Raw genomic sequence first — 72,089 nt, 5'->3', positions numbered from 1 at the left:
TGAGTTGATGGTATACTCATATTAGTCGTATTTCTGGACAAAAGAAGTATTAGTATTACACATAGATTATTTGAGAAATAAACTTCTGACAAAGTTCGTCAGGATCACAGCTTGTATGGTAGTGAACCATGGACTGTAGGAACATCGGAAAAGCGTCTGAGAAGTGATGCTACAGGATGTTGTTGAAAATTGAGTGAACTGACTTGCAATGAGGCGGTTGTACACAAAATAGTCGAAGAAAGAACGTAAGAAAAATAATGAGCTGAGGAATGTATAGGATTATAGGATATGCGTTTAGACCTCAAGGCACCACATCCATGGTACTAAAGGGAGCTTTATAGAGTAAAAGCTGTAGATGAAGACATAGGTTGGAACGCATCCAACAAAGAATAGAGCATGTAGGGTGCAAATGGTGATGTGAGATGAAGAGGGTGGGACAAGGTACGAATTCGCCACGCGCCACATAAAAGCAGTCAGGAGACCCTTGGCGCCCAAAGAAAGAAAGAAAAGTAATATTTTCTTCGGCATACGACTGGATCCCGTTACTCAACTGACTTATCACCAAGAAAATAATTATAAGAAAATCAAGTATGTGTTGGCCACGTAACTCAAAGAAAATTAAGATTCTGTGCAGCATCAACTATCTGATAAACAAATACAGAATAAATATTCTCGGAGTTGATCATCTGTCATTGATAAGTTGGATCAGAAGTGAAAACAGTCGTAATTCCGGAGATCTGTTTCGCTCAGGTGTGGGAAACAGCTCAGTGGTAACGTGTCCATTAGTTCACGCCGCTGCTGCTTATTACATCTTTGATTTATAACATATATACCGGCAGAAATATTTCATTAGCCACACGAACAAGTGTACGGCCGTCGCTACAGACGTGCCGGCTGTCCTCATTCATCCTCGCCCTCTATTAATCACCGGAGGCTGCTCAACCTCAAGGTGCCCACCAGTGCGGCGGCCCCCAGCATCGTTCGTCACTGCTGCGGCGTTAATTGTCGTTAATATCGCGTGATTAATGCCAGACCGCACAGCTGGAGCAGCTCTTGCCTATGTACTGCAATCATTGTCTCACTGTGCACCGAGGAACGCAGCGTCAAATGACATAAATGTCACGACGGATGCTGTCTCCGAATGCATGTATATTTGGCATTTTCTTCCTTTGCAACACCTCTACCTGATGTTCTTACACTGTTATCCAGTGCAAATAATAAATTGATGGAAAATTGGACACCCCACAAAGAATGAATGATAAACGTCGTATATCGAGGAGTTAGTCAGCACCTACTGCAATGACACATTGTTTCACAGGTAACGTTGTTTTGCAGTTATCGCCTTCGAGCAAAGAAAAACCCGGTATGTCATAGGAAAAGTGAGTAATGTCCCACCTCTAATAAACAATAATCGTCCATCACCTAACAAAGACAGTGCTACTATGAAGAATATCAAGCAATGAGATTATTAGCGGACTTAGAATTGTACCCAGATGGCCATTGAAATTGGAAAACCTTGCGTCTGGATGCAACAAAGGTGAAATTTGGATGAAATGTACTTCAAGCACACTGCACAACTAAGTTAAAGGATCACTCGCCTTTTTTTTTTTTTTTTTTCAACAAAGCGAGGTGGTGGAGTGTGGACTGGACTCTCATACAGGAGGACGACGGTTCAAACCCGCGTCCGGCCATCCAGATTTAGGTTTTCCGTGTTTTTCCTAAATCTCTTCAGGCAAATTCCGGGATGCTTCCTTTAAAAGGGAACGACCGATTTCCTCCCCATCCTCCCGTAATCCGACTTCGTGCGCCGTCTCTAATGACCTCGTTGTCGACGGGGCGTTAAACGCTAATCGCCTCCTCCTCCTCACTTTTTCGTAACGCCTAAATTGTCTCCCGTTGCGACGCTTAAGTTTAAAATTTGACTCAAAGGTGCCTACAACCTGCCTCTGAGAGCATAGCGCCTGCGACGTCCCTTCGGGCTCAATAAAGCTTCAAACAGTACATGTGAAAAAAAAAGATCACACTTCAGGAGTTCATGGTATTACATTGGGACAAATTACACCACAATTCTATGAACGCCTCCGTAGGAGTTTCACACGATGGGAAAGTCACCACAGCTCCTGTTACCCACGTTTCACCCTCCTTTTCACGCCTCAGTGATGTTGTTGTTGTGGTCTTCAATCCAGAGACCGGTTTGGTGCAGCTCTCCATGCTACTCTATCCTGTGCAACCTTCTTCATCTCCCAGTACCTACTGCAACCTACATCCTTCTGAATCTGTTTAGTGTATTCATCTCTTGGTCTCCCTCTACGATTTTTACCCTCCACGCTGCCCTCAAATACTAAACTGGTGATCCCTTGATGCCTCACAATGTGTCCTACCAACCGATCCCTTCTTCTAGTCAAGTTGTGCCACAAATTTCTCTTCTCTCCAATTCTGTTCAGTACCTCCTCATTAGTTATGTGATCTACCCATCTAATCTTCAGCATTCTTCTGTAGCACTACATTTCGAAAGCGTCTATTCTCCTCAATGATATAGGTCAGAATTCCGACACCCAGCGTTGAAATCATACAGTTTTCTTACGAACTTCCGAGTAAAACATATCAGATACACCGTCGCCAAGAATTGGCACGAAAAGCCTTCAGTTAACGGCATAAACGGCGTCAGTCAAACCACTGCCTCTCTTGGGGCGTTGTTTCCCATACACACGTGGTCTAAAATGCAGGACGACGTTCTCGACAACGTTCGACGCTGCTGCCACCCATACAGTTTTCATCTCCACCCTGAGGACATCGTGCGGCTGCAACAGAATTGATCGTTATCCGATCTATTTGGAGCCTATTGTGACCTCAACTTTTGCTCTGATATACAAAAAGTGGAGCCGCTAGTCATCGTCGATAACCATTCGACGAAATTTTAACGTTATATCCAAGCCTTCCTGCGGCGTGATTACGGGAAAGGGGGGGGGGGGTGGAGGGGGTGGCATGGGGAGGACTGGTTTGAATATTAACATTTGTGAAAATGAAACGACAAATGATCCTTCTAGTGAGTCACTCGAGGCTTCAGATCACTTTCAAATCTCTTCAAATGGTTTTTGACGATCCCTAGTGGTTCCACATTGTACAACAGAGCAAAAAATGCGATCGCATCACAATCCAGAGGGATCACATCACATCCAGTCATTTCCTTAGAGAAGGGCTGAAAGGCGCACATGATGGCAGCAGTGTCAAACGTTGCCAAGAATGACGTGCTGTTCTTCATCGAACTGTGAATGGTCGTTTTTGACCGTGAAATGTGTAGAAATAAACGCCTTAAGCGAAAGGGTGGTCTCGTTTCGTAGTTTATGCTACCCCCTGAAGCCTTCTCGAAAAAAAAAATGGTTCAAATGGCTCTGAGCACTATGGGACGTAACATCTGTGGTCATCAGTCCCCTAGAACTTAGAACTACTTAAACCTAACTAACCTAAGGACATCACACACATCCATGCCCGAGGCAGGATTCGAACCTGCGACCGTAGCAGTCGCGCGGTTCCGGACTGCGCGCCTAGAACCGCTAGACCACCGCGGCCGGCAAGCCTTCTCGTGTCGCTTCTGGGCGTCGGTATGTCTGAAACGTTTTCCACTCCCACTCATAAGAAAATCGTATGATTTTAACGCTGGATGACGCGGTTCCGACTTCCATCGCAGAGGCGTCGAAAGAAGGAGTGAATGTCTGTAAAAAGAGTTGTGACGAACTAGTTCATCATGTGGCTCGTTTACGGAGGCATTGGGAAGAATTATGGTGAAGTTTATTGCCAGAGTGACATCATTAAGACACTTTACAGCTCACATGAACTTTTGAGCTGTAGTCTCCTTTTCGCGTGTGTCGACACCTCGCTGTTTGAAGATTTCAAACATGCGTTCCTATGAGAGATAAATATGGGGTTTAGAAAGAGTGTGGAGACAGTATCAGAACTGAGCAGCGAGAGGATAGTGGCCAACTGAGACTACGTTTCATCCTTCTGCCAAATTAAAGTTCGTGTCATTCACAGTACCACGACTGTCAGTCGAATATGGAATTGATGGTTTCAGGAGTATCGTACTCAATGACGTGCAGGATATTTATGGTGCCACGCGACTAACGCATGAGACGACAGATGTAATGCTCATTCGGACGTCCAGAATCGCAGAGATACGTCCCTCAACTTAAGTCAGGAAAACGACAGTAGGGACAATGACACTACACCTGGCTGGCCTGGATGTCAGTATGAAGACCATTGTTGCAGCATAGAGGCACGTCAACGGTGGTGCACCCATCACCAATACAAGACTCAGGGCAGGCCGGGGTGGTCTAGTTGTTCTAGGCGCTACAGCCCGGAACCGCGCGACCGCTACGGTCGCAGGTTCGAATCCTGCCTCGCGCATGGTAGTGTGTGATGTCCTTAGGTTACTTAGGCTCAAGTAGTTCTAAGTTCTAGGGGACTGATGACCTCAGAAGTTAAGTCCCATAGTGCTCAGAGCCATTTGAACTGGACTCAGGGGTGATAGCAGGTGATCATTAAAAAAAGTCCGGGTTATGTGTACAGTATCACGAATGACGAGTAAATGTATCGTCGCTCTGACGTAGCCGAAGGTTGCTGAATTTCATTCTACGTTGTCATGTTGCGCCGTCACCCGTCGTGACGATATGGTGTACGATAATGTACACAACTACGTCACATTTGGCTTACATAACAGCCAATATTGACAGCACTTGTTCATTTACGATGTTTTTAAGACACGTGATTTTGCTATACCTTGGATTTGTTCCTGATCCCTTATCTCCATTTTCGATAAATATAATGTGTTGGACTCTTGCGCTTGTCAGCAATAGTCGCCAGTCACTTCAGTTGGTGTAGAACTGCAGCTGTATGGAATTGCGTACTCATGTCTGTCATTCCAGCTCACTGAGTCAATGATCAACCGTGTTAGAGCTACCTTTGCTGCTAGTAGTACTAAATTTTTCCCTTTTGCACTCCCTAAATAATCTAAAAATGTATCAAGTATTCTTCTTACTGTAGTGTATACTAGCTTCTCAGGTATTCTAGTCACTGTACGTATACGGATGGGTCAAACGCAGTAGTGCGTTTCCGACGAACCACATCAGAAACTATGGAGACTGAGACGGATCTCAGACAAGGGAATGCTCTCTCTCTCTGTCTCTCTATGTATTTTGTTCAGTGACATCATAGAGGAAATGATAAGGGAATGTAGGCAACAGGAGTGGGCTGGAGTACAGGTGTATTGTAATTTCAATTGTTTCGCTACTAAGTGAATCAAATCATGAGTTGAAAGAAATGTGCCAGAGTATGGACAGATACCAACAGGAGGTTGGGGTAAAGGTGAATCGAGGCAAAACAACAGTTCAGACCATTAATAAGAAGACTAGAGAAAGGCTAGTGTCTTGAGATAGATGACTTGAGGTTCAAGAGCATGCACCAGTTCAAATACTTGGGATCATGAACGAGATTTTCACTCTGCAGCGGAGTGCGCGCTGATATGAAACTTCCTGGCAGATTAAAACTGTGTGCCCGACCGAGACTCGAACTCGGGACCTTTGCCTTTCGCGGGCAAGTGCTCTACCATCTGAGCTACCGAAGCACGACTCACTGCCGGTACTCACAGCTTTACTTCCGCCAGTATCTCGTCTCCTACCTTCCAAACTTTACAGAAGCTCTCCTGCAAACCTTGCAGACCTAGCACTCCTGAAAGAAAGGATATTGCGGAGACATGGCTTAGCCACAGCCTGGGGGATGTTTCCAGAATGAGATTTTCACTCTGCAGCGGAGTGTGCGCTGATATGAAACTTCCTGGCAGATTAAAACGGTGTGCTCGACCGAGACTCGAACTCGGGACCTTTGCATTTCGCAGGCAAGTGCTCTACCATTTGAGCTACCGAAGCACGTCTCACGTCCGCTACTCACAGCTTTACTTCTGCCAGTATCTCGTCTCCTACCTTCCAAACTTTACAGAAGCTCTTCTGCGAACCTTGCAGAACTAGCACTCCTGAAAGAAAGGATATTGTGGAGACATGGCTTAGCCACAACCTGGGGGATGTTTCCAGAATGAGATTTTCACTCTGCAGTGGAGTTGCGCTGCAGAAGTAAAGCTGTGAGTACCGGGCGTGAGTCGTGCTTCGGTAGCTCAGATGGTAGAGCAATTGCCCGCGAATGGCAAAGGTCCCGAGTTCGAGTCTCGGTCAGGCACACAGTTTTAATCTGCCAGGAAGTTTCACTTGGGATCTTGGTTTACTAGTGACAACAGTTTAGAAATGGACATAGAGGGAACAATAGAAGTGGAAATGATATGCATCTGTTTCCTCAGTGAGACACTCAGTTTAAAATCAATATTAATGAACAGTGAGATGAGAGTCTATAACAGAGTGATACGCCCAGATGTCAAGTACGGTTTGGAAACCTGCAGCATGACTACACTAGAAAAATAAAAACTGTTAATATCTGAAAGAGAAGTGATAAGGAAGATATGGGGACCAATCTTAGATAAAGGAGAATGATAAGTGATGAAAAACTGGAAAATCTACATCTTCATGGAAGAACAAACAATACTACAGAAGCTGAAGACCAAAAGAATCCATTGGACTGGACATGTAGTCCGTATGCAAGAATAGACAGGCTTAGAAGGAACATGAGTGGAGACGGGTTAAGAAAACAGGTGGGTGGAAACCAAACACCAGACTCTCCATGCCGTAGGACGATCAAGCAGCACTTGATGGGGGTCATGATCAAGGACCTGGCAGGCCTGGTGGTTGAAGATACATGGAGGAATCTAGCACAAAACAGGAAGGAATGAAAGCAATGCGTAGGCTGCAGCGCCTTTGATAGCTGGATATTCATTCATGTTGTGTACTAACAATAAGTAAAATTTAATGATTTTCTATCCTTACTACTGATAGAGTTTTAATATACAGCAGTTTATTTGACCAACGAAAAGGTTGTTCTGGCACAGACTGAACTGCGTGAAGACGTGTTTCCTTAGGAAGTACGAAAGAATTTACATTTCATTCCTTTACCATTAACACAACAATGTTAGCTGTAGACAATAACAAGAGTTCACCTATATCTTCACCTAATTTCTCTATGGCGGTTTCCTCTGGAAAAAGCGAGTTTTGTTTCTTAAATGTATCGATTTACCTTAAATGTGATGAATGCAAGATTCGTAATGTATTTCTATTTTTGACGTGGAGAGCAGCTGGTAGGCATCTAGTTTCGATACACACATGACGCATCATGTGCATCATGGGGACGGCAGAGTTTATCCAGATCCTGCGGACGGATAATCATTGACAGTGACATAGGCCCCAACCACGCCCTGTTAAGCTTCGGACAGTATGCCCCAATCAGGAGTCTGCTGAGTATACATGAACATTATGTATCGAAATCTGAGCTCACACAAAATGTAATAACAGCTTTTTGGCGAAGTGCCAGACGAAAATGGAGATACATCCACAAAATATTATCACAGCATGGGCTAATGCCTCTCAACCACATTGGTTTGTTGTCCTCGTGTTCCATGGGTTACCAAGATAAATCGTAATGGTGTGGAACAAGTCATTTTACTTTCACATCAGAAACTATATTGTAAATAAGACTAAGTGCTGAATATTCATAAGGTTCTTTTCTTTCTAAAGAGAAAAGGCAGATGTGAGTTAATAGGAGGTGCGTTCACTAAGTAAGACAGCATAGATCTTCTTTTTCAAAGCAGATTCGTTTCGTTCTGGATTCCAATACACAGTGTTATTCTCCACTCTCTTGGCCACAAACCTCTAGTTTTCTCTGTAAAAAGCGACTACTGTACGCCAGCTTACTGGAAGAGCCTCTACGCCAGTATGGTACCACTGTGCTGGTCGACACCAGAGGCAACGCCTGGCTGCAACAATAACCTCTGTAACACCCTCAAACTGCTTCCCGCGCAGTGCTCCGTTCACTGGGCCAAATGGAAATCGGAAGGAGAGAGATTCGGGCTGTTGGGTAGATGAGAAAGAACAGTCAAATGAAGTCTAATAAGTTCATCCAGGGTGCACAGATTTGTGTGATGCTTTCCGTTGTCAAGGAGAGGGAGTATTTCATTTGTACTGTTGTGACTACGAAGCTGCTGAAGTTATTTCTTCAGTTCCCTGAGGATAGCACAGTACACTTCAGAGTAGGTCGAGTGATGATGACAACGTTTAGTTTGTGGAGTGCTCAACTGCAGGGTCGTCAGCTTCCATACGAAGTCCCAGTTTTTTACGCAGTCCAATTTTTTACACAGTCCAGCCTAGCCACTGTCACGAATGATGATGATGATGATCATGATCATGAAATGATGAGGACTATATGAACAGCCAGTCCCCGGGCAGAGATAATCGCCAACCTGGCCGGCAATCGAAGCCGGGACCCATTGATCCAGAGGCAGCAACGCTAGCTACTAGATCACGAGCTGCGGACTTCTTAGTACAACGTTGCACCATGAGAAAGGACCTCAAATAGAATAACATCTTCAGAGTTCCAGCAGAGGACCGTCCCTGTGATTTCACTGACAAATTTATTATTATTATTATTATTATTTTTTTTTTTTTTTTTTACAAACTAGACGACACTTTGGCTGTTTTGATACTTATTTGTCACTTTCTCTCCTTTGGTTTGTCTGTGAAAATTCGGACAAGGATGTGCCTTCGAATGGTCGATTAAGTGACTCTTATTTAGGCTGCTTATGTTCAAACAGTTGCTCCTTTTTCTGCAAAACTAGATCTCAAGGCTGGTCAGTTTGATATCCAACCTGCCCATCGGTTACTCTTCGTTTGGCAGACAGCCCTAAGGGAAAATGGGTATGCTGGGATGCCTGAAGGTGGTAGCCCCACCACACAGCTACCCTGGCTGCAGGCTCGTATCCTGTAGCGGGGGAGTTAAAATATTACTTCTAATCTCCAGGAAAAAGAAAGCTGGACGGAAAAATTCAGGACGTCTTTTGCGTAAAACAGGAACAAACGACTTGGTTCAAAATGGTTCAAATGGCTCTGAGCACTATGGGACTTAACTTCTGAGGTCATCAGTCCCATAGAACTTAGAACTACTTAAACCTATCTAACCTAAGGACATCACACACATCCATGGCCGAGGCAGGATTCGAACCTGGGACCGTAGCGCTCGCACGGTTCCAGACTATAGCGCCTAGAACCGCTTCGGCCATTCAAACGACTTGGAATCGTCAGTATATACGAACTGGATGCTTGGAATGACAGCAGTCTAAAAGACAAAGAATCAGAGCTAAAAATGAACTATATTCACAAAACATTGACTTGCCCATCATAGCGGAAACCAAAAAGAATAAAAACGTTCCACAACAATAACCACGTACGACATGATCTACAGAAGAGTCTCTCAAAAGGAAAGGGCCTGTGTTGGAGTTGCTGTTTTAAGCAAGAAGACTTTAACACTTTCATGAATGAACGGATAATTTTGGTCAGAATAAATATACCAAGAGATTATCTGTCGGTAGATGGAGTATATGTCCCAGAAGAGGACCAGGATGTTCATTCTGAAGACTTCTAGGATATCTACCAAACCACTCCATATACGAGAAACAAAAGTATTTATCTGGTAATAGCAGGAGATCTTAATTCAAGGGTGGTTAATACCCTGATGGAAAATGTTATTGGTTCTGAAAGGGACAATGTAATAAATAATAATGGGTGTAGATTAAAGGTGTTCTCATTACATAACGATTAACACATTCTTCATACTTAAACACATCCACAAATATATGCTACAGGCTCTGCCACAGTTATAGATACATAACAGCAAATAAGAGGACACTAGGGTCTTCAGAGGGGCAGATGTTTCTTCATATCATTTCTTGCTAGTCCCAAAATAAAACTACTTAAAAGATAGAAGGTATCTTCCAAACAGAAACAAAATAATGTTGATGCAGCATTTAAAGTACACTTACTTCAAGAGTGTATTAGAGTTGAAGAGTATATGAGTTTGAGGATAAAAGCGGATAACCTCGACCAGGAATGGAATAATATGATAGAAGCTCTAATGAAAACTGTAACAGAAGCACTTGGTACAGGAAAGAATTTTTTTGTGTGATTTTATGTGGTTTTTTTTTCAAAAAGAGCCTCCGATACTGGCATGATTAAATATTTACTCCAGTTGAAGATAAGAAACATACTCCCGTAAAAATTTGGAATTCCCTAGACAAGCCAGATCGGAGACTAGATTAAAAAAGGAAATGAGATCTACTGAACAGGAAAGACACATAAGTTAAAACCTTAGTTAGGAAAAATCTATTACAGATACTGAATATGATTTAAGAGAAACAAAAAAAGCATACAAAATAATGAATTATTTAACCAAATTTGATAAAAACAATTAGAAAATAAACACATTATCTGAATCTGTTTGGTCTCTACACCATAAAACACTCTGGGAGTATGTGAAAAATACACTAGTGGTTTTTGCTGTACCAGACAGGAACGTAGACTAAACAACATTCGAGAAACTACAGGATGTAGTAACGTCTACCAAAGACAGAAGACTCCAGGGTGTGTCTACATTAATATAGAACTGACAAAATATGCACCAAATGTTGCAAAAATAAGAATACTCGGTTTTATGAATATGTGCTGGCAAAGTGGTTATATACCTGAATAATGGAATATAGCCCAGATATGCCCCATCAATAAGAAAAGAAACAGACATAAATGTCAGAATTACAGAGGTCTGAATTCATGTTATGAACTGCATACTAGAATTTTAACAAAATGGCTCACCAATCGCCGAGACTGCACTGTCTAACGCCCAACATGGTTTCCGAAAATGTGAGATCATTTTTAGACTGTATCTTCACCATGACACAACAAATATAAAAACGTCCTGAATTCAATGTATCAACTTTTCTTGGCTTAATTTACTACGAAAAGGCGTTTGATAAAGTAAATAGAAACAAACTGTGGGAAATTTTAAAGCAGAGGGACTCCATCTCATCTTATAAGAGCTGTATAAGGTTTATAAATGAAGAACAAAATACAAATAAATATATCATGCAGTAGACATAATATGGCTAAAGTAAACCAATGGGTTAGACAATGGTGCCCTCTCTCACCAACTCCTTTTAATATGAATATCGGCGATGTAAGCAGAACTTGGTTACAGACAATAGCACACGTTAAAATTAACAATGTGGGTGTTTGTACAACAGTTTTTCTGATGACCAAGTAATTATTAGAGTTAAAATGACGTAGTAGAATCTGTCTTTAATTTAAGTAAAATAGTCGGAGAATACGATCTGAACGTCTCCATTACAAATACAAAATCAATGGCATTTTTAGGACATCAGTCCATCCGGGTTAAGACTGAAATTGGCAGAAAGATCATAGAGCAAGTTAATACACTTACATATTAAGGGTGCAGTATTACACACAAGACAGACAATAGTCCACATATTTAACTACTTTTGAGGAGCTTTACGCAGAGCTGTGAGAGAGAAATTCCTCAAAAATGCTCTAGTAAAGGTCTATAAGGTTACGGCTTTACCAGCACTGCTCTGTGGATGCCAAAATTAGACTCTTAAGAAGGCAGATAAAAAGAGAATAAAAGCATGTTTAATAAATTTGTTTCAATACGTGGCTAGATATACTTTGATGGATGCAAAGAGATACGATGATATCCGAACTGAACTGAATATGCGAAACATAATTGACATAATAAAACAATATCAATTAAGAGGCAAATAATATATGGACCATACGTAACAAGCAAGAATCACTAAAGCCACAAAACAAAGAGGCAGACGATCCTTAGGAAGACCACAAAGAGATGACTTGACCAATTTGGAAGGAGACGAAACAGACCAAAAGGTCCAATTTTTGATGTAGAAGATGCTGATGATATCTTTACCACTTTGCCACCAACTGAAGTGTACTGCTTAGAGATATTTGGTTATCATTAATTAGAATTACATGACTTAAACTTCATGATGCCTAAAACAGGAAAAGGAAAGGTATTTAAATAATTAGACACATTCCAAAAGGAGTATTTAATAGAATGAATGGACAGAGCAAACAAGCCGTGAATATTTAAAGCACATTTAATTTCATGTAAAAGTAAATCTGTTAGGAGAGAGCGCAAAATATGTTAGACAGAGCGTTGTGGTCGCTGCGTTCAATTTGTGTACAGAGAGGAAGAAATAACTACAAGATCGAACTAAACTCAACATGACACATAGAGAATTTATTTCTTTATTTCTACATTTAAATGTATATGGATACTCTGCAAATCACACTTAAGTGCCTGGCAGAGGTTTCATCTAACCACCTCCACAACAGTTCTGTATTATGCTTGTCTACTATAGAGCGCGGTAAAAGCGAAAACCTATATCTTTCCGTGCGAGCTCTGATTTCCCTTATTTTATTACGAAGATTCCACTGCAACATAAAGCGCCGTTGTTTTAATGATGTTCATCCCAAATCTTGTATCATTTCAGTGAAACTCTCTCCCCTATTTCGCGATAATACAAAACGTTTTGCCCTTCTTTCAACTTTCGCAGTGTACTTTGTCAGTCCGATCTGGTAAGGATACCACACCGCGCAGCTGGATTCTAGAAGAGGATGGACAAGCGTAGTGTAGGCAGTCTCTTTAATAGATCTGTTACATTTTCTAAGCATCCTGCCAATAAAACGCAGTCTGTGATTAGCCTTCCCCACAACATTTTTCATGAGTTCCTTCCAACTTAAGTTGTCAGTAATTGTAATTCCTAGGCATTATGGTTGAATTTACGGCCTTTGGATTTGACCGATTTATCGTCTAAGCGTAGTTTAACGGAGTCCTTTTACCATTGATGTGGATGACCTCACACTTTTCGTTACTAGGGGCAACTGCCAATTTCTGCACCACATAGATATCTTTTCTAAGTAGTTTCGCAATTTGTTTTGATCTTCTGACGAATTTACTAGTCGGTAAAAGAAGGCATAATCTGCAAACAACCTAAGACAGCTGCTCAGATTGTCTCCTAAATCGTTTATATAGATGAGGAACAGCAAAGAGCCTTTAGCACTACCTTGGGGAATGCCACAAGTAACTTGTGTTTTACTCGACGACTTTCCGTCATTTACTGCGAACTGTGACCTTCTGACAAGAAATCACGAAGTCACATAATTGAGACTATAGTGCCTAAACACACAATTTCACTATAAGCCGATTGTGTGGTACAGTGTTAAAAGTCTTCTGAAAATCTAGAAATACGGAATCAATTTCAAATCCCATGTCAATAGCACTCAACACTTCGTGTGAGTAAGGAGCTAGTTGTGTTTCACAAGAACGATGTTTCTTAAATCCATTTTGACTGTGTGTCAATAGGCCGTTCTCTTCGAGTTAATGCGTAACGTTCGAATACAATAGGGCATATATGTTCCAAAATCATGCTGCATATCGACGTTAATTATATGGATTTATAATTTAACGGATAACTCCTACTATCTTTCTTGAATATTGGAGTGATATGTGCTACTTTCCAGTCTTTGGGTACGGATTTTTCGTCGAGCGAACGATTGTGTATCATTGGTAAGTCGGGAGCTATTGTATCAGTATATTGTGAAAGGAACCTAATTGGTATAGAGTCTGGACCGGAAGACTTGCTTTCGTTAACTGATTTGTGTTGCTTCACTACTCCGAGGATATATAATTCTACGTTATTCGTGTTAGCAGCTGTTATTGATTAGAATTCAGGAATATTTACATCGTCTTCTTTGGTGAAGTAATTTCGGAAAGCTGTGTGTAGTAAGTCTGCTTTGTCAGCACTGTCGTCGATAGCATTTCCATCGCTATCGCGCAGAGAAGGCATTAATTCGGTCTTGCCGCTAACACGCTTCTCATACAACCAGAATATCTTTGCATTTTCTGCCAGTTTTAGAGACAAACTTTAACCGTGGAAACTATTATAAGCAACTAGTATTGAAGACCGTGGTAAATTTCAACCTTCCGCGAAAGATTGCCAAAATTTGACGTTTAATATTTCGTAATAGGTGTGGAAAGAAAACCGAAAGTGATGATAACGTTGCAATAGGACGTAGGAGTGCTGTTCATACGTTATGAAAACCTAAACAGCTGTTGAAGGAAATGGACATTTATTTGCGAAAAAAGAAAGTACAAGAAAACTGTAGCAAAGACTTAAGATCTGTACAATGGGAAGCGACAGCAGAAAAAGCGGGAGATTTCTGATGTGCAGAAAGCAAGGCTACACGTCTTGACAAAGATATAAGAAGTAGACTGAAGGAAGAAAAGTTAATACTTCTTTGACGACAGAGCTGTACTTGCACGAGAGCGACGAAAATGCCGTATCTGCATTCCTGGAGATAGCTATCTGAGGAGGAAAACGTGATTCGTGAGAACAGTGGGCAAACGGAAACGAGAAACATTTGTAACATGGCACTATGTAACATTTCGAAAATTAAATGGGGCTGTACATGACTAAAAGAGAATGTAATAGACCGAGAATCGAGGAAAGAAGGACTATGGTGATGGAACGTGCGTTAAGCAATAGTAATAACTTGACACGGGAAGTTACGGAAGGGATGAGAAGCTGAAATTTTACGAAAAAATTAGTATATGAATGTCTCATATTGGTGAATTGCTAGAAAGGTTAAGAAAATACGAACATGTCACCAAATCATTCGAGGGGCTCTTGATTGGAGAATCAAATTTTCGATGTTTCTCTTCTGCCAGTTTTGTGCTATTCCGCTTGTTTAAATAATTCCCTAAGTGATGAATAACTGGTGACAACAACCTTAGATTAAATTACGTTCATTACACATGTCTTTCATGAGTTAAACGTCGACATATATCACATCACTTGTATTACAACCTTTTTACGCGGGAGTAAGCGGCTTTAGCGTCGCCGTTGTGTCTTTAGAGGCACAAGGAACTGCTTTAGTTAAACTTGTAGGAGTTTACCTCGAAACTGAACGTCGGCCGTCTGCTTGGCACAAAATTGTTTCCCGTGGAATAAAACGAGTTCTTCAATCCGCAGTGGAACGCTATTAGCTCAAATTAAACCCATCCTCTGTTGTGGAGACCCGTTTACGCGTCGACCGCGCGTTCCAAACTCGATCCTACCCCCACTCGGCTGTTTTTTATTTTACTGAGCACTTTAGCCAAGTGGTATATTTTCCATTTGTATTCATTGTGACTGGCGGAACAATATGGGATACGGCGTCGCCGTAAGCTCATGCATAATAATGAATTACATCCCGGGGACAAATTAAGCCAAGACGATGTCAAAACTTTGCTATTTACTGCAATTATTTGGTGGCGGCTGGCGGCGTTTGCCCCGTTAGAAGCGAAGCCCTCGGGGACTCATTATATCGGGAGAATGCAAATCCAATGTTAGGGGTGGGATTTGGGAAATAACTCCGGACTTTTCCACCCAGACGGAGCCCCTTAGCCACGCTCGCCGTTAGTCTGCGGCAAATCGCTTAAAGCTGGCTCCCGGGCCAAGGTGGAATTTTCTACTCCTTATTTTCTTCATCGTAGTTCTTCTCAACTATACCATTTACTTATATGGCGTACATTTATTCGTCTAAGTTTTCTAATTGTCTAAGACTTCGGAGCTTACATTCTACGATTGCTGCATGTATCCATCTAAATTTGTATTTCCGGTGATAGAAGCTTAACACATTAGTTCTGTTTATGTGAAACATTCGTTCATGTTTTATTAATCCCCTTTCTTTTCAACCCGATCTCAGTCTAAATATCGCATTAAAATATTCGAGCAGAAATCATTTTCCAGATGCATCCACATTTCTATCGTAGTATAGAGCGGAATTCTTTCTTCCTCATCACATGATTGTACTAATGATAAAACTGTAAAACTGTCGAGTATCTGTTTGTCTGTTTAAATACACTAATCTCCAAAGCCAGGAGACAACTTTCCATAGCGTTTTGACAAGTAACTTGAGCGTAGCTTGGGGCAACGTACAGGCTTTATTTCATCAAAATAGGATCACGGAAATAAAAGATATCATAATTTATTATATTATCTAGAACCATCGTCTCTATACGTCTGGCTATTCGAAAACGCCAATCTCTAAAACTATTAGGTGAATTTTCGTCTGGTTTTCATAGGTGACTGGATTGTAAATTGGGACAACTGATATGCTTCATCTCATAAAAATCTGAACACGGGAATAAAGGTGACGTAGTTTAAAGTTTTATCTAAAATCAGCGGCTCAGCTTAGTAAACCAAATATTTAAATACCACGATGTAAACCGCCAAAGAACCAATAGATGACGCTTTTAATTTAGAAGTATGCAAGAGAACCATATCTTCCTTCGATAGGCTTTATTTACATTCTTTGCTAGATAAAGCGAATTTATTAAGTTTCATTTTTTATGATTCAGTTACCTACTCATTACATTTTGTTTCCGTTTTTTTTACGAATAAGAATGCGGTCGAGTGTTTTTGAATACGCCAGAGCAGCTAAAACACTGAGGTCCGTTTGGTCTCAAGAACTCAATCAAGTTCGTAAGGCGAGACTTGCTGCAACTCGAGAGCATCAGGCCTTAACTAGCTCTTTGGAATTTCCCTCCAAAGGCGACGTAAATCTGATAGATAGTGTCATGCAATGACTTGCTCCTCAGAACCCATCGCTCACAGAGGCTAAAAGCTACTTCTCTCCAACGTAACAACATTGATGCAGAAATCTTGATGGCAAGTGGCATAATAGGTGAGCGAGATTTTATTTAGCTGAATCCCTCTTATTCTTCACGATTTACCACTTCGCTTTAAACGTTTTCAATTCTCAGTGAGCTTACGTTGTGCCATAACCATAAACCGAACTCTAGGTCAGACACTGGGCATTGTGGGCGGAGACTTCAGGGTCAGCTGCTTTTCGTATTGCCAGCTCTTCGTTCATATCCCGAATCAGACTATTTCAAACGTTCCCAGAATGAGATTTTCACTCTGCAGAGGAGTATGCGCTGATATGAAACATCTTGGCAGACTAAAACTGCACGCCGGACCGAGACTCGAACATGGGACTTTTGCCTTTCGCGGGCAAGTTTATTTCAAACGTTGTATACATATAATCTGTATAAGTCAAAAATATATTCCTTGTATACAAAGTCTTGGTCACAGCTATAAATAAATGCCTGGGGAATGAAGCGTTTCTCAGCTAGTTCCCAATATTTATTGAAGAAAATCTACATTTCTGTTATTTGAAATATTTTTTAACAATTTATGTTTTCAAACATAAGTTATCACAATTACAATCCTTACTGTTCACATTGGTTTAGATTTATATTTAATTAACTCTATGAATTTACCTACTTATTGTAGATCTCTTCTGAAGCTGCGATTTTACATGACTTTATATGCTCACACTCTAGTAAAGACATTCAACTATTGTGATATAATTAATGATAATTTAAACTTGCTACTCGACGTTTCCTCACACGATAAAATAAAATGAATATTTTACTAATCTGTATGATGATTCTTGTACTCGAACTATACAGCGACTAGAACTAAAACTGGGGTACTAATGTAGAGAGCTGTGTCTGACACAATGAATCGAAATGACTAGCATAATTGCCTGAATACGTGGTGATATTTGCAACAACAAAATTCTGAATAATTATTGTGAACCAACAGCTTCTCTATTTCTTCTGACTTGTAAATATAATATACTAGCAGTGAATCATTTACCTGCTCCAGTTAAAAGTTTTCTAGAACTTTGTGAATAAAGCATAAATTAATTTTATATGCGGTATGAGAGAAAAAGGGGATGACTTTTGTACCCACCAATACCAACAAGCGATTTCTATTAATTCTTTCATTTATTATTCTTACAAGTTTACTTGCAGTGGTTTCTGTGAGGAAACTTAGACTTTGTAGGCAGTATCGATAGAGTTATGTGACATATTATTTTTCAATTAGTGGTTAAAGGTGTAACAAGAACTGAATCAAAAATCACAAGTTATGACTTTATAAGGCGACTCCCTAGATGACTCATCAGAATGAATCAATACTTTTCCTGATCTTTTAAGATATTTCGACTGAAGTGAACCTCTGTCCATGGCTTTATCTTCTTCGCTGTCAGTGGGAAGGCATTCTACAGTCAAAACTTAAATTTTAATACAAGTGGCCACTTATTTAATTTCTGAAGTTGTCGCTCGTGTAAGCGAAGTAAAGGTAGAACTGTACTATTAACTTATTTTTTGAATTTAGCTGTACAACTATGCTGTTTAAACAGGGTGTTCACAAACAGTGTGAAAAGCTCGTAAGGGTGTTGCAGAGAAGGCTGTGCTGAGAAACAACTGTTAAGAAAAAAATTCGGTATATTGCGCCGTTTCCGAGTAACCTGGCATTGAAGTTAGTTAACAAGGCAGTAGCGTGCGCAAATTCGAGCGGAGCGCCAGAGATAATAATTAGTGTCAGTTTTTCTCATAGCGTAGATAATAACGCAGGAGACTGCTGAGTCTTTGGTTCAGGTTCAATTCTTACTATCATCCCATGACCAATTCTTGTGTCGCTATCTTGTTCAGTTCGAGGAAACCAAACGAAGGACACGTTTGGTGAAACGCAAATTTTTCTGACTGCTTCTGACCTCTGGTTATGGTGTATTAGTAACCATGTGTTAGCTGTAAACCCACAATTTAAATCTTTATAACAAATATTTGCTGACTTGCGGTACTTAAAAGTATTTTCTGGCTACGCAAGTGCCAGTGACTGTGCAAAGTTTAATTTCTTTACTAAACAAAGTAGACGATTATTAATTTTTATCTTGATTACTGCGAATTGAAGAAAAGTCGGCACAATTATAACACATCACGCGTCATTTAATATACATCATCAGTATTGCCAACATGAAGACTACAATTGCACTCGAGTTTTCAAAACATGTGGTGTCATGCAGCAGTGCGAGAGATCGAGGATACGGTGTTTTACTTAAGTTATTGCGAACCTTGATTTCCAGCGGACCTTAGATAAAGCTGCAACCCTCCTTGAAAATGTTATCCGCATACGGGGATGAAACGGTGGATTTCAAGGGCCTATACGTTGTAACGATTTGTAAGGAGTCACTTTTCGGGATAATATAAATCATTATGTGTAGCCACACGCAGCCCATTGTTGTTGTTGTTGTGGACTTCAGTCCTGAGATTGGTTTGATGCAGCTCTCCATGCTACTCTATCCTGTGCAAACTTCTTCAACTCCCAGTACCTACTGCAACCTACATCCTTCTGAATCTGCTTAGTGTATTCATCTCTTGGTCTCCCTCTACGATTTTTACCCTCCACGCTGCCTTCCAATACTAAACTGGTGATCCCTTGATGCCTCAGAACATGTCCTACCAACCGATCCCTTCTTCTAGTCAAGTTGTGCCACAGACGTCTCTTCTCCCGAATCCTATTCAATACCTCCTCATTAGTTATGTGATCTATCCATCTAATCTTCAGCATTCTTCTGTAGCACCACATTTCGAAAGCTTTTATTCTCTTCTTGTCCAAACTATTTATTGTCCGTGTTTCACTTCCATACATGGCTACACTCCATACAAATACTTTCAGAAATGACTTCCTGACACTTAAATCTATATTCGATGTTAACAAGTTTCTCTTCTTCAGAAACGCTTTCCTTGCCATTGTCAGTCTACATTTTATATCCTCTCTACTTTGACCATCATCAGTTATTTTGCTTCCCAAATAGCAAAACTAATTTACTACTTTAAGTCTCTCATTTCCTAATCTAATTCCCTCAGCATCTCCCGATTTAATTCGACTACATTCCATATCCTTGTTTTGCTTTTGTTGATGTTCATCTTATATCCTCCTTTCAAGACACTATCCATTCTGTTCAACTGCTCTTCCAAGTCCTTTGCTGTCTCTGACATAATTACAATGTCATCGGCGAACCTCAAACTTTTTATTTCTTCTCCATTGATTTTAATACATACTCCAAATTTTTCTTTTGTTTCCTTCACTGCTTACTCAATATAGAGATTGAATAACATCGGGGTGAGGCTACAACCCTTTCTCACTCCCTTCCCAACCACTGCTTCCCTTTCATGTCTCTCGACTCTTATAACTGTCATCTGGTTTCTGTACAAATTGTAAATAGCTTTTCGCTCCCTATATTTTACCCCTGCCACCCTCAGAATTTGTAAGAGAGTATTCCAGTCAACATTGTACGTAACCCACTAATAGATGAATTAATGCGCTAATGATAAACAAAATTTTACTAACAAAACTGCATATAGCACAATTTTCTCTGTATATACCTGCTGCTTCATATTTTCCTAGCTATTGATGCATTATGATTTTGCTGTTATTAACGCTGGCATTTGCAAGAATAACTTTTATTTCAGCTGACAAACACTTAGCCTATACAAACAATAAACATTTTAATACAAGTAAAGAGATACCTGTGATATGTCGCAGTTAACGTTATTTTCGTTTTTAAAGTTTATGTGGGCTATAATCGTCAGGGAAACGACGCATGTACGCCACTACAGTATTTTTATGTTTATACAGTATCTTAATGTTTATACCACGCCAATGTCTCACATTTTTATGCAAAGGCATGGCGAAACATTCACATCCTGGTGGTGAAATACAGTATTTGTCAACGAAAAGGGCACGTAGTTGTAACTTAGCCGCCTTTAAGATGAATACACTTTCTTCAATGTTTCTCTGCTGAGTAGATTCCATACAACAGTCAACATTTCGTTAAGATCTGCAAAATAATCTGCCTGGGATGCATATTATCCTTCTTTACAGTAACAACATTAGTACAGAGATTTGGAAATAGTCATTACAGAAATCGATAACAGATCGATTTACGCTTGCAATAAAACACTGGGATTAAAAAGAATTAAAATCAATACTCTTAGAAGGCCAAATAGATGAAAAGCAGAGGGTCTCGTATCTGGTGAATCGCCTGGATGTTCCGAAAGATTCTTCATCAACTATCTCAGTTTCTTCATTACCAGCATAACCTGTGAGAAGATGTACTGCACCGACTGAGGAGTTTTTCTCTCTTTTTTTTTTGTTAATCCGTGCTTGTGGGAGCAAAAAACTTGTTAGTCATTGATCAGAAATTTATTTACATATTTCTGGATACTCCCACAATAAAGCTACTGAAATTACTCCATGATGCTAAACAGGCCTTTCCATTTTGGTGCTTTCACAGTTTCCATACACTGATTTTAATTATGATTCGCCTCTGATGAGTAATGATGTAACCACGTCTCTTACAAAGTTACAAACTTTAGCCGATAATTAATTGTATATGTTTCATCATGCTAAACATCTGTAGGAAATTCATTTTGGGGTTCTTCCTTTTTTGCACTGGCTCAATTTTTAACTAATGCGCCAATCATTTTTCACATATCTCCTCATCAGTAGTGATGCAAGGAACATGTTGCATAATCCTCCTTTTAATACAACTGCGTCAGGTATTCATACATGTTTGATTCCCAACGACATACTCTGCACGTACCCAGTGTTTTCAACTAAGGTTGAAATTTTTGCAGCGCCTCCACGTGAGTCTTCCAAAAAGTAATGCATCTTTTGACTCAGTTACCAGTTTCTTCAATTTTTAAGATGATATTTTCCTTATATTATTTCACGTGACTCTCCTAAAATTCGTGGGGTGTTGGCTTTCGGCAGTAAAAATATCCCGTTCTTCAGAGAATAAGTTTAAAATACACAGAAAGGTTCAAATGGTTCAAATGGCTCTGAGCACTAGGGGACTTACATCTGAGGTCATCAGTCCCCTAGACTTAGAACTACTTAAACCTAACTAGCCTAAGGACATCACACACCTCCGTTCCCGAGTCGGAATTCGAACCTGCGACTGTAGCAGTCACGCGGTTCCGGACGGAAGTGCCTAGAACCGCTCGGCCACCGCGGCCGGCTACACAGCAAGGAAATAACATAGGTAATAAGGTGGAATATTTACATATAGATTCAGAATTATTGAAGAGGTGTTTTTAGTTGATGGCAATGAAAATAATCTACGTGACTAATTATAAAAGATCAATAAAAATAAACAAATGGTAGAGACAGTGGAAGATCTTAAGATAAAACAATATGTCACAGTTCGTAGTAATTGACGGAAATTCATCGAGTAAAACAAAAGTGATTTCTGGAGTTCCCCAAGGTAGTGTTATAGGTCCTTTCCTGATCCTTATCTATACAAACGATTTTGGAGACAATCTGAGCAGCCGTCTTCAGTCGTTTGCAGATGATGCTGTCTTTTATCGACTAAGAAAGACATCAGAAGATCAAAACAAACTGCAAAACGATTCAGAAAAGATATCTGAATGGTTCGGAAAGTGGTAGTTGATCCTAAATAATGAAAAGTGTGAGGTCATCCTCATGAGTGCTAAAAGGAATTCGTTAAACGTCGGTTACACGATAAATTAGTCTAATCTAAAAGCTGTAAATTCAACTAAATACCTAGGTATTACAATTACGAACAATGTAAATTGGAAGGACCACATAGAAAATGTTATGGGGAAGGTTAACCAAAGACTGCGTTTTATTGGAAGGACACTTAGAAAATGTAACAGACCTACTAAGGAGATTGCCTACACTACGCTTGTCCGTCCTGTTTTAGAGTACTGCTGCACGGTGTGGGATCCTTGAGATGAGACTGACTGTCTACATCGAAAAAGTTCAGAGAAAGGCAGCACGTTATGTATTATGTCGAAATATGGGAGAGAGTGTCACAGAAATATTACAGGATTTGGGATGGACATCATTAAAGGAAAGGCGTTTTTCGTTGCGAGGGAATCTTCTCACGAAATGCCAACCACCAACTTTCTTCTCCGAATACGAAAATATATTGTTGACACCGACCTACATAAGGAGGAACGATCATCACGAAAAATAAGGGAAATCAGAGCTCGTACGGAAAGATATAGGTGTTCAATCTTTCCGCGCGATATTCGAGATGGAATAACAGAGAATTGTGAAAGTGGTTCGATGAACCCTCTGCCAGGCGCTTGAATGTGATTTTCAGAGTATCCATATACCTGTAGATGAAATATGAACAATCTGCACTCGGACAGTACAATTTGGAGAAGAAGGTCTTACCGTTCTATAAAAATGTAGCGTGTCGTAGTATTAACAGTGAAGTCCACCACGATGTGTCTTTTGAGATGAAAATAAGTGTTGGAACAGATGACAGGAAATAAATGTGGGTGCATAAATATGGATAAATAAAGGGAACTGTAGAGCCTTTAAATGGGTTGGGATAAGGATGGATGCGTTAGAATTAATAGGATACATAAATATTGGGAGAGATGCTCAGTTCACGTTTAGGTGCCAAAGGATATGAAAGAGGTAGAAACTGTTTCAGGTGTAATACTGGGATGTATCAGCACAGCTACAGCAATGTTTCTGTGTCTCAAATTATTGGGAAAATAACGTGTTTCTTGGAGTTGATTTTACTGATCAGTAAAATGCACTGAGATGTTAAATACGGGCGGGATTTTTGGTTAGGTGATAAAGGATACCTCTCAGGGGAGATGAAACGATGCAGAATGGAAGACGGAGATCATGGTATTCGCAGATTTGGAGAAAAAATTAGAATTTAGGTGGAATGAATTTCCAGGCCCCATAGACATCCGGAGGACAGGCCAAATGAACCTTTTGTACATGAGGCGTGGAATAGTACGATAACTGCCTGAGTCTTGAAAGGTTTAATCTTGCATGGAGATGGATGCGTTGTCGATATTTTTGAAGTATAGGGCGGAGTCGTAAGACAGCAATATCTTCAGCTGACTTTACAGTAGGTGCAAAACAAAGCATAGGACCATATAGAGACGTTGAGTGAAACGCCCGTGGACGTCAAGAAAGCAAAGGTAAAGTCTTCAGTGACTACATGAGCAGAAATTTTTCAATTTATCTTTCACAAAACCCAAAGAAAATCCGGTCATATGTAAGGCTGTTACTGGCATCGAAGTCGCGAAAGAGACAGGAACTGAAATTGAGGTTATCAAAGTAAAAACGGAAATGCTTAAGATTGTTTTCAAATCTACCTTCACGAAGGAAAACCCAGCAGAGCTGGAGAAATTTAATCCACGTTCCACTGAAAAGATGAGTAAATGGCGATGTCAGTGGTGTTGGTAAACAGCTGAAACCATTAAAATTAAAAAAAAAAAATCTCCAGTGTCCTATGGAATCCCTGTCAGATTCAACACCGTCTTAACGAATAAATTAGCCCCTCGTAGATCCCTCGAATAAAAAGCCGTGGCAGTAGCTGGACGAAAATACATGTTACAAGCATTTACAAGAATAGCGATAGAAGTAATCCACAAATCTACCATCTAGTACCATTAACATCGATTTCTTGCAGAATCCTAGAAAACGTTCTGATATCAAACATAATGAAGTACCTCGAACTGAATGAGCTCGTCCACGTCAGACACCATGGATACAGAAAAAATCGATCATGCGAAACCTTTTCTCGCATGATACACTTCGTATCGAGGCAGTGAAGTAGGAAAGTTATTTCTTGATTTCCAGAAAGCGTTTGATTCGGTATCACATGTACGCCTATTGTCAAAGGTACGATCTCATGGGGGTATCAAGCGAAGTATGTGAGAAGCAGAGGATTTTTTGGTAAGAAGGACATAGTATGTTGTTTTGGATGGAGAGTCAGCTTCAAATGTAGAAGTAACTTTGGGTTTGCCCACGGAAGTGTGTTGGGTCCCTTGCTGTTCATTCTGTGCTTTAATGAGCTTTCGAACTGTATTAATAGTGACCTCAAAGTTTCTGCGAATGATGCATTTATCTGTAACGAAGTACTCTCTGAAAGAAATTACATAAATATTCAGTATGGTCTCGGTAAGATTTGTAAGTGGTGCAAAAATTGGCAAGTTGCTTTAAATGTTCAGAAATGTAAAATTGTGCCCTTCGAGAAACTTAAAAACGTAGTATCCAATTACTAGAATATCAGTGAGTCATAGATGGAATCGGCAAACTCATACAACTATCTGGGTGTAACACTACGTAGCGGTATGAATTGGGATGATATATAGCCGAGTCGAGGGTAAAGCAAGTGGTAGACTTCGGTTGATTGGTAGAATACGGGGAAAATGCAATCAGTGCACAAAGACGGTTGCTTAGAAATCACTCGTGCTGACCATTCTATAATATTTCTCAGGTTTGTGGATGTGTACCAAATAGAGCTAAGAAGGGATGTTGAACATATATAGAGAAGGGCAACACGAATGGTCACAACTTAGTGTGATCATTGGGAGAGTGACCCAGAGATGCTGAAAAAGTTGAACTGACAGACTCTTGAAGATAGACGTAAGATAACACAGAAGACTTTTTTCAGAGTTTCAAGAACTGGCTTTATGTGATCACTCTAGGAATACGAATAATCCCTTATGTGTCGCTCACATACGGATGGTGAGGAAAAGATTAGATAATTATAGCACGCACAGGAGCATTTAAAGAATCATTCTTCCTGTGCTCCATATGTGAATGAAACGGGAAGAAACCCTAATAACTGATACATTGAGACTTACACTCTACAGCGCACTTCACAGTGGTTTGCAGTATTGTTGTAGATGTAGATGTAGATGTAGAAGGAAGTGAAGACGAGATGACGATTGAGGCACGGTACCGAGGATAAAAAGGAGAATTTGGACGACAATGCCTATGGTTATATTCATAGTCGGATGAAAGATATGGGAGTATTTATTACTTGTTGTTTGTTGTTGTTGTGGTCTTCAGTCCTGAGACTGGTTTGATGCAGCTCTCCATGCTACTCTATCCTGTGCAAGCTTCTTCATCTCCCAGTACCTACTGCAACCTACATCCTTCTGAATCTTCTTAGTGTATTCATCTCTTGGTCTCCCCCTACGATTTTTACCCTCCACGCTGCCCTCCAATACTAAATTGGTGATCCCTTGATGCCTCAGATGCCTCAGATTACTTGTAGTGACAGAAAATGGGTCATTAGACGGAAAGTATGCAACATGAAAGAGACACTTATTGGCAGTGAAAGTATCTGTTATCGGAATTTTAAAAAATCCATGTGCAGTTACAGAACTTTCGAAGGTCGAGTGACGAGAAAATGGCGTGATTTCTGTTTTAGATGGTGTAGGACATGAAGATGGTCATGAGAGGAGGGGAAAAAGCTAGATGGGTTCACTAGAATAAGTTGGCGTTATGTCAGATATTTACAGAGGAGTAGGGAGGGAGCAAATTTAAGGGGAGCCGGAGGTGGTCAAATCAAAAAAATTACGATTTTTCTTGCTACCGAAAATTGATTGGAACATTCCTCTTTAATGTAAACTTTGAATTATTGTTCTACTCGCCCTAGAAGTGGAGTTATTACCATTTTCCCCCACGCCTGCAGAGGAAATGGGCGGCCGCTGAATGCATCTAACACCCTCCTGTGACTTCCTGGCGAACTGCTTGGGATTTTCTCGGCCTGTTACGCATACAGCGCCTTATGTTACGCATACAGCGAGTGTGCAAGGGTTGGCTACATTGTTTTCTGTGACAAATGAAGCGCTAAGATCGCGGCACATCGTCTCTTTGCTGTTTACTGTTTCGAATTAGTTCAGTGTTGCGCCTGTTGTTGGTAGTATTATACTTCTTGTGTAAAGAGTTGTTCTGGTTACGATGCCACGTTTCAGTAACCGTGTATATAAGAAGGGAAAGAACGTAGGGAAAACAAAATTAACACTATTACCAGGTTGCGATACTACAATTACTGAAACAGTGCGTTCTTCTGCTAAGCAACACATGGCCAGCCATAGCCCTATGGCATCTTCTAGGAAGAAGCTGACTGGTGGAAGTGACAGATTTCGTGAATATGTTAGTGACAGTGATGATATTAACGAAGTACTGAATATTCGATTATTATCTTCTGTGCTGAAAGAAAGTGTTCTGTGCAAAATGTGTTCAAGTGTAGGAGTGGAACTAGAGATAACAAAGCACTTTGGTTTCACTTGTGAAATGAAGATAATCTGTGCATGTTGCAAGTATCAAGTGACTTTCTACAATTCACATGCCAGTCTCTTTGGTGAAAATGGACGATCTAGAGTGTTTGATGTGAATGTTCTACTTGTGTATGGACTTCGATCCATTGGAAAAGGGTCTGCTGCTGGTAAACTGTTTTGTGGTATTATTAACTTGCCATCGCCTCCAAGAAAATTTGGGTACTACTGTGAACAGGTAGGATCCTCTGTTGAAGATGTGGCTTTGAAAACCATGAAGGAAGCAATGAAGGAATCTGTAGAAATGAACGGTGGTTCTAGGGATTTGGTAGCGGCATTAGATGGTTCCTGGCAAAAGAGGGGTCATAAATCCCTGAATGGGGTTGTAACTGCTACTTTTGGTGATAGTGCAAAAGTGATAGATGTTGCAATATTATCAAAACATTGTAGGTGCAAATATAAAATCAAAGGAGAGCACAGTGGAACCTGTGAGGCAAATTTTAGTGGATCAAGTGGAGCAATGGAAGTGGATGGAGTGAAACAAATTTTTGAATGTTGAGATACAACGTTATGTACAAATACTACCTTGGGGATGGTGACTCCAAAGGTTTCAAGACGATAGAGGAACTGAAACCATATGGAAATGAATCTGTAGTTGAAAAGTTGGAATGCATTGGGCATGTGCAAAAGTGTATGGGTGCACGGCTTCGAAGGCTCAAACAAACTTTGGGTTAAAGTAAGCTCAGTGATGGAAAGACAATAGGAGGGAGAGGCAGGCTTACTGATGAGGTGATTGAACGTCTACAGAGATACTATGGGTATGCTATAAGGCAAAATACTAGTAATGTTAGTGACATGCGAAAAGTAGTGTGGGCATTATTCCTTCATACTGCCTCTTCCAATGAATACCATCAACACAGCCTGTGCTCAAAAGATTCCTGGTGCAAATATAATGCAAAAAAGGACTATGATCACAAACATGGTTTTCCAGCAGCTGTGATAAATGCAATAAAACCAATTTTTCATGACTTAGCACAGCCAGAATTGTTACACAAATGTCTACACGGAAAGACGCAGAATCCTAATGAGAGCGTAAACAATTTGATTTGGAAAGTGATTCCCAAAAGGGTATTTGTAAGCATAAAAACACAGCACTTCGGCATTTACGATGCAATAGCAACCTACAACCAATGGAACAGTGTGAAGTGTGAAGTTTTGAAGGCATTAGGATTTACAGTTGGGGTGAACACTGTACGAGCACTAAGAAATATTGACAGAGAAAGGATAAAGGGAGCAGAAAGAAGAGAAAGGCATATGAAGTATGATGGAACAACAGGCCAGAAAAGAAGACAGAAGAGGAAGCTTTTGGAGGATGAAGAAGAAGACCCTGATAATCCATCCTATAGTGTAGGAATGTATTGAGAAACTTTGATAGCTATTTCCCGTAAATTAGAATTTTTCGAATATAAGGAACATTTTCTCAAAATCCACTCAAGCTAGAGAGATGAAATTTTTATACAGCACTCCTAGTGGTCAAACGTACATTGTAACACAGCCATTTGGCAATATATTCAGTAGTTTGATTTCAGTTTAATTATAAAGCAATTATTTGTAGAAAAATTTTGTCATTAATAAAAAAAATTGGAAGAAAACTAGAAAAGATACTCTAAAATCCCTCTATCATAACTGCAATACTAAACCACTCTATATGTAAAAACAAATTCAAATTTTTCTATTTGGTAGTTTATTCATAAATGTTCCTCAAACTTAGTGATTTTAACATGGACATCATAGGCACCTCCGGCTCCCCTTAAGCTGTTGGCAAACACAGAGGTGTGGATGACTGGGAAATTGATGGTACCATTAAAGAGCCAGTTTGGTTTGAGGGTAAGTAGGATTTTGTCGATTTTCTTTTTTGCACTGATTTTGCGTTACATGCTGCGATTCGTGCCTGTAGTATGTAGTGGAAACTGGGAGAAAAGAGTGGGACAACGTTGGTTGTATGTTCATGGTTTGCATTTTTCCACCATTCCGGTGGAAATGAGAGTCATCGAGCATTTGGAAGATGTGAGAGACAGGATACGCCAACTGCCTTGCCGCAGTGGTAACATCGGTTCCCGTCAGATCACTGAAGTAAAGCGCTGTCAGGCTGGGCTAGCTCTTGATGGGTGACCATCCGGTCTGCCGAGCACTGTTGGCCAACGAGGTGCACTCAAGCCTTGTGTGGTAAAGTGAGGAGCTACTTGATTGAGAAGTACGGCCGGGAGAGCGATGTACTGACCACATGACCCTCCATATCGGCATCCAGCGACGCCTATGGTCTGAGGCTGACACAGCGGCCGGTCGGTACAGGATATGTAATGAACAACTTTTGAAGTCTTATTGATTTACTGACAAGTAATCGATGAAATGTTTTCCAAAACTTGGAGGAGCTAATAGGGAGTGTAGCTTTTAGTTTAATACATGTTCGGTGCCTTTTACAGTGTTTTTCAACTTTTAGTTCATTTATGATACGAAAGTGCTGTACACAATACATAAAATTGAAGAAAACTAAATACAAATGGAAACATATGTAAACATATGTATCTAAAAAGCAAATAAAGCTGCCTCTCTCTTTTCTCTCTCTCTCTCTCTCTCTCTCTCTCTCTCTCTCTCTTCGATCAACCAACACATTATGACCACTGACGACCGAAAGACTGAGTTCCCTGCTGGCTTTGTGGGAATATTAGACTGTATAAGAGAAATATATATACCAGTGGAGAAGAGACGAACGGGAAATCATTCTAAAGATGATACAGCAACTGGCGAAATCCATGACATAAGCTACTTCGACAAAGCACATACTGTACAGACTGTAATCACATAGCAGCTGGGCGGTTTTCCTGTTCTGTAAAGAAGGATAGTCAAGTCTACCGACAGAGGACAATGCTTGAAGAGGCATAAGCGTAATGGAGCACACCGTTTTGTGTGCACTGTGGAACATGTTTCACGGCAGGGGACCCATTGTCTCAAGGACAGTGGTATGTGTAGAGGACCTTTGATCTCGTTTGGAATGATTGGACTGCTGTCCATAGTTTCACAAGGCCAACCTTCCATATCAGTGACTTCATCATCCTTATTAGTGAGGTCATAACCGTTATCAATGGTCATGAACGTTACATGACAAGCAACACCCCCTCACCTAACCCCTTCACCTGTCCCCGACCCTTCTCCAGTCAATCTCAGTTTACTGTTAAACTTAGTAAGCCAACTGGAACGTAGCTGTGAAATTACACATGTTTCGTTTGAACTAACGCCAAGTTGAAAGACACACATTATTTCCGAAAAAAAATTGTAAAGTTCACTTGAATAACTTTCCCTCCACATGACAGTGAAACTGTAACACATCGCCCACACTACAGAGAAACTGTGAGAAACGGCTCTCCACCTTACAACAAACTGCAGCAAATTGCTCCGTGTTACATCAAAACTGCATCAAATTTCCATCCACATTTCAACAAAACTGTGGCAAATTGCCTATATTACAGCAAAGTGCAATAAATTTCCCGCCATATATAACTCACTCATAACACACAATCTTTTACTAAATAATCCGTGAATCGTGTAGTTTATGAAAATGTAGCTATTTTATGAAGCTTTGTTTCTTTATTAGCTCTGGCCTCTTCCTCGTAAACATTATTCCTTGTGGTTTTCGGCGTTTAATTTTACATTGTTTTCGCATGCCCTTTCTTCTATAACGTTTAGCTGTTTCCGCATCCCTGTTATCGCAGCGGTCGTTCTACAGTTACTTGCGAGTATGGCAATGTCGTCTGTAAGTTGAGTCAATACTCCGTTAGGTAACAGAGCTACGTCGTTAACATAAATTACGGTGTCGACGACAATGCCGACCCTTGAGGGACTCTTTGTATCAATGATTTTATGTTTGATTGTTTTTTACCAATTTTTAGTGGGAGAGCGAAATCTAAGCTTTTTATGTGGGAGTATGGGATGCAATTTATATTTTGTAGTTTTACAATAAAACGTCGAATTTTCTTACCTTGTCGTTAACAACATTGTCTCGCTGCTTCCGATTTTCTTTTTCGACTCTTTATCATTCCTTTTTTTCAATTTTTATACACAGGTTTTTGATCGCTCATAACTTAACATTATTCAGAAAGTCGTCACGGTTCGTCGTCTGCAAGTAGTAATTCTCTCGTCGACACGCGTTGTTCGCACTGGCCAGCTGTGCCCTCCTGTTCTCTTATTGGATGTTGCTGTACTTGATAGCTGCTTCCACAGAACCCACTCACTGATTGGATGCTACCGTACACTGTCACTGTGCCCTTGAAACCCATGATCTGATTGGCTGTTGCATCTCTCTTTTTAACGGCGACTACCTCAAACCAGATATTTCGAAATAATTGAATTCCACAGTCTTGTAAAATTATCTGTTCAATGTCCTTGACGAAATTCCGGTGCCACAAGTACCCCACAGTCACTACGCTAAAACCACCATACTGTAAACTGTTCTCCAGTTCACTGTTCAATCGACACACATTGTTCATAGTTTTTATCGACTTCTTGTCTGTCGTGCCCAATACAATAATCTACACCAAAAGGGCACACCATGTGACATACCAGGTTCTAAATAAGCTTTTTATTCATCAACGGTAGCGATTACGACGAAAAATTGGCTGTAAATATGGGTGGGCAAAGCGCGATTTTCATCCAATAATTTGGTCGACACATATTTCGTTTCACAGGTTTTATTTCCATAAACGTCGGACCCCTTCACTGGATTAGTTTTAGCCAGCCCATATCTTAATTATGTAATTAAGTCTCATTTAGTAGGCATGCACACACTGCACCATCTAATTAGACTGTGCAGCATAACCTAATCAACCAACTTAACTGATGAATGTGGCACTTTTATATTTAAGTTAATCAGTAATCTTTGTTAATTGTTCAGATTTACTGTCGATCTTCTTATTCACAACAACACATCATGGCACTATTTCATTATTGCTGTTTTGACTGACAGGGCTTCGTAGTTCGAAATCTCAGAACACACTTACCTAAAAATGGCTTCAGGTCCAGTGTTTGTACAGCTTTCTCAAAAATGGCTACTGAACTTTCACATCGTTAATTATGTAATTCTGATTATTTGCAGTTGGAATTTTACACCTCAAATTTATTGAATAGTGGAGAAAAAATGGTTTTGGTTTGAAATTTATCCTAAATGAAAAGTTTTGACGGAAGTAAGTCTTCTTGATGATGAAACTGTTAAAATAGCAATATAAACAATACCATACATAAAAGTATCTTTACCCAGAAACTACGTAAGTGCTGCTGTTAGATACCATGTTTTGGAAATGGGAAACATGAATCTTTCCTAACTTTATCAGTAATATAGTAGTTACACCTGTTTACATGTCAACAGTGTGACTAGAATAGGAAACAATTACAGTTAGTTAATTGAAATGAGTTTTAGCAAAACCAGTTACATAAATTATGCGAAATTAATTAGGAAATTATTGTGACTAATGTAATTTAGCACAGTTGGGCCTGATCGAGTACTTGAAATTACAATACGACAGCTTTACCATAAGGCATGTCACTCATTAACACTAATACTAACTTAGGAAGCAAAATAACAGTGTCATTTGAGGAAGCAAATAACAAAATAAAATTGGGATAGGTTCCAGCTAGCTTTACTACAGCACCACCGTCTGTTACTGGGGCAGATGGTCATCATAATACTCGGACACCATATGACAGAATGTATAGATGTAAAATAGATCACGGTAGTCTCTGTTATATGGGGTGGGGGTAGCCTCTTATCATCTTACTGAAATGACCAAATACTGCCGAAACTATTACAAATTCGAGAAAGCGTTGTTGTCGAAGCATGAGTCACACTGCAAACAGGAAGTCTCTGTTATATGGGGGGGAGTAGCCTCTTATCAGTCTCAGTCTCTGTTATATGGGGTGGGGGTAGCCTCTTATCATCTTACTGAAATGGCCAAATACTGCCGAAACTATTACAAATTCGAGAAAGCGTTGTTGTCGAAGCATGAGTCACACTGCAAACAGGAAAGACTTTTCAAAGAAGTGTTCAACCTAGAGCCTTATAAAATTTTTCTAAAAGTATATAAATAAAACTAAATATTTTAATTAATCGATTTGAAACACAGAGTTCTCTCCTTGTTCCTGAGACAAACGTGGAACACTTCGTGTCCACAGTGGATTTAAAACTTAGAGCTTCGAAGACGAAAAATGACATTAAGAGTGGTGGCATGGATTAGTCCACTGTGCCAGTCTGACAGTTCCACTGGATTGGTTACTACCAGGTTGCGACATGTCAAAATGCAGAAACAGGTTAAAGTAATTCAAGAAACGTAGCTACAGTTTGCCCTTTCCTAATTGCAAATGGCTTAATAGTAGATTTCTTCTTTGCCATGGAGTTCCGGGCAGAGAGGGACGCAAAAATTGTCTTACCCTCACTCAAGTGCTACCTGGGTATCAGCAGAGAACACAAGAAGAGTCAAGTTCCTTAACGGTAAAAGTTTTACAAATTAACAGCCAACCTATTCACTGTGAAAGTGTGAAGAGTGATGAAGAACACGCAAATGACATATTTTCAGAATCTGCCAACTTTAGCTTAGAGCAGAGGGCTCAAATGAAAGAATTATGCTTATTTTTTATAAGAGGCCAAGTACAACATACTTATCAACATCACATTAAAATAATTCAACACGAAAATTACTGCCAAAATTCTTACTCCACCACATGAACAAAACGAGAGTTGGTTGCCAAAGAGAAGTGACAGCTGTTGGAATGGAAAATTATAGAACCGACCCTGTCACCTTGTTGTTGTCCATTATTATTGGTAGCTAAACCTGGTGTAAATGTGCACTGGAAATAAAATAACCTGAATTCCTCATGAGCGAAGCTACCTGTTAGCCCAACCTAGAATTAAAAAAAAAAAAAAAAAAAGGGAGTGTACCGTCGTCATGATTCAGAAAAATATTTAGACTAATGATTAACTTTATTTGTGTTTCACTAATTTTTGTTAAGACATGAGAATTTTGTTCTATATCAGTAGTTCACTCACGATATTAGAGGAAAATATTAGAGCAATACTTACGCAGAGAATGCGCATGAATTGGAAGTAGTTTCTGTCAGCAGTACTATTTGTAGTTAAGTATTTATTGCATGTGGATAACATTAATGTTTAGTGCACAGAACGAGAAACCCTTGTCACAGTATTCGTTTACTTCAGATAGACTGATTACTGGGCATTGCTGTGGCTGGGACTCACAATGCCTGACTAAAGTGTATTGTTAAGTTCCAGCTAGTAAAGACAGAAACAAAGGAGACAATTTCAACATTAGTTTGTATCTTGTATGGATCATAAATTATGCCACTACTATAGTATTTCGCATAGTCAATATAGAGAGTCATCATTTAGGTAAAGAATTCCCACTGCCTTTGAAATTTTAGTAGAATTATGATTATGACACCTGATTTTAAATTGCTATACCTGTATTATCATAAAGAAGGCGGTTCATAAAAGGTTCATAAAACGATATATTCTAGTGTGTAGGTAATTTATCGCTTTTCATAGTATTGAGTATTTAACCATAAAAAACCTGACACATCTATGGTGAATGAAGTCATAAAAGAACTCGGTGCACGAGGAAAGACTTAGATGACGCATCCATTGCTACTTAAGTAATATAACTTGTTCCTATGACATAAATATGAAATTTTAACTTTGTTTCAATGGTGCTCAAAGTCCTGTGTATAATAGTATTATTAAATTTATGTGCACTCTGAACGATTAAACTCCGACTTCGTACTTCACAGACACCGAATAAACACTATGATCTTATTTGAACTTACACAATGACCTTCCCTGCGCACTGAATAAAATTTCGTGCATTGATTTGAACTGAACTTACACAATGACCTTTCCTGCAAGCTGAATAAAATTTCTCGTATTGATTTGATATTAATACAATACACGCAGAGGCTAAGATGGCTTTCAATTAATAAATAATATTCTCCTGACTATATGAATGGTAAGGTACTAACGGATATCGATATTTTTGTAGCTTGGGCAACTGTTGGAAAAACTGTGTTGTTATGTGAATATCTATTTCTGATTGTGAATGGTGGGTATCTTTCTCTCCGATGTATGAGTACCGGTTTGTTAGAAACAGTCTAGAAAGCCTGTAAGGGTGTTGTAAGGAAGGTTGTGCTGGAAAGTAGTTGTTAAAGAAAAACTTCGATGTGCCGTTTCTGAGTTAAATAGCACTGAAGTTAGCCAGTCAGGTCATCGCGCGCGCAAATTCAAGTGGCCAGTCAAAGATGACGTCACAAAAAGCGATCTTCCTTCGGTTTCTTTATTTGGTTTCCTCTTTTGGTCTTGCTCAACTAGGTTAAATTTATCACTTCCGAAAACATTTTAACTGGTAATGAGCATTACTGCATTTTAGCTAAATTCAGTGCTAAACAACTGGAAAATGCCTCGGCCTATCGAAATTTTTTCTTAACAATTAACGATTGTTTCTCAGCACATCTGCCACCGCTCATATCTGCTGTAACAGCCTTACACCCTTTACAGACAGCTCTGACCACCCTGTATACGAGTTCTGTAATTTCTTTGCATGTATTATATCTCATCAGAATACAGGCAACCTTTAGGGGCGACACTGATGCTAATTTTTGTAAGAAAGAAGCATTGGACGCCTATGATACAGGGAACTCAGTGTAATTTTCGTTTTTAGCATTTGTGTGTTTATGATGAATCTATACGAGACTTGCAACCGTCTGATTCGAGCAAATCTCGATTATCGACATTAAGTGCTGTACGCACAGTCCCTACTGACCCAATATGAGCTGTAAATTGTAGGTTAAACCTTCTCTGTGCATTTTGTGGGCATTAAGCATGTTGTGGGCATTAATTTTACAGGACTACTTTTGACCTCATCTGTTGATTCAAAGCGATTAATGAGAATGTAAAACGTACAATATTGGAAGCCCAAGCAATACTGTAAAGATGAAGCATAGAATGTCTCCTTCTCCTCACACGTGCTGACCATGGATTCATTTGTTTCGTTTCAGTCATTATTCGTTATACCTATATTTACATGACAGATTACTCATGTGTTCACAAATTTCTTCCTTTCAACATAACCAACGTAAGTTGTGTATTACGTATTTCTGTTTCAACTGTACATATGCTGCATGTAGCCATATTACAATGGAGTACCTGATACATCTTCCAGATGCAACTAAATTTCGCTTGGGCATCCTACCTCCTGTTCTGAACATCATCCTCAATATCTGGATCCTGTACTTCACGATGGCTCCTTGTGCAAACGACCACCATTACCTCCATCCTATCCTAGTGTCGATCTTGCTTCCCCTTGTCCACAGAACCTTCCGATAGCCAATTCCAGCATGTTCTAACTTCTGATATCCGTTGTCTTAAAATATGAACGGAAATTATTTTCTCATTGTACTGATGCTGCGTGTTATACGTCATTTATACCATACTATATATCTCGGTAAAGGAACTCAAAAACACAGAAAACTTCTAAAGACTATACAAAAGTAGTGAATTCGTAAAACAAGAAAGGTGCTAATGAGTATGAATAATTGTGCACATGGAAACATTTAATAAATGTACTGTATGCCACTTATATTAAGCAGTATCTTTTGTTAAATGAACTTACTTCAAGGACACATAAAAGACTCAGCATCAGTACTGTGTTTTGGAAGGAATTTTGAATGGATATAAGTTATTTGTTATAGCCGGTAATGTCTTTAATCATGTAAGGTGTTTAAGTCTGAAGACCCTGTCGCAGTTTTTCTCAATTCTCCTGTTGATTACACTTCAGTTTGTGGGAAGCGGGAGGGGGAAGGCATATAACTAGAATCAGACTTTAACCATACCTCAAGGCACACAAGCTCTGCTGTAACAATTCCTCAAAGCTGCAACTCTCAAGTCTTTTGCATAAAATGCAATGACACAGGAACATTTAAGAACAATGTTAATTTTCTGAACTGATTTCAAAAACATTTAAAGTAATTTAATAAAGTCATCTTAGCAATCAACATTCCACAAAAAATTAGTTTAACATGACTATGTGATTCCTACTCTCATATGTCGACTGTGAGGATCCTGGGTGTAGAGTGTGTGAAGTGTAGCAAACCACTTCATTTCAGGCAGCTACCCTGACTAAATATCTCTCAATCTGACGATGAAAGTAAGACTAAATCACCTGATGGGAAACGTCTCCTTTGTACATATTCCGTCTGTCAAAGGAATTCTGATACATCCTTGCTAAAATTATAGATTATAGTAACTGACTTCTTGCCCATTGAACCTCGCTGGTAGAAGGTCCTATTATCCCTGTATCATTAATTATGTTCTAAAATAATAATGCATCGCTGCACTAATGAAGCAGTTGGAAATAATTTGGTGACTCGAACATCGAACGCTGTGAGTGCTCTAATGTCTTCCCATTACAACAGTAGTAAGTCGAACCTGCAATCTATGCTTTTAAGTGAAGTCCGATTATTCTTAAGCAAACTATTTCTTAGCATTAGCAATTAAGAACAACACAGTTTCTAGTCATGAAGCTCTCTGCATTCCAACAACTTCTTGGCCGGCATCTAATTCATATATTACAATTATCGTACTTGTGCGAGTACAGAAAAATCTCTTAGGAAATAAGAAAAAAGTAAAAAAAGCACTACCCTCTTTTTAAATTTGTGGTTGCTGTGATTTTAGTGGGTCTTTTCGTCTCATAACGTTTTTCTATCAAAGGGTAAATTTAAAATAACCACCTGTAGTGGGTAAAAAAAGGGTCCATTACAGAAATCACAGATGGAGTAGTATCTTGTAACCTAAAATTGACACAAACGTCACTAGATAATTCATTAACAGTTTCTTGTGTATTTATAGTATTTATCCTAACTATTTTCTTCTCAACACCTTTTTTTAAAACTTTTGAATTCGATCACCACATGTCTTCACTCAAAAACAAAGGATACATATGTTATGTTATTGCGGTAGGAAACAGCTAACTACAAGACACAAGCACTGCAGCCAATAGCTGAAGCCCAAAGCAACAAAAAAGATGTCCCTAGGGTCCTGAATTCAAAGATCGCAGCAAGAGAAATCGCAGAGCAAAAACTAGGCTATTTTCATTCTGCAGGTTTCTAGCTAAGACGCCTTTAAGTCCTTTAAATAAGGACAGGGCCTAATAGGGGATTATGTGCTAAAATGTGTACGTTGCTTATTCAATGAGGTTACAAATGGCATTTGGAGCATTATGTTATAATTATTTTTATATTCAGATAACACTACTTCAAAGAGTCATATTAAAAATAATTACCATTATTGGAATTTTCAAGGTGCTTTCTGCCTGTAACTAATTAATCACTCTCCATCGCAGGTGAAGTCAGGAAATATCATCTAACTAAATGCTGTTACCAGACTCAGTCAACGAAATACTATTGCTCGAGACTTCATGTAATTCAAGTGCCAATGACAGCTAACATACAACTGTAAGTATTACTTTTGATTGTGAGTCTTGTCCAGCTGTGGTTACCAAAAATCCTAGATGTACACATAAGAAAGTGAAAGGATCTGTTTATATGATAATTCAATGCAAACTGCTCTCATGTTCAGCAGAAGTACACAAGCTCATCTGCTGAGGCAGATTGATATAGAATTTTTGTTGGAAGTTCCTACAGTGAAAAATTTTGATGAAATAGAGGCCAATCATTTCCTAAAATGAATGATCAAAAATCTAATATAAGTACATTACACAAAAGTCTATAGGTGAAAGACTAGACTTGCAGCCATATGTGTCCAGTTTTATAAAGCTCAATTTACCATGTTGATTGAAGTGGCACATTAAAGTACACAACCTACAGAAATGAAGTATAGCTAAACACGTTGACAAATTATATGTGTTTGTACTTGGTAAAGTATATGAAACTATTACACCAGATGTGGGTGTGGAACTGTATACCATACTTAAGTGCAAACATATAATTTACTGCTATGTAATACTTTATAAATAAATGTCGATACATGCATTATGAGCATACATATTCTCACCCTGTCGGATCTGCTTCAATGCTAATAGAATACCTTCCTGAAACTGACAGAACTATTTAATAAAATAAGTGTGCAGCAGAAAGCACCGTCTGAACAGACTTTGTAGTGACTACTCATGCAATAACATACAATTAAAGATTAATTGAAGTGGATGTATGCGTATTCCGAAAGCTGCTATATATCAAGATTTGTTCTAAACTTCAGAGGAATAACTGCAACTGATCTCACGATAATACAAGAGTAGAGTGTGTTCTAAAATTTGAACATATGCTTAGTCATACCCAGGGTCTCACACAATGTGTGGAACAATTTGTTGTATTTAATTCAATTATTATCTGTGACAGAGTATAAACTGAGTAAGATTCAATTGCTGACTCATACTGTCAAGTTTGATTGTATCTACTGTCACCTTGATAAGGGTAGTCACCATTTCAACTGATCATCATTTCACCTAAAAGTATCCAAGATAAGGGCAGTCACCATGTCAATGACCATTACTGTGACATCCATTCCTATTAGGGATAATGGTTTTCACCATAAACAGAATAGAGGAAGCTGATTTTTCTCTGTAATATGCTGACCCGGGACAATTTATTGCAAATTTGCTATAACTGGCAGGCAGTTAGTTACAATTTTCCCTGTAAGATAACCATACATATATGGTAATTTGTTACAATATCATCTGTAACTTGGGGATCTATTGGGTACTTTGATGTAATTCTGATGTGGCTTGAAGATATATGTTGTAATTTGTTACAATTTTAATATGACAATGGCAATTTCTAATCATTTTGAATAGCAATTCTGAAGTAGTGGGGTAATTTGTTAGAACTTTCCTGTAACGTGATGATATAAGGGGTAATTTGTTACAATCTTGCTGTAACAATGGCATGTATGGTGAAATTTATTATAGTTTGGTGTAACATGCACCTGTTTGTTACAGTTTAATTGTAACATGTTGACGTAATGAAGTGAAATGTTGGATAGTTTCCACTGTATGATAGCATTAGATAGTAATATTAGCAGAAAGACACAAACATTTTGTACTGCAAGACAGAGTTAATACTTAACAGGGAATCTTTGTATTGTCTGGTTGACTTTGGAAATAGTCGAAGTGGATGCTTGAGAGCACAGCATCCAACATTTTTCACTTATATCAATATGCACTGATACTGTTTGTGCTTTTTTCATTAATGTGTCGTGTAGTTTGCACTATGTGAGACTGTAAGTCATTTGTCAGCATGTGTATTTTAAGCTGTGTGTTAGATCAGGAGTGCCATGTGTGTTTTGTAACATAGAATGGATAATTTTTTGCTTCTTTAAAATTCAGTACAATGATCAAATTCATCTCTTAGACAAGCGCACTTTAAGCTTTTATTTAGATCAACAGTAGTATCATGTCTGTTTTGTAATGATATAGAATGAACCTTTGTGTAGTTTAATAAATAATACAGATAAATTTAGTTTAAAGTACAGTACAAGGATCTAGCTAAGCTCATTAGCAAGTGACATTTGCCCTTTAAGTCAGATATGTAGTGCCAATATGAGAGCCCTGTGTGTGTGTGTGTGTGTGTGTGTGTGTGTGTGTGTGTGTGTGTGTGTGCCTGTGTGTGTTCTTTTTTTCACTGTTGTAGAACTATTAAGTTGCAGTATTATAACCTTGTGTGATTTGTACTCAAAATCCTTATGAAATCTCACAAACAATAAGAAAAATTTCATTATGATGTTAAGCTTCAATTTTAGTTTTTATTGACATCTGTAATTATACTCTGGTATTATGATAACTAATCTGCATGTTTTGTACCCAATATGTTTACATTATCTGACAAATAATTTTACTTTGTTGCAGAAATTCTAATGTCAAGTTATTGAGCTTTCCTCTCTGTGTGGAATCTCCATGATGATTGTCATGCCGTGTTGTGTTTCCTGTTCAAATTTTCCTCACTAATAAGTTACATTTGTCCTTAGGAAAATATGCTTACAGTGATACAGTTCATTAGGATCTTATCAAAGTAAACCCTCCTTAGTTTGATTAGCTGTACAAAGCAACATAACTTTGGTTGATAAACATGCTGCCACAGATATTTCTGACATGAAAATTTATATAAAGCTATATTAGATAGGCAATAACATCTATTACGTTTTTCAAGAGTTGCTGAGGCACTGCTGAAAAATTTATAAAAAAACGTCAGTTGACGAACTGTAGGTCATTGTACCACCATTTACATAGCCTCTGATGAGTCTACATTTAAAATTCGAACAACATTATGTAATGTGATAAATATTACAGAAAATTTATACATGGACATTGCGTTTTGGTACTTAATTGGAAAGGTCACAGTCATGTTTTAGGCATAGTGTGAGAAATGGTAATAACATTTTGACACTCGATATAAAGTTTCTGTGTGCTGCTATCATACTTTCGCTTAAAATTGTGATTTCTGTGGTTTATTCGTAGGGTTCCGTAAATCAATCGGTAAAAACGGAACCCTTCTAGGTGTGATGTCTAAAAGTCACTGATAGTGTAGTTGATCTTCCAAACAGCGTCCCATATGAGGAAACCAGTTGCTTCTTTACTTGTGGTTACTTATATCTTAGATGGTTGGGCCATGCACAGCCCTGTTTGGTCAAAGAATAACTTGATGTGGTCATAGGGCCAAGGTGTGCCTGTTTGCTTTCATTCCCACAGCAAATTCACCTTAAATAATTACCTGTAGCTGTGATTCTGCAGTCAAATATTCTATGCATTCACTGGAATTGCGAGTTAATAAAATAGAAATACAAAATAAAAGTAGAATGAATAGTTTAATAATAAGGATTCCATTCAAGAGTCTGTAACTGATGTAAATGACAGAGAATTCTGCTGAAAAATGTTTATTCAAGGAAGAACCAAATACATGGGAAATGGTCCTATGCTATTCAGTTGAAATACAGACAAAAATACACGTATCAGAAGTGTAAAGTTACATTCAGAGTGTTACAAGAATTGTAGCAAAACTATCAACCCAACCGTAATAAGAGGCATGTGAGAACTAAGGCCATTTCGTAATCAGAATTCATCAAATATTCACCAGCTAAAAACGGTTCAGTTTACAAATTATCGCATGCAACAAATTCTATACAAAAGGATAGTAACACATAATTTGTCTGTCATCAGCTACATAATACAAGTGGAAAACGTTACAGTTCCGCTATGAAGCACATTCAGACCTCTCAAAATATAAATCGCATTCAGAAGCTAAGGTATGGTAGTGGTCATTCACTACCCAGAATCAATCACCTATACAACTAAATCACACACATAGTCATAGGCAGGTCTGCCTTCTTCGAGCACTCAGCAAAGAGTGTACAGAATGGCTTCCTCAAACTCTTTACCTGAAAAACCCTAGTATCCAATTGGGTAGAATTCTGGCACAAGTTATCTCACAATAAACGACATCAGATTGTTGTTAAATATTCTCTAAACAGTTATTCATGCCTGTTGGTCACAAGCTGCTTTTGTCACTCTTTTACAAATCTGGTTGTAGTGCTACGACGATGAAAATTAATATTACGACGATGTCAAACCTTATTTTCATGATTTAAAGAAGTATTCATGATATTAAAAATGTAATTATAATTTTATTATTTTCCTTTTTGTGCTAAGTGTATCAAAGACTTTCTAGTGCACGGAATAAATTAGCATTATTTGTGCTACGAAACTATACGTGATTGTTAAGGATTAAGCATGTAATAATTCGATGTAAGACATTTTGTTGAGTGAATTCTGTTCTCGTACTGTTCGGTAGAAAAGGAAAAGTTCCTTAATCGATGTGAAGGTATAAATGCTGTAAAAAGGAGGGAGAGAGAAGGTAAATACAATTTATTCAAAACAAATATCTCTCAGGTGTAACGCCTTGTCATTTCCTATAACTAAAAATTGCAAAGTCTAATCTGAGCATGTCCTGAATAACAGCGAAGAACATTTATGTTATCGTATATTTTCTTCGTTTGATCACGGTTGTGATTGGCATGTTTCTTTTTGTTACGCGACGTGTTACGAATATTTTCATTATACGCGCAAAAGTGCACACAGCTTTAATCGAACCTGCGTCTTTCGGAAACGATAACGTTTAATCAGTACAATTACGCGAATACCGTCTAAATCGCAACCATGATCGCGAAAGTGTTCCCTGGAGCAAATAATTCTTGTAAAATTTGTATTCTCCAAAGCGAGCAGCATTGCACTATCGCTGACTCGCAACAATCGAAAGAGTAAAAAAACGGGGCTTACATAAAATGGCCACCTTTTAGTAATTATTATTATCCCATTAAATAAATAAATAGCAATTCAGTGGCTATCCAATCGATAAACAGAGGGGGCAATTCAGTGACAACCTATTGACAGGACTAGCTTATATGTGTGTGCTAATGTGTGTTTTTTCTATTTGTTTCATGCTGTAATGAGCGGAAATCTACGACGACCCTAAGCACGATATTTTTGCTGTATCATTCCATCCCAGTGGCAACAAAATGAAGCACTGCATAATGTAGGAACAACATCATTTTCAACCTGGTGCTGTATCTTTCTAAACAAACGAAACAAAAAAGAATTTACATTCTGAAAGTGTGTACTCTTAGGAAGCTATAACACTCAATTATACTTACATAACTGCGAGAAGGATCAGTAAAACACAGCATCAAGTGTTTGCAGTAGAGGTTAACTGCACGAGACTGGAACTGAATTTTAATCAAACAAAAGTGAACATTTATAGTACTGATTCCAATCTGGTGCAGTGTAGTAATTATTTTACGTTTTGTGTGACGGAATAATTGATGTGTTGCGTGTGACGTAGTCCCGATTAGACTTGCACCCAAACATTTGCAAACATGGTGAAAACAGTGCGACTTGTAAGTAAAGCTACACAGCAGGAAGTAACTGTAGAACATTAAGAGGAGGATGGACTAACTAGTGATGTAGAAACTGATAATATTTTTTCAGATCAGACAGAGGATATAGAACAGGACACTAATATTAAAGTCAGTGATCTATCTGCTGTAGAACACTCAGGCTGAATACAGACGGTAGTTCAAGTGTATACTGAAGTAGAACCACACGAAACCAGTTACAGTCGATTTACCACCGGTAGAGCCAACACAAACAGTAATGGAGCCATTTTCTCTCTTAATGATGCAAATGGAACAAATGTTTAAAATACAGAGACAATCGCAGGAACAAATGCTTAAAATACAGGAACAATCACAGATACAGCGAGAACAAGAAACTGCTAAACAGCTTGCAACTGAGATCAATAATAATTTAGATAAACGTATTAGCAGAGTAGATGAACGGATTAGGACCTTGGATGAACGCATCAGTCAATTAGACGAGCGTACGCAGTTAAGCTTTTCACAGTTCTCAAAAGAGATAGATTAAAAGCTTGAAAACCAGTTAAAAGAACACGATCTCCAGCTGCGACAGCAAATAGATGCCCAGTTGTCTGCTATACAGAACAACATTTCAAGTATGCAACAAACATACCATGAATTACCACAGAATGCAAAGCAAGTAACCCAGCATGTGGACAAATTACAACAAACACACACTTCTTTGGAAGTAGAAATACGCAACATAAGTACACGTATAGAAAACCTTACGGTTGATAATCAAAACGTAATAGAACAAAAATGCAAAGAATAAGAAGACCGCGTTGTGACCACATTCAACACATGGCTAAAAGACAAAGACAAACAAATTAGTACTTTTATACAGAAAGAACTAACTGTGGTGTTAGAACAACAAGACAAACAAATTAGTACTGTTATACAGAAGGAAGTACCTGTGATGTTCCAACGAGCAGGAACACAACTGATACATAAAAACAACACAAAGATTCATGAACTCCAGACTGAATTACAAAACGTGCAGAAAGTGCTTAATGAAACACGTATGCAAACAACTCATAACAGTTCACCGGAGTGTGTTAGTATCACAGAAACACACCCTGATCGTTATGAAACGCCTTTAACTGAAAGTAGGGGGCAGACGGGCAATAATTTCAATCCAACACGTGGAGTAACATCCGTTTGTCTGGACCATTCACAATCATTGGTGACTCAGGATGCTTTAGTGAAGAATTCACATTTTCAGAAGTGTACCAGTGATAAGAACGGACCCCATCCAATTGTGTTTATCAAAGGGATCCGCGGAATAATGCCAAAAAGTTGGAACGAAAGGGAGAAAATTGTCTTCACCATTACCCATATTCGAGGTGAGCCAGCGTTGTTCGCGACACAGAAACCTGAACAATGCAGCTCCTTCGATGAATTTGAGCAAGCTTTTCTAAACAAGTATTGGTCGCGTGGGGTACAAGAACGAATAAGAAAAGAAGTTTATAGTCCTGAGTCATTTAATAGAAAAGGCGGTAATTTGCGGAAATATTTCGAAAAGTATCTGGACAAAGCTAAATATTTATCCACACCAATTCCTGAGTGTGATGTTTTAAATATATTAAAGGAGAAGTTACCACGTGATCTAAATGAGAAATTGTTTCACATCCCTGAAGACAACGTGGAACATTTTCTATCTGTGACAGACACCATTATGGGTATAATTCGTCGAATAGTGGTAATGGTAATGGCAATGGGCGAAACCACAAGAACACTAGTAATAAAAACACCTAATATGGGAATCTAAATCATTGGAATAGTCCGAATTATTCAGGATGGCACAACCACAATATGAACACAAATGGACAGTACGGTAATGCACCGAATCACAATTATCATCCACAGAACAATAGTGGAGAAAACAATAACGAAAACTTTTCAAAGAAACGGAAACGAGATTTTAGAGCTAACGCCAATTACAATAACGGTAATTTTTCAAATAATCAGCAAAACATGCAATCACCACATAACTGGTCAACACAGAAATATGCACAACAGCAATGGCAGCAGCCTAGGCCCCGCAATATCACAACAACAATCATGTACAACCCCCGTACAATACAAATATCTCAAATAACATGCAGCAGCATATGAATGCGCAGCCATGGCAACCACCGAATCAAAATATCAAGATCATTGAGGTAAGTGAACCGCAACCATCAACCAGTACCAGTGAGTCAAACTAGATGCGACGACATTCTGCTCCCGTGTGTCAGTCGCTGGGTGTCTTGGGGGCACTTGCATGAATGATGTTAGTAATAACGAGCAACCAAGCGTTCAGACAACCAGCTGTAGTAACAATGAGAATGTGTGGCGCATAGAATCAGCAGCGATCGGGTCGAACGACGCGAAAGATGCAGTGTGTAGGAATAATTCTGTTGATGTTGCTCAGCAACGTAGTTCAACTATGCAGATGTTAACGGAGTCGATATACGACAGGATTTGTGTCAAGATTTTCGGAAGAAGTGTAATTTGTTTGAACGGGAAATTGTACAAGCAGCTATAGTTTGTGATATTAATGGTATTCAAACTACGGTGATTTTAGATGCTGGAGCATCTGTGCTGAATGAATCGTTCTTTCTTCACTTAAAGAAGATTAAAAAGATTCCGATTTTTCCAGTCACTAATTGTCGAGTTGCAGGAGCCATTAGTCAGAAAGCTCAACTAGTTCGGGAACAGACGCGGATTTGTATTAATTTGGAATGGGAGCCAAAGAGTGCATCTTCCTTATTGTAAAGAATTTAGCCGTGAACTGTCTCCTCGGATTAGATATTTTGCGAGAGACGGAAACTACAATCGATCTCGCAAAGGGTGAATGCAGCATGTGCTTCGATGACACGAGAGTTAGGTTAGACTTGGTAAAGACCAAAGAATTGCAAGGCAAATATTGTCAGATTTTAAAGATAGAACCGATTCGCGCACATTTATGGCGGCTTCAAGATAGTTTCAATTGCAGTACATTCCCGGTAATGGAAGATGTGAAGGACGAGGAGAATATCGACCTCTCTGAAGTAGTAGAAAAGTACAACAATCCTCTGGTCTTGACAGCCTGCAACAAAAGCAATTATTAGACACACTTACTAATCATCATAAAGTATTTTTGAAACAACCTGGACTAATTAAAGGTTACGTGTACGACATGCAAGTGTTCCCCCATGAAATTTACTGTCATCAAACGTACTCAATACCCAGCGCGCAAAGGGATGCAGTAACAAAAGAAATTAGACGAATGCTGGAATGGGGAATTATTGAGACCTCGTTATCACCATATAGTAACTCACTTTTACCGGTAATGAAATCCGATGGAACCGTAAGGTTGGTTCTCGACGCTCGCCGGATTGATCAAATTATTATGCCTGTCAGGACACGGCCTGAGAATCTAGAAGAACTATTACAGAAGTTCCATGGGATAAAGTATCTATCAAGCCTCGACCTCCGCGCGTCATACTGACAGGTGGTCTTAACGCCAACATCTAGGAATTATACAGCATTTATTTATTGAGGAAGAAGCTATCAATTCAGAGTATGCCATTCGGATTGAATGTCAGTACCAGAGCCTTTATTAATGCCCTTGACACTGTCGTAGGCCCGGATTTGTTAGAGCAAGTTACTGTCTATGTGGACGATTTATTGATTGCTTCACCAATGTGGGACGAGCATATCAAACTAATTAAGTTGGTGTTACACAAATTTGAACTTGAAGGTGTTATGGTTAACCTTAAGAAGTCCAAGTTTGGAAAGACGGAGATAAAGTTTATAGGACATATAGTATCATCCTAAGAAATCTTCCCGGATAGTACGAAACTCGAGGCTATCAGAAATTGTCCATATCCGTCGAACAAAAGACAATTAAAGGCATATATGGGTGTTGTATCCTTTTTCCGAAAGTTCGTGCCTAATCAATGGCTTAACAGCGAACATCTATTGGGGCTTCTGAAAAAGAATGCGCTGTGGGTGTGGAGTGACCAGTGTGCACATGATTTCGACACGATCAAGCATTGCTTGTTAAATGCTGAAAATCTTGCACCATCCAGATCTCAGTAAGGATTTTTGCATAACCTCAGATGCTTCATGTACTGGGTTAGGTGCGTGTTTATTTCAAACAGAAACAGTAGACGGACACGAGCAAATAAAAATAATATCTTTCGTAAGTCGTGTATTATCGGAATGCGAACGCGCATATTCCACTAAAGAGCTTGAAGCATTGGCAGTGGTATGGGCGTATCGCAAATTTCATTATTATTTTTATGGTAGATACGTTCGGGTATACTGTGATCATCAGGCTTTGAGTTTCCTGCTGACCTGTAAACTTCTCCATGCACACTTGGCAAGATGGACATTAGCGTTGCAGGAGTATGATTTCCAGATTATTTACATCAAAGGAAGTAATAATATTGTGGCAGATGCTTTGTCTAGACTACCCCAAGGTTTACCTCAATTTAGTGAACTCACAAAGCAAGCATCAGAATTTAAAGTTTTACTAATGGCGGACAATGTTAATCGTAAATATTTTCTAGACATGTGTAAAAATATGGCACAAAAACAGGATATAGATAATATTTGGCACGAGATCAAGGATCAACTGAGGACGGATCCTACTTAAAAATTGCATAAATATGACAGGTTACATCAGGATGTGCTATTCTTTAGAAGACATGAGGATTCACGAAACTGGCTAGTATGTATTCCGCAGCAATGTGAGCAAAAGTTAATAATATATACACATAATGTTTGGGGTCATTTCGGTTCAAGGAAGTGCCTGGCGAAACTAAGAATGTATTGTCATTTTAATAACATGTATAGAAAGATCCTACGGATGACGCGAGCATGTGACATTTGCCAGCGCGTGAAGCCGTGTGCTTTATCATCGCAGACATTAATGCAGTCAATTGTTCCAACTGCTTCGCGCCAACTTTTAAATATTGACATCGCCGGACCTCTGCCCATTGCCAGAGGAGGGGTCAAATACCTCGTAGCTGTGCTAGATAACTTTATTAAGTTTGTAAAACTATTTGCTACAAAAGCAACAGCCACGAGAACAATAATAAACCGATTGGAAAATGATTACATACCTCATTTCGGAACGCCAGAAACATTACTCTCTGACAAAGCCTCAAATTTTACGAGTGTTACCTGGAAGAAATTCTTAAAGAAACATAATATAAAACCAATTTTCATTTCGAAGTTCCAACCACAAAGTAATCTCACAGAACGTGTGTTCCGCGAGTTTAATGGCTTTGTGAGAACGTACTGCTCAGCTAAACAAACTAAGTGGGTAGAATACATAGAGCCGTTTGAAAGTATTGTAAACTACATACCACATTTATCGACAGGTTTTACTCCAGCAGAGCTCACATTAAAAACAAAAGAGGATAATAGTTGGGTCAACCCACTTCCAAAACTAAATACCGAACCGAAAGACTGGGAGGACAAAGTTAGACAAGCATTGGTCACACTATACGAGAATGCACAGAAACGGCAAGAATCACACAACCGGAGACTACAGAATACTCAGCAGTTTAACGTGGGTGATATGGTGTTAGTAAACAACTATCCGAAGTCGTCATTATCAAAGACAAAAATAATGAAGTGGTTTCCATTATATTCAGGACCATTTGTGATCTTAGGTACACCACATAAAAATAGTTATTTCTTGGTCTATCCCAACTCAAATAGACAGAAAGGACTATACAATCACAAAGACTTGAAAAGATATGTATCTTAAGTACAGTAGATGACCTTTTACGTGTGTCGTAATGAGGTGAAGTCAAACATCAAAGACACAAGTGCTGTGCGAGTAGGCTAAGTGACAATTATTAATTAATTGACTAGTGTATAAGTATTTCATAGACACACTGCGATGTGGCATGTGGGACAATAGGAACATACAACATTGGAAGCATCAGTACTGCTTGGAGGAAGAGACTCTCAGTATACCAATTAGTTGTAAGAAAATTTCAGCTCCAGTTCGACGGAGAAGAGGACGCCGAGCTGCAGCAAGGAGAAGAAGAATTGCTTCAAGATGATTCCACCCTAAGACACTTAATCGAACATAATATAAACTTGTTGAGATTTAGTAAACTTTCAGGAACTTATGCGTGTGACACTACGAACAGTGAACAGAACTGCATATTTCTCACAACAGTGGGATATAGTGACTTTAGAAAATAAACGTTTCATTTTGTTGATTGTTAACTATTTTGATCTCACTAGGGTGAGCAGGTTAGGTTCCTTTTTTTTCCTTTCAAACTGTGTACAGGATACACTTACAACATGTAAAGTTTACGCGACTTACGTATAGGTTTAACAACTTTGGCCCCGTAAGTTAGCACTCGGACTTGCATTGTACCATTATTAAATGTCATACGAAGTGAATATTCAAATGTTGAAAATTAAAAAAGGGGGTGTGGAAGATGTACTCGCTCCGCCATGGTTTTTTCTGGGGATTTTCCCATTGGCCATTTGCCCGAATGGTGGAGCGTAACTCAAAATCCCTGAGACTTAAAAGTAAACAAAGCACATGCTTCCAAGTGAGAGAACACAGTGAACTTTAAACAGAACAGACAAGGAAAATGAGCCTGTTTGGATGTCCAGTCAAACAAGTGTGACTGTACATCCAAAGGGGGCAATGCAGTGCTACAACGATGAAAATTAATACTACGACGATGTCAAACCTTATTTTCATGATTTAAAGAAGTATTCATGATATTAAAAATGTAATTATAATTTTATTATTTTCCTTTTTGTGCTCAGTGTATCAATGACTTTCTAGTGCACGGAATAAATTAGCATTGTTTGTACTACGAAACTATATATATGATTGTTAAGGGTTAAGCATGTAATAATTCGATGTAAGACATTATGTTGAGTCTGAATTTTGTTCTCGTACTGGTCGGTAGAAAAGGAAAAGTTCCTTAATCGATGTGAAGGTATAAAGGCTGTAAAAAGGAGAGAGAGAGAGAAAGCAAATACAAGTTATTCAAAACAAATATTTCCCAAAGTGTAACGTCTTGTCATTTCCTATAACTAAAAATTGCAAGGTCTAATCTGAGGCTGTCCTGAATAACAGCGAAGAACATTTATGTTATCATATATTTTCTTCGTTTGACAACGGTTGTGATTGGCATGTTTCTTTTTGTTACGCGACGTGTTATGAATATTTTCATTATACACGCAAAAGTGCACACAGCTTTAATCGAACCTGCGTCTTTCGGAAACGAAAACTGTTAATCAGTACAATTACGCGAATACCGTCTAAATCGCAACCATGATCGCGAAAGTGTTTCCTGGACCAAATAATTCTTATAAAATGTGTATTCTCCAAAGCGAGCAGCATTGCACTATCGCTGACTCGCAACAATCGAAAGAGTAAAATAACGGGGCTTAAATAAAATTGCCACCTTTTAATAAATATTATTATCCCATTAAATAAATAAGTAGCAATTCAGTGGCTATCCAATCAATAAACACAGGGAGCAATTCAGTGGCAACCCATTCACAGGACTAGCTTATATGTGTGTGCTAATGTGTGTTTTTTCTATTTCTTTCATGCTGTGATGAGCGGAAATCTACGACGACCCTACGCACGATAATTTTGCTGTACCATTCCATCCCAGCAGCAGCACAACGAAGCACTGCGTAAGGTAGGCACATCATCTTCTTCATCCTGGTATTGCATCTTACTAAGCAAACGAAACAAAAAAAAAAAAATATACATTCTCGGCATGTGTCCTCTTAGGGAGCTATAAGACTCAATTATATTTAAATAACTGCGAGAAGGATAGTAAAATACAGCATCTAGTGTTTGCAGTAGAGGTTAACTGAACGAGATTGGAACTGAATTTTAACCAAACGAAAGTGAACATCTATAGTACTGATTCCAATCTGGTGCAGTGTAGTAATTATTTTATGTTTTGTGTGACGGAATAATTGATGTGTTGCGTGTGACGTTTTCCTGATTAGACTTGCACCCAAACATTTGCAAATATGGTGAAAACAGTGCGACGTGTAAGAAAAGCTACACAGCTGGAAGTAACTGTAGAACATTCAGAGCAGGAAGGAATAACTAGTGATGTAGAAATTGATAATATTTTTTTCAGATCAGACAGAGGATATAGAATAGGACACTAATATTAAAATCAGTGATCCATCTGCTGTAGAACACTCAATCAGAATACAGACGGTAGTTCAAGTGCATACTGAAGCAGAACCACAAGAAACACCAGTTACAGTCGATTTACCGCTGGTAGAGCCAACACAAACAGTAATGGATCCATTTTCTCTCTTAATCTTGAAAATGGAACAAATGTTTAAAATACAGGAACAATCACAGATACAGCAAAATACTAAAAGCTTGTTCTCAACAGATAAATAAGATTCTCAGCCACCTGTGTAATAGCTCTCTGGACCAGGGCATTTTCCCTGATAGACTGAAATATGCTATTGTTATACCTTTGCATAAAAAGGGGGATAGATCTGATGTCAACAATTACCGTCCAATCTCCCTTCTAACAGCTTTATCCAAAATTTTTGAGAAAGTAATGTATTCAAGAGTAGCTTCACATATCTGTAAAAATGAAGTACTAACAAAATGTCAGTTTGGTTTCCAGAAAGGTTTTTCAACAGAAAATGCTATATATGCTTTCACCAGTCAAATTTTGAATGATCTGAATAACCGAACACCACCCATTGGGATTTTTTGTGATCTCTGAAAGGCTTTTGATTGTGTAAATCATGAAATTCTGCTAGACAAGCTCAAGTATTGTGGCATGAGTGGGACAGTGCACAAATGGTTTAATTTGTACCTAACTGGAAGAGTGCAGAAAGTTGAAATAAGTAGTTCTCGTAACATGCAAAAATCAGCACATTCCTCAAACTGGGGAACTATCAAGAATGGGGTTCCACAAGGGTCAGTCTTGGGTCCTTTGTTGTTCTTAATATATATTAATGGCTTGCCATTCTACATTCATGAAGAAGCAAAGTTAGTTCTCCTTGCTGATGATACAAGTATAGTAATCACACCTGAGAAACAAGAATTAACTAATGAAATTGACAATACTGTCTTTCAGAAAATTACTAAGTGGTTCCTTGTAAACGGACTCTCACTGAATTTTGATAAGACACAGTACATACAGTTCCATACAGTGAATGGTATGACGCCATTAATAAATATAGACCTTAATCAGAAGCATATAGCTAAGGTAGAATATTCCACATTTTTAGGTATGTCCATTGATGTCAGATTAAATTGGAAGAAACACATTGATGATCTGCTGAAACGTTTGAGTTCAGCTACTTATGCAATAAGGGTCATTGCAAATTTTGGTGATAAACATCCTAGTAAATTAGCTTACTACGCCTATTTTCACTCATTGCTTTCATATGGCATCATATTTTGGGGTAATTCATCACTGAGGAATAAAGTATTTATTGCACAAAAGCGTGTAATCAGAATAATAGCTGGAGTCCACCCAAGATCATCATGCAGACATTTATTTAAGGATCTAGGGATATTCACAGTAGCTTCTCAGTATTTATACTCTCTTATGAAATTTGTTATTAACAACCAAACCCAATTCAAAAGTAATAGCAGTGTGCATAACTATAATACTAGGAGAAAGGACGATCTTCACTATTCAAGATTAAATCTAACTTTGGCACAGAAAGGGGTGAATTATACTGGCACTAAAGTCTTTGATCACTTACCAAATAGTATCAAAAGTCTGACAGATAACCAACAAGTATTTAAGAAGAAATTAAAACAATTTCTGAATGACAACTCCTTCTCCTCCATAGAGGAATTTTTAGATATAAATTAAGAAACAAAAGAAAAACAAAACAAAACAAAAATATACAAAAATTTAAAAAAAAATTTTAAAAAATTTAAAAAAATAAAAATAAAAATAAAAAATAAAGAAAAAAAACACAAAAATATAAAGTTGTTATATTAACTTAAGTATGCTGTTAAATTAACCTAATTATGTCATGTATTGGAAAATTCGACTGGTTCCACATCATTACGAAATATCATATTCATGATCCATGGAACTAGTATTAATCTAATCTAATCTAATCTAATCTAATCTAACTGAGATTTATAATAATTTAGATAAATGTATTAGCAGAGTAGATGAGCGGATTAAGATCTTGGATGAACGCATCAGTCAATTAGACGAGCGTACACAGTTAAGCTTTTCACAGTTCTCAAAAGAGATAGATCAAAAGCTTGAAAACCAGTTAAAAGAACACGATTGCCAGCTGCGACAGCAAATAGATGCCCAGTTGTCTGCTATACAGAACAACATTGAAAATATGTAACAAACATACCATGACTTATCACAGAATGTAAAGCAAGTAACCCAGCATGTGGACAAAGTACAACAAACACACACTTCTTTGGAAGCAGAAATACGCAACATAAGTACACGTATGGAAAACCTTATGATTGATATTCAAAACGTAATAGAACAAAAATGCAAAGAACGAGAAGAACGCGTTGTGACCACATTCAACACATGGCTAAATGACAATGACAAACAAATTAGTACTATTATACAGAAGAAACTACCTGTGATGCTACAACGAACAGGAACACAACTGATACATGAAAACAACTCAAAGATTCATGAACTCCAGACTGAATTACAAAACGTGCAGAAAGTGCTTAATGAAACACGTATGCAAACAACTCATAACAGTTCACCGGAGTGTGAAAGACAATTAAAGGCATATATGGGTGTTGTATCCTTTTTCCGAAATTTCGTGCCTAATCAATGGCTTAACAGCGAACATCTATTGGGGCTTCTGAAAAAGAATGCGCTGTGGGTGTGGACTGACCAGTGTGCACATGATTTCGACACGATCAAGCATTGCTTGTCAAATGCTGAAATCTTGCACCGTCCAGATGTCAGTAGGGATTTTTGCATAACCTCAGATGCTTCATGTACTGGGTTAGGTGCGTGTTTATTTCAAACAGAAACAGTAGACGGACACGAGTAAATAATAATAATATCTTTGGCAAGTGGTGTATTTTCGGAATGCGAACGTGCCTATTCCACTACAGAGCTTGAAGCATTGGCAGTGGTATGGGCATTTCGCAAATTTCATTATTATGTTTATGGTAGACACGTTCGGGTATACTGTGATCATCAGGCTTTGAGTTTCCTGCTGACCTGTAAACTTCTCCATGCACGTTTGGCAAGATGGACATTAGCGTTGCAGGAGTATGATTTCCAGATTATTTACATCAAAGGAAGTAATAATATTGTGGCAGATGCTTTGTCTAGACTACCCCAAGGTTTACCTCAATTTAGTGAACTCACAAAGCAAGCATCAGAATTTAAAGTGTTACTAATGGCGGACAATGTTAATCGTAAATATTTTCTAGACATGTGTAAAAATATGGCACAAAAACAGGATATAGATAATATTTGGCACGAGATCAAGGATCAACTGAGGACGGATCCTACTTAAAAATTGCATAAATATGACAGGTTACATCAGGATGTGCTATTCTTTAGAAGACATGAGGATTCACGAAACTGGCTAGTATGTATTCCGCAGCAATGTGAGCAAAAGTTAATAATATATACACATAATGTTTGGGGTCATTTCGGTTCAAGGAAGTGATTGGCGAAACTAAGAATGTATTGTCATTTTAATAACATGTATAGAAAGATCCTACGGATGACGCGAGCATGTGACATTTGCCAGCGCGTGAAGCCGTTTGCTTTATCATCGCAGACATTAATGCAGTCAATTGTTCCAACTGCTTCGCGCCAACTTTTAAGTATTGAGACGTTTATAATGTTGATCGTCGGTAAAGCAGATGCCAGACTGGGATTCATTGGAAGAATCCTAAGGAAATGCAATCCGAAAACAAAGGTAGTAGGTTACAGTACGCTTATTCGCCCACTGCTTGAATACTGCTCAGCAGTGTGGGATCCGTACCAGATAGGGTTGATAGAAGATATAGAGAAGATCCAACGGAGAGCAGCGCGCTTCGTTACAGGATCATTTAGTAATCGCGAAAGCGTTACGGAGATGATAGATAAACTCCAGTGGAAAACTCTGCAGGAAAGACGCTCAGTAGCTCGGTACGGGCTTTTGTCAAAGTTTCGAGAACATACCTTCACCGAAGAGTCAAGCAGTATATTGCTCCCTCCTAGGTATATCTCGCGAAGAGACCATGAGGATAAAATCAGAGAGATTAGAGCCCACACAGAGGCATACCGACAATCCTTCTTTCCACGAACAATACGAGACTGGAATAGAAGGGAGAACCGATAGAGGTACTCAAGATAGCCTCCGCCACACACCGTCAGGTGGCTTGCGGAGTATGGATGTAGATGTAGATGTAGATGTAGACATCGCTGGACCTCAGCCCACTGCCAGAGGAGGGGTCAAATTCCTCGTAGCAGTGCTAGATAACTTTACTAAGTTTGTAAAGCTATTTGCTACAAAAACAACAGCCACGAGAACGATAATAAACCCATTGGAAAATGATTACATACCTCATTTCGGAACTCCAGAAATATTACTCTCTGACAATGCCTCAAATTTTACGAGTGTTACCTGGAAGAAATTCTTAGAGAAACATAATATAAAACCAATTTTCATTTCCAAGTTCCATCCCCAAGGTAATCTCACAGACGCGTGTTCCGCGAGTTGAATCGCTTTGAAAGAACGTACTGCTCAGCTAAACAAAGAGTCCAGTACAGATAGAAAATGTTCCACGTTGTCTTCAGGAATGTGAAACAATTTCTCCTGTAGCTCACGCGGTAACTTCTCCTTTAATATCTTTAAAACGTCAAACTCAGGAATTGGTGTGGAAAAATATTTCACTTTGTCCAGATACTTTTCGAAATATTTCCGCAAAGTACCGCCTTTTCTATTAAATGGCTCAAGACTATAAACTGCTTTTCTTAATCGTTCTTGTACCCCACGCGACCAATACTTGTTTAGAAAAGCTTGTTCAAATTCATCGAAGGAGCTGCATTGTTCAGGTTTCTGTGTCGCGAACAATGCTGGCTCACCTTGAATATGGGTAATGGTAAAGACAATTTTCTCTCCTTCGTTCCAACTTTTTGGCATTATTCCGCGGATCCCTTTGATAAACTCAATTGGATGGGGTCCGTTCTTATCATTGGTAAACTTCTGAAACTGTGAATTCTTCACTAAAGCATCCTGAGTCACCAATGATTGTGTATGGTCCTGATAAACGGATGTTACTCCACGGGTTAGATTGAAATTATTGCCCGTCTGCCCCCTACTTTCAGTTAAAGGCGTTTCATAATGATCCGGGTGTGTTTCTGTTATACTAACACACTCCGGTGAACTGTTATGAGTTGTTTGCAAACGTGTTTCATTAAGCTCTTTCTGCACGTTTTGCAATTCGGTCTGGAGTTCATGAATCTTTGTGTTGTTTTCATGTATCAGTTGTGTTCCTGCTCGTTGTAACATCACAGGTAATTCCTTCTGTATAAAAGTACTAATTTGTTTGTCTTTGTCATTTAGCCATGTGTTGAATGTGGTCACAACGCGTTCTTCTTATTCTTTGCATTTTTGTTCTACACTCCTGGAAATGGAAAAAAGAACACATTGACACCGGTGTGTCAGACCCACCATACTTGCTCCGGACACTGCGAGAGGGCTGTACAAGCAATGATCACACGCACGGCACAGCGGACACACCAGGAACCGCGGTGTTGGCCGTCGAATGGCGCTAGCTGCGCAGCATTTGTGCACCGCCGCCGTCAGTGTCAGCCAGTTTGCCGTGGCATACGGAGCTCCATCGCAGTCTTTAACACTGGTAGCATGCCGCGACAGCGTGGACGTGAACCGTATGTGCAGTTGACGGACTTTGAGCGAGGGCGTATAGTGGGCATGCGGGAGGCCGGGTGGACGTACCGCGGAATTGCTCAACACGTGGGGCGTGAGGTCTCCACAGTACATCGATGTTGTCGCCAGTGGTCGGCGGAAGGTGCACGTGCCCGTCGACCTGTGACCGGACCGCAGCGACGCACGGATGCACGCCAAGACCGTAGGATCCTACGCAGTGCCGTAGGGGACCGCACCGCCACTTCCCAGCAAATTAGGGACACTGTTGCTCCTGGGGTATCGGCGAGGACCATTCGCAACCGTCTCCATGAAGCTGGGCTACGGTCCCGCACACCGTTAGGCCGTCTTCCGCTCACGCCCCAACATCGTGCAGCCCGCCTCCAGTGGTGTCGCGACAGGCGTGAATGGAGGGACGAATGGAGACGTGTCGTCTTCAGCGATGAGAGTCGCTTCTGCCTTGGTGCCAATGATGGTCGTATGCGTGTTTGGCGCCGTGCAGGTGAGCGCCACAATCAGGACTGCATACGACCGAGGCACACAGGGCCAACACCCGGCATCATGGTGTGGGGAGCGATCTCCTACACTGGCCGTACACCACTGGTGATCGTCGAGGGGACACTGAATAGTGCACGGTACATCCAAACCGTCATCGAACCCATCGTTCTACCATTCCTAGACCGGCAAGGGAACTTGCTGTTCCAACAGGACAATGCACGTCCGCATGTATCCCGTGCCACCCAACGTGCTCTAGAAGGTGTAAGTCAACTACCCTGGCCAGCAAGATCTCCGGATCTGTCCCCCATTGAGCATGTTTGGGACTGGATGAAGCGTCGTCTCACGCGGTCTGCACGTCCAGCACTAACGCTGGTCCAACTGAGGCGCCAGGTGGAAATGGCATGGCAAGCCGTTCTACAGGACTACATCCAGCCTCTCTACGATCGTCTCCATGGGAGAATAGCAGCTTGCATTGCTGCGAAAGGTGGATATACACTGTACTAGTGCTGACATTGTGCATGCTCTGTTGCCTGTGTCTATGTGCCTGTGGTTCTGTCAGTGTGATCATGTGATGTATCTGACCCCAGGAATGTGTCAATAAAGTTTCCCCTTCCTGGGACAATGAATTCACGGTGTTCTTATTTCAATTTCCAGGAGTGTATTACGTTTTGATTATCAACCGTAAGGTTTTCTATACGTGTACTTATGCTGGGTATTTCTACTTCCAAAGAAGTGTGTGTTCGTTGTAACTTGTCCACATGCTGGGTTACCTGCTTTACATTCTGTGGTAAGTCATGGTATGTTTGTTGCATACTTGAAATGTTATTCTGCATAGCAGACAACTGAGCATCTATTTGCTGTCGCAGCTGGCGATCGTGTTCTTTTAACCGGCTTTCAGGCTTTTGATCTATCTCTTTTGAGAACTGTGTAAAGCTTAAGTGCGTACGCGCGTCTAATTGACCGATGCGTTCATCGAAGGTCCTGTCCTGTCTCTTAATAACATGGCGGCGATCAACGGAGCCTACACCACACTGATATCGGTATACAACAGCCCTGTTGGCATCTCAACACGCGATGTCAGCACATTAGTCAACATTTCACCGCGAGTAATAGTCGCTGGAGATCTGAACGCAAAACACCCTGAATGGAATTCACGCGTACGAAATCCCAACGGCAAAAAACTGTACGAACATTCGCTAGGCAGAAACTACATTATACTAGCGCCGACTGAACCGACGCACATTCCCTATCAGAGGGGTCACAGGCCAGACGTGATTGACATGGTCCTCATCAAGGGCATTACAGCGACACTCAACGTTGCCGTTGAAAACGATCTGCCCTCAAACCACCAACCTGTAATACTATACATTGAGGAAACACTGCAGCACACGAAACAACGCAAGATGTTGGACTACGGGCGTGCGAATTGGACATTGTTCAAGCAAACGCTTGGTAGCCACATCCCACCTATACACGAAATTAACGAAACAGGACAAATTGACGAGGCAGTAGAAACCCTCACTAACGCCGTCCGGGACGCAATGGCAGGCACCATACCTGATCGCACCTCACAACAACACAGTGCGGCCCTGCCCCAGGAAATCCTGGGCCTAATCTCAATGAGGAATCGCCTCAGGAGACAATGGCAGCGCACCAGGCGTCCGTACTTCAGGCGGCACATTAACAGACTACAGCGCATCATACACGATAAAATACAAACACAACAGTGGAATCAAAAACTCGAAGGGCTGGACACCACACGACCTGGCGTGTGGCAACTAGCCCGACACTTCAACAGGGAGAAAATATACAGCCCAACGCTTCAAGTGCCTGACGGACCTGCATACTCAGCAGAAGAGAAAGCAGAACTAATGGCTCGAACACTCGCAGCGTCATTCACACCGAACCTGGTACCATCAGATCCAGTGTTCATACTTGCTACTGACCAAGAGGTTACACGCATTCTAGCCCACTCATCGCGCGACGACATTCGACATGCTAGCACAGCCAAAGTCTCCTGGGCTATAATGCATTCCGATGCTAGGAAAGCCCCTGGTCATGATGGCATTCAAAACCGTGCCCTCCAGGAGTTCACGGATAAAGCAACTGAGCACCTAACACACATAACGAATGCCATACTAAAACACCAACACTTCCCCGCCTTTTGGAAGACGGCCAACGTCCTGATGTTCAGGAAGCCGGGGAAAGACCACAGCCTCCCACAAAATTACCGACCTATCAGCCTTCTGAGCTCGCTCAGTAAGATTGTTGAGAAGGTGATTCTCAAACGCATCATTAGGCACTGCATAACAAATGACATCCTGAGACCGGAGCAATTCGGCTTCAGCAATCACCACTCCATAACACAACAACTCCTACGGGTCGTTGAGCATATAACACATGGCTTCAACATAAAAAAAGCTACAGGGGCAGTGTTCCTGGACATCGAAAAGGCTTTCGACCGTCTATGGCACAAAGGCCTCATCCGCAAACTCAGCGACGCGGGATTCCCCGACGGGCTGCTGCGTCTAATACCCTCATACCTCACAGGCAGGAGTTTCAACACTGACATGCAGGAAAAACAATCAACACGACACGGTATACACGCGGGAGTACCCCAGGGAAGCATCCTAGGGCCCCTACTGTTTAACCTCTACATAAACGATCTCCCAACCACACAAAACACAATGATGGCAATCTACGCGGATGACACAGCCATCCTTGCGCAAGATTGGAAACCATCAAACATTACGTCACGCCTACAGACTGCACTCAGAGTGGCCGAGCCTTGGTTGGAGAAATGGCGTGTTAGAGTAAACGTCGACAAGTGCGAAGCCGTTCTGTTCACTAGAAGACCGAAGCAACTGCGCAAACACCGCTACTGCAGACCAATAACTCTACATGCACGTCCAATACGTTTCCGCGAGAAAGTCAAATACCTCGGTGTCTGGCTGCACCGGAAATTACTCTGGGGGGACCACATACAACACATGACCAACCGAGCTAGCGCGAGGCTCAAACAGCTCTATCCTATGCTCAACAGGTGTAGCACACTGAACAGAAGGGTGTCGAGGTCCATGTACATGACACTTATCCGACCCCTGATGACGTACGCAGCTCCTGTCTGGGGATACGATGCGCCTACACGCCTGCGCCGTCTGCAGCTCATACAAAACAAAGTACTCAAAATCATAAGCAATGCTCCACGATACACACGCATCGCGGACCTTCACCGGGAATACCGACTTGAGACTCTCACGGAGGTAATCCACAAACTCACCACAAGACTATACAGAAACTCCAGACATTCGCAGAACCCGTTTATTCTGAATCTGGGGAACTACGACCACAACCATAGATAGAAACATAAAAGACCAAAAGACATACTTGTAAGGACATAACATCTATGGCCAAGCATACGCAAACATAACGGCACAGGCGAGCCCCTGTTAATCAGACGCCATTACTGGATATCCAGCTGAAATACACTGTCGAATAACTGGCACCAGACAGGGAAGGCGTACCGTATACTGCATGCAAACAAGCTCCACACATCCCAAACACAGTGAGATGATCTATGGCCGATCTCCCACTACTGTATAACGATCTTGATTGTTCCAGGAATGTAGCAGCTGCAGCAACTGGGACACATCGCCATCGCTTGTCACGGTAATGATGCATGATACCTATACTAACAAATCCAACCTTGCATGAGCTATCGCAGCTAGTAAGCCACTACTGCTCTTACTACCCATCCCACTGTCGCAGAGGTTTTTTTCCCACTGCACGAGCCATGGCACTTTTTTCCCTCTGCTCTTCAAATCGCTATCCTCACTCGCGTTTCGTCCACTATCTATCACCTGATGGACCGTGTTAATGCGAAGCCTTACCCAGACGCACGGACAACATCACAGCCCAGCATCCTGTGATCCGCTTACTAGACAACTAACATGTTTACGGAGGTGACAGTAGAACTTTTGGTTTGGTCACCACGTTGGTGCGGGCGTGGAGGGGCCCCATCTCTATTTAAAGTGATGGGATAAACTGCGATTTTTCGATATAAGTGATTTCTGTGAATGCTACTTTTCAGTATCTGTTATTCTTAACTGTGATGTGTCGCAGTTAAGAGTCGCAGTTAAGGAACCTAGGTCGTGTATCCCTCCGCCACTGCTATTTTTGCTACTTCCGCGATTTCTGCGACTTCTGCTACTTCTGCGATTTCTGCTACTTCTGTGATTTCTGTGACTCCTGCTACTTCTGCGATTTCTGCTACTTCTGCGATTTCTGTGTCTCCTGCTACTTCTGCGATTTCTGTGATTCCTGTGATTTCCGCGACTTACCACCGTATGAAAAAGTTACTTCTGTCCACACAGAAAACTGCATCACAACAAACCTGTCATTAGTAAGTATGTTTTACGTTCGTTCTTCCGTTGGCTTTAATTATGTATTAAAGAAACAACTGTGTAAATATTAACAGTGTAATTAATATGTAAGTAGCCATACAGTACCGTAATAGTTCGTGTTTAGAAAATGAATTCTAGCATATTGTTGTGTTCTCAGGTACCCGAACTACATTTCAGTCACTCAGTAAAGTGATAACTCAAAATATCATTGTCAACAGATCTGCAGAAATTGCCACTGCTCTTTAGACCGTTTTCGTCAGACGAGAGGTTAGTTTTTAAGTGTTTCGATGGAGTTAATTACTTCAGTGAGATCGTTCTTGCAAATGTGAAATATACCCCATTGAGTGGCTTTCATTACAGCAAATATTAGCAGTCTACTCCGTCAAATATATTGCTCGTAATTAGTGACAGCAAAAATTGTTTAATAATCCTTGTGATTTTACAGACACAGTTCTGACTCTGATTCCTTGTTGCTGTACGTATCTATCCACATCAAGGCTGTTGAGAGAGACTCGAGAAGATTCAAGACAGCTCTTAGATGATTTGCAGTTTAAAAGTGACATAATTGTGAAATAAGTGTGCAGATGAGTGATTAAACTGTGTTTTATTGAATTTGTGTGATTTTAAAGGAATAATAAATGTTAAATACAGTGAATCAATATTGAAAATCTCATTTTCCACATGTTAAGCCGTCCTATACCCGTAATTTTCCGCCACTTATTTATTGGTAAATACTTATTGGAGAGTGACATGCCTTCTTCCCCCCCCCCCCCCCCCCCCCACCCTTTCTCCACAATCTTTGTGTGACACTGACCTGTAACATATCCCAAAGTCTACAATATGCATTTTGAGGCTGTTAATATGAAAGTGGGAAGTGCAGATCTTCCAGTAAAATCAGGAATAGCTTAAGTGCATTACTTGAAAGTAACACAGGAAAAGCTTACTTATGTAGGTGGTAGTAGTGTCGGCAAAAAGTTCTTGTGTGTGAAGTTGCCATGTAGAACACCAGGTGTAAAACTTTTCTCCCGAGTCTTGAACTGTGTCGGAACAAAAGTGAGGCATTCATATGACTCAAGAATACTGTTTTCATTTCACTACACTTATACAGGTGTCCAAGTTGTGCTGTGTTAACGTTGCAAAGTCCTGTAGGCATGTGGAGTATTAACCAAAACTGTCATATTGGAAGCAGAATCAAACACATTTGTTACTTTACATGATATTTTCAGGAGAAAAAGGCAATGTTGCTTCTTTTTAATATAATACATTCAGAGTCACAGCTGTGTTTGACCAACCATAACTGATGCTGAATGTGCATGTCGTCATATAATATGAAAGGCTGAAAGGTCTCTGTTGGATTCTTTTCATATTTGATTTCTTAAATCTGTTGTCATTTACGGCATACATTCCTCTTCTAAATTTACTGTGGCGTTTCTGACTGTCTGGGAGGAGACTGAGTAGTGGAACGTGTTACTTTTACACATAAACAAGAACGATCTGTCACACTGCTACACTTTAAAACACAGTGTATATGTAATTCATGTCACACAGTCTCATACGGAACCTACATCAGCTTTCTTTTATATAATGTATATGATAAGATACTGTCATCCCCTTCCCTTCTGTGTGAGAGGATGAATGAGCAAATGTATTTCTAGTTGCATGCTCGAGGGTAGCAGACAAGCCTGTCTGCTAGAGAACAGTAGGACCAACGTCGGAACAGGTAGCTACGCTTTCTAAAAGCAGAGAGGTTTCTATCCTTAGTATGGTCCTGTCCGTCCGTTGTCATGTTGGTATAGGAAGCTGCCCCTCTTGCCACTTCCGTTTGTATTTGTGAGCCACCCCTCAGGAAGGGACCACACAGTCTGTCCGCGGCGAGCGTCTGAAGTGGTAAGATCTCCGGCTAAGCGCGTGTCTGCTAAGTCCGTAGGACAATGGATTTCTTAAGTTCAGCCTAACTGAACATTTAATCACCTTTATTTCAGGTTTAGCTCTAAAATATCTAATGTTATCTTAAATTGCAGCACAGTGTAATTCTCGTGTGAAGTTCAGAATATATTTCGGTAGTTGCTTTGTCACTACTTTGTGAGTAAAGTGGAACCACGTGTTGATCAATAACTCTAAGTTCGTCAATCTTAAATGCGAATGTGCGTGAGATTATAACGTCTCGTCTTGACAATATTTTTCAATATAGCAACTTTTCTTTATGTTCAACCCACGTGGGGTGTACTTTGTGTAACCTGTACCACGTGCTTATATAATTGTTTGACCCATCAGGTTAATAGTAAGACGATAGTAACCAGTTCGAGGTTTTTCTTTTGTAAATTGCTTTTCGATCTAATTTATTTTAATTATCAAAATTATTGTGGAGTTACACTCTTTGTGTAAACCAAGTTGACCACATGAAGCATGAGGTGTAATCATCAAAATAGCCCTCAGCTATTCTTTTCGGGAAGATTTCACAAAGAGTTAATATGAATTTAGTATACTAGTGTGTCGTAATTACATGACAGACAGGATTGTGCTACAAACGTAACTTCTTTGGGTGAAAATTGAATCAGTTGGTAGTGTTTAATTTTCTCTTGCATATGTTACAACGTTCTTTGTGTGTTGTTTTATGAATGCAGTGTTGTACTCAATCTCCCAATCTTGGCCCACTATTTGATGTGTTCCATAAGAGTACAAACTCCCATTTTCACAATCCTAAATAAGGCGCCAGCTTAGTTATGACTCACGTTTAATATGCTGAAATTTCAGTGCTCAATGTTAAAATAAATTTCCAAATATAAACTAATTTATTTCTTTTTATTTAAATTCTCTTATATATATGTCACCGGTTATTGTCTGCCTATTAAAAGATTATAATTCATGTTAGTCTGGTTGGGAATTTGGTAAGCTAAACTGGATAGCTGGTGAAACAGTTGCTCAGTAATGCAAAGTTTACTTCCCCAGACAGCTCACAGCTTTTAACCCGCTTTTATTGTCAATCACCACCGCTTACACCACAATTAGAGTAACAATGTTATACATGGCGACCTTGTTCTGTGATCCCGCTAGACTCTGGAATCTCTGAAACGTTAGATTGCAAGCGTTGTATAAACTTAATTTTTTTCCCTACAGCGCTGAAACAACTTCTGCGTTGTTTCTGAGGGGACTTTCAAAAGATTCACTGCATTTTTGAGCGGCGTTGTGTTGTTTGTCTTGTTGTTTCGTTTTCTATATTTGTGTGTTTTGTATGTGTGTGTGTGTGTGTGTGTGTGTGTTTTTTTTTCTCGCTTGTACATTGCACTGTTTCGATCAAAGATAAAAATTTGTTTTGCATGTGAAAAAGTGCGTACTAGGTTGGGTACCTTTCGTGTAAATGTCGAAATTTTTGGGGGATACATTTATTGTGATTAGTGTGTTGCGTACCGGGTATAAATTGAACTAATGCAGACACGTAACCAAGCTAAAAGTAGGCGGTCCAACAAGGTAAGCAACATGGACCAAGGGGATAATTTGATTTCCAATATTAACGCGTCTGGCGGCTCCGAAAATGCAATGGGGAATACTTCAGACGAAATGCAAAACAGGACGAACGGGCTCACAGCAGAGACAGAAATTAATTTGCCTCCAACTAACCAAATTGATTTGGCAGAACTCATGAAAGCCTATTGCAACAAAATAAAGAAAACGCAGAGAAATCTGAAAAATCGAACCGCGAGCTAGGGGAACAAATGACGCAGAAATCAGAAAAATCGTTCCGAGAACAAAAAGAATCGTCCAAAAAATCGATCCGAGACCTAGGCGAACAAATGACGCAGAAATCTGAAAAATCGATCCGAGAGCTAGGCGATCAAATGACGCAGAAATCAAACAAATCGTTCCGAGAATAAAAAGAATCATCTGAAAAATCGATCCGCGAGCTAGGGGAACAAATGATGCAGAAATCTGAAAAATCGATCCGAGAGCTAGGCGAACAAATGACGCAGAAATCTGAAAAATCGATCCACGAGCTAGGTGAACAAATAGACGAAAAACTAATCCAGCAGACAAATAAAGTCGACAAGTCGATGCAGAGAGTGTCCTATGATATCTCACAAATAATAAACAATCAGGCAAGTGAAATAAAAAGTGATACTATGAAAGAATTAGGCCGTACATTTGAACAAATCGATGATCGCCTGCAAGCCTTAGAACAGGGCAAGCGGAGTCGCGATGCGGGATCGAAAGAGCGCGAAGAACAGCTGCTTAGGAATTTCCAAGCGCTGAGAGAAGAATGCCAAAGCGAACACCAGCAGGTACTTTCCAGGGTCCAGGAGGCGGAAACGCAATGTCCTCCGTCCATTAGCTACACAGTAGCGGACAACGGTCGAGCGATTCAAGCACTCGAACAACAAGTAGAACAATTGAAGCAGACTGGGGCGGAGGACAACAGACAAATACATGATAAGACTGCGGCATTAGCGGACATCGTAGGCACGATGAAGGTGACGGAAAGCGAGAACAATACTACACCGGTAGCGGCCGCAGAGACCGAAGAAGTGCGTTCCCTTCTTAGATTTTAAAAGGGACAGTTCGAAGTGAACAGGCGGCACAAAGCTGTAACAGGCGAATTACAAGAACGCGTGGCGCATCTGGAAAACCGCATGGCGTGTGATTCCGAATTCGCCAATAGCACTAAAAATAGCCGTACGGACAGTGCAGAGAGGGACTCCGGCCACGAGGGAGATTTTGACGACAGGGAAGAATGTAGTTTGAGGGGCAGACATGAGAAAAACAGAAACATTCAAGGGCTTCGCCGGGAGGAAATGCGGGGATTTCATTTCAAACATTTCCTTATGGTGAGAAAGTTTGAGATATTTCGAAATTCGCAAAAAGGAATACATCCAAGAGCATGGCCCGAGCAATTTGAGTTTTGTCTTCCCCCCGACTGGGCAGATTCACATAAGATAGAATATATGTGTGGCTATTTGGAAGGCGAACCGGCGATTCGCATGAGGTCGGCAGCGCGTCACTGCAACTCCACTCGGGAGTTTCGACAAGCCTTTCTGTCCGCCTATTGGTCGGAAGCGGCACAAGATAGGGTCAAACATGGCATAATTATGCTGCCAAATTTGAATCAGTCCGGTTTCAGCAGCCCAGCACGCCTATTCGACCACATGCTGCAGGCAAATCAATTTTTATACGACCCATACGGACCTGCGGAACTAATTAGGATATGCATCACCACATTGCCGTTGCACTTGCGCCACGTCATTCTTGCGGGACGATGCAAAGAGGACGTGGAAACGTTTAAGACACTTCTCCAAGAGTTAGAATACAATACAGGAGAATGCCCGCCTAATCAGGCACGAAGTTATTACGGGGCACAGCAGCGCGATTGCAGTCGTGGCCGTAGTACTAATCAACGGCGTGACTGGTCGTCGCGACGCGAACGGAACAACAAGCGGGACCGGCCGTATAGAAACTGGGGTAATAGTCGCGAACAAAGGTGGAAAAACGGAAATGATCGAGGACGTGGACAAGATCGTGAACGCTACAGGTACGGCAACCAGAATCGATACTATGATGAATACGGTGGGCATAGGACTGTAGGCTGAGCACCTCATGATGTTGAAATTCGGCCGGCTAACCCTAGACATAATCCAGCAAATGGAAATGAACAAAACCGGCAATGACAAACGATGAGCGCAGAAGGCACCCAATCGGAACAAATGAGCGACATGGCAAATGAGTAGAACGCACAGTGAGAAGTAGAGAGGACGGTGAGGAGAAAGAATTGATTAGTTTAAATTTGTGACGTATGCATTTTGAATAATATGTTGTTAAAAATAATGATAAAGATGTTTCTATGTGATTGATTGAAGTGATGTTTTTAAATTTTTTTTCTTTCCTTTTGCAATTAGGATTTAGGTTGGTTCAGATGTGAACATAAAAGGTTTCTTTGTGAACGAGTGAAATGCTGTTTATGTTTTTTTTGTGTAAATTGAAACGAGTCGCTCCTGAGGGAAGCAAGATCTGTGTTGAATTAATGAAAAACTCAGGGGAATATCCGATCTGTGGGTATTATGGGTCTGGCAAACCCAGGTCCCCAGCTGTTAGTAGCCTTGTTTCCGATTTTCTGCTTTCAGTGCTACTATCTATCTATTACTATTCTATATCTGTCAGTATAAATGAGGATCTCTTACTATAGTATGCGTGCTGTATGAATATTTTAAGATAGGGGCACTCTGAGAAAGGAATGAGTAAGTTTAGAATCTTGAAAACAGGATGCGATAATACGATTGTTTAACCATTGGCTTCCCAATATGCGATGATATGTTAATAGTGGTGATATATATCTTTTTTGTTCTTTATAGCTGAGTACGTAAAGTGCTGTCTGTGGATTTCGTAAGTAGATTGATTCCCTTCAAGGTGGAAGAAGAGTTGTGGTTTGCGTAATTTACGTGGCCCTGAAATAGTATTATGGCAGTCAAATGACGAGCAGTTTTTCAGCAAATGGAGAATGGAACAGAAATATGGATCCTTTCTGTAGTCTTGATTGATGTTGAGCCAGAGCCTGAAAAAATATTCTGCGTTAATACTTGTCCTAGAAAAGAGACGTTTATGTGTTTTGCTGATGCTGTGAGCATTACAGCTTACTGTTTTCGCTGGTGCGGGATGCACTGCAGCCTATAAGATTTGTACTGAGGAAATTTCCCTCTTGAGTGTAGAGGAAGAGTAAATAATTTTGATTATGGGACCGAAGGAAAGCTTGGTTTAAGGTAATAAGGATGAAGCAAAACATTTGTCATTTAAACTACAGGAGGATTCGGATCTTTTGTGTCTGTTGTAAGTTCGATATGTTAAGATGAAACTGTTTTACAGAATAGAGGACACTACAATTTTGCTATTCATGAGATATGAATCCAGAATAACCACCACAGGCGAAATAACTGATTTGGAAGCGAAAGGTAACTTAAAGAAGGAACGAAATCGCAGCAAAATGGGTAAGAAAAGGTAGTATAACCTGTATGATGCAGATATTTTTACCGTTCTCGGAGTCATCTATGTGATTAATTCTTGTGATAACGTAATTTTAGATGAAATTTTCTTACTGTTTTATGTGTGAATATATGAGTATGATAAATGTATAATTGCGAGTCAATTATCAGGTGTGTCAACTGGTATAAATGTTGTGGCGTGTAAATAACCATTGTTCTTTTTACTGTGTATGTTTAAGGAATGTTCTCCATATTTATTATGTGACAAGACATATGCGGCGAGCGTCAGGAAGAGAACGAATTAGAACAATGTTGTAGTGGTGTAAACACTTTGTTGAAGTAGCATTGAAGTAGCTTGTTGGATTAACTAGTAGTGGATAGAAGTAGAATTTTGAGTAATGCATGTTTATGGGTAGTTAGTTTGTAGAATAGACAACAGGTGTGCATGTGTGTGTGTGTAAATAACATGTGAACCCTATGCTGTCCTGACCTATACTTGCACAAGGCATAATCCTATTCATTTTAGTGAATTAATAAGTAGCATTTGATTTATTAAAACGTATGTGAACCACATTAGTGATGTGGATTTAAATATTATATTGTCAGTTCATTTAATTTTTATTTTTATACTGTCAAGTCATTTCACTTTTATTTTTTTATATTGTCAAGTCATTTAACTTTTATTTTTATATTGTCGATTCATGTAATTTTTTTATTAAAAAAAATTAAGTATCATTTTCGTTCTTAAAAAATTGTGAAAGACAATACTAAGCGGTATTATGTATGACATTTGGTAATGACATAAGTATGATGAACAATTTCTGTGAATGCAGTTGAGAACGTGAAAGCGAACCGGCTAAACTCTTACGAGACAGTGGGAGCAGCGAAGAGGAGGGCTAGTTGTAAACTAGCGAGTTTCCTAGCAGGACACGCTGTCAACCGGGCCACTTCGGGAGCGCGGCCGACAATAAAAGAAGGGTACGCGGCAAACACTTTCCCTTGCACCTGGAGCTAATGGGCGGCCGCCCCGTGCGACCCTTCCTGGAGGCGATGACCTGAGATGGGCGAGCGGTCCACCGCGCGGAAATCCATCTGCTGGCAACGCACCACACGCACGCGACCGTGACGAGACGGCCGCGGTGAAACGACAGAAGACAGGGGAGAAAGGGGCGTGGAGCCTTTTTGATACGTACTGTCCAGAGAAATTGGCAGACTTCAACGACGCCTATCAACATTTCCTGACGGATGCCCACTGTCAAGCGACAGTAAATCATGGTTCGATGTTCTCTGGTCGCTAAGGGTGGCACAAAGAAGAGCCATTAAGTGTCATCCTTGCCCAGGAATGTCAAACCGGCGAGCCAATTGAGGATAACTCAAGAATGTAACAACACAATGGGCGTGGAGCCTTTTGACACATACTGTCCAGAGAAATTGGCAGACTTCAACGACGCCTATCAACATTTCCTGGCGGATGCCCACTGTCAAGCGACAGTAAATTATAGTTCGATGTTCTCTGGTAGCTAAGGGTGGCACAAAGAAGAGCCATTAAGTGTCATCCTTGCGCAGGAATATCAACCTGGCGTGTCAAACGAGGATACTACACGAATGTGACAACACAAACATGGAACCAAATCGAGATGTACGTGACACAGGCCACGTAGAGAAACTTCATGAGAGGGCAGAGACGGCGGCATTGCAGGCAACAGAAGGACAAAAATCCCTACTGACAGCTGCGGGGACGAACCCCCCCCCCCCCTCCCCCGCCCTTATATTGTGCCTCGGAACAGTGGAAGTACTGAGTGTGTCAGTGAACAGTGATTATACGGTTCTTAGTCCAGTGCATATACGTGTGTTACTGTCACAGAAACTTTGACTTGTGTGTTTTGCAGGGGTTCGATTTATTGGTGTTTATTAGACTGACTCTTGTATTTTGCAGGTGTTCCATTTATTGTTTTTTTAAGACTTTGACTCTTGTATTTTGCAGGTGTTTTATTTATTGGTTTTTTTTTTTAGATGTTGACTATTGTACTTTCAGAGCTGTTTTATCGATCAATGTTTGTTCTTGTGTGATGTATTAGATTTGTGATATTTTGTTTCGTAAATTAATTCCTGTGGCATTGCTTCGTTTATCAGATAGCTATTCATTCTCATTGGACTGTGATCGATTAGCTTTTGCATGGGGCATATTTATAGTGAGGAATCCCATAAGGGTAACAATCAATTAATTGTAGTTTCAGTATAATGACACAGTGGCCACTGTTTGCTAACTAACTGAAGTATAGTAGAGTGATTAAATTAATGCCACAAAGTTATTTTAATTCTACAAATTATTAGTTTTATAAGGTGTAGAAATTTTTTTGC

The sequence above is a fragment of the Schistocerca serialis genome, chromosome 1 (assembly GCF_023864345.2).
Source record: "Schistocerca serialis cubense isolate TAMUIC-IGC-003099 chromosome 1, iqSchSeri2.2, whole genome shotgun sequence".
Classification (NCBI taxonomy): domain Eukaryota; kingdom Metazoa; phylum Arthropoda; class Insecta; order Orthoptera; family Acrididae; genus Schistocerca; species Schistocerca serialis.
The sequence above is the reverse complement of the archived record's forward strand: the minus strand, read 5'-3'. Positions refer to the sequence as shown.